The sequence below is a fragment of the Antechinus flavipes genome, chromosome 6, assembly GCF_016432865.1.
Source record: "Antechinus flavipes isolate AdamAnt ecotype Samford, QLD, Australia chromosome 6, AdamAnt_v2, whole genome shotgun sequence".
NCBI classification, from domain to species: Eukaryota; Metazoa; Chordata; class Mammalia; order Dasyuromorphia; family Dasyuridae; genus Antechinus; species Antechinus flavipes.
In genome coordinates, this window is record NC_067403.1 from 51894646 (window position 1) to 51966734 (window position 72089).

A 72089-nucleotide genomic window follows, 5' to 3' on the forward strand; every position below is an offset into this window, starting at 1 on the left:
ATGGTAATATTGTTATAAATGGAAACAATTTTCATGGGCAGTCAAATCCAGACTAAAAAGGCTTAAAATAAATCTTTTAAGAAACCTGAATCAGGTAAGAAATCCCAAGTTCTGCAGCTGAACTAGCAAAGTCATCCAGGTCAAACAATTCTGAGCAGAAATATTTGTTGTTTGTCCTTCATTCTCAGAGACTGTGATAGGTGATGTCATGATTTTGCAAATGAATTGGATTTAAATGAGGCAAGGCAGTGCAAAGCCTCCATCTTCACTCCCTCCACCAGAACCATCTGAAGAGACCCTGGATTTGAACCCCATCCCTGCTAATTAATACAAACCTATGTGATTTTGCAGAAGCCACTTGTCTTGATTTCTAACTCCTCTTCCAGAAAATAAGGGATCAGACTTGATAATATCTAGGATCCTTCCAGCTCCACATCACATACATCATGTACTGCCTTAGATTCAATGTCTGGACTCAGTTCTACCCATGGAGCAAAATCGGCTGAGAGAACAAGAACTATTTTAAAGTATCCTAGATCTGACACCAAAATTCACTCAATGAATTGTAAGGCTGGAAAGGCAGTGGCCATTTAAGCATCCTTACTTTAGAGACCAGAATTCACACCATGCTTCTGGCAGGGTCCTTAAAATAGATGAGATAACCAATGTGAAAAATGCTTTGAAAAATGAGGAACTCTGTGCACATACAACACATTATTATTCCTAAAGTACTTCTCCCCCAGGCTAATCCTGCTTATACAGATATCATAACTGCAAAAATGTAAGCTATCTGTTTCAAAATATAGATCATTCCCTACTAACCTTGATTCTCTCTTTTCTGTGCTTGCACATGATGAGATCTCTGGTTACAACTTATCTGGAAAGCACAAAAACTGTTCACAAATGTTAATCTCATTTGGTTTTGTATTCAAGACTAAAGCCCTTCCTTACCTCCCAAGAAAAGTATTTTAAAATAGATGGGTTTATTTCAATGAAAACTGGGCAGCTGAAGGAAAATTATTCCCTTAAGGAACTAAAAAACCTAATGGTTCCACATTACTAGATGGACTAAAATTTGCACAGATGAAACAGAGGGGATATTACATAGGATTTCATATCCAGTGGGTTTGGGGAGAGAGGGGATGAGCACCAGGGAAATTTGATGACAAAAATTACCATAAACAGCCATATGAATCCTACCTTATGAAAAAAAAATCCTATTAAGATTCTAGAACATAAGACATTACACTGTCTAAATTCTCTTTCCAAGCTGAGTGAATTGCAAACAAAAAAAGAATAAAAGTAAATTTAGATTAAGTAATTCTACAAGTTAAGTAAACAAAATGAATTAAAATTTAAGAAATTGAACTTGCTGTCCTTAGTGTCCTCTTAATGATTTGAGCTGTTACTCATCCAGGTGAACCTTTTTAAATATGTATAATTTTTGTCTCAACAGTATCCCTTTAATTAACTCTCTGGTCTAATGTGATCCAATTGTTTTGCAAATGGTTATTAACTTCTGCTCCATTGCATCTACAGTGACCAAGCTGTGCCTCTCCAGTGGTTGCCATTTCGTACATGAAAAAGCAGAGGAGAATCGGCTGCAAAGGCAATATAAAAATGGAAATGTCCTTGAAATTATTAACTAGCCAATGCTAATAACTTTTGAAAATGCTGCATAGGTGAGTTTCTTTAAAACTAGCAATAAGAAAAGAACAAAGCAGCAGGAACGTTGAAGCAATCACCTACATTGGCTAAAATTAATTATAGAACTATGTTTGGATAACCAAGGTTACTCAAGCAACTGTTATCAACTTATCAGAGGCTTCAATGATAAAAGTCAAATATTTTCCTTTGAAGTACACATGGAATATCTCAAAATGTGTCTATCCCTTTTGTTCAGTGGTAATTATTGTCGGGGTTTTTTTGGTTTGTTTTGTTTTTTACCTAGACCTTGCCTTTTTTGATAATACATGTTTGCTCTTGATTTCATTTATTAAATGCTATGGAAAGTCTTGAGGGCTCAGGTCCTGAGTCCCTTCACTCTTCAGAACCAGAAATATTATTCAACATTACCACCATCATACTAAACTTCACTGTGGACGAAGATAGAAATGAATGCAATCTTGGACTACATTCCCAGAGGCACAACTTCCAGGAATAAGAAGCTGAGAGTTCAACTATATCTAGTCAGGCTACATCTGGAATATTGTTTTCAGTCCTAAACATCACAGTTCAGGTTAAACATTGATAAGTTGTAGAATATTCGGAAGAGTCCATCAGAATGGTAAAGGACCTAGAGTTTTTCGTGAAGATTGGCTGTTTTAGCCTAAGAGTATGATGTTATCCGAGACCACAACTCTTTCTGAGCCAGCTCTTCCTAATAAGTCAGGTATATATACAATTCTGGACAAATTGAACCTAAATGGTAAATACTTAAAGCTACAGAAATGGAAGCTGCCATGAATAAAAGATGCTTTCATTGCCATACACATATAAGGTACCTTGAAAAGCTATCACATCGATTATAAAACCATGAGGATTACATTTAAGCTGGTTCAGTGCCTTACACAAAACTAAAATATTCAAGTGAAAAGGGACTTTAAAAACTTTTCTTCTAGGGGTATATAAAGATAAAGATCTCACTCCAGCACAGAATAGGGATACTCAAGAGGACTCCCAGTGAAGAGGAAGTATTTGCTTGAAACAGAAGATGTCAAGCTCAAAACAGGAAGAAGCGGGTACATTGAGAAAGATGCAAAAATTTAGTGTTCATAAACCCTGAAGCATAGAATACCTAGGGAAGAATTCCCTATTTGACAAGAATTGCTGGGAAAACTGAAAGCTCCCTAATAGGAATTAGGTTTAAGCCACCATTTTATATATTCTACAGTTAACTCAAAATACATACGTGACCTGAATATTATAGGTGATACCATAAAAAACTTGGGAGAGAACCAAATCTAATATATGTCACAACTATGGCTTAGTTATGGCCATCTGTGGCTATAGGGTCAGTCTTCACAATCTGGTGAAGCTCATCACTCCTTCTCAGAATGATGTTTTTAAATGAATACTATCAAATACATAGAATTACAAAAGAAACAAATTATGTTAAAATATTTGTTGAAAATTCACAGATTCCAGATAAATGGCTGACTTCCTAATCAAAGAAGGCAGAAATAGTCTTAAAAAATTGATTACATATGACATAAAATTGAAAAATTTTTGCATAAGCAAAACTAATACACCTAGGATAAAGGAAACAATCAGTCAGGGAAAAGAATAATCCTTATAACAAATAATTCTGATAAAGGTTTGATATATAAGACATATATAGCATTTATAAGACATAGGACTGACAAAAATATATGAGAACAAAAATCATTCACAATAAATATCAAAGGATAAGAATAGTTCTCGTAATAAAGAAATGGAAAAACCATATCCAACATTGCTCTAAATTACTAATGATAAGAGAAATACAAATCAAAAGTCTGAGCTTTAGTTTCATCTAGCAAATTGGCAAAAATAAATAAAAATAGAAATAGCCAATTTGTTGTTGTTCAGTTAAGTCCAAATCTTCTTGGCCCCACTTAGAGCTTTCTTGACAGAGATACTGAAATGGTTTGTCATTTTTTTCTCTCTAACTCATTTTACAGATGAGAAACTGAGCCAAACAAGATTAAATGACTTGCCTATAATCTCATAGCTAAATGTCTGGGGCCAGATTTGAATTCAGGAAGATGAATCCACCATGAATGTCACAGAAACTATCACTGGACTTCGTACATTAGAAGTATCAACCCTCCTTAGCCTCTCCCTCCAATTCCAGGGGAATTGGCTAGTTCCCTCCAGAACCTCCATTTTAAGGAGGATATCCAAACCTGCCAGTCTTCATTCTTCTCCAACCTTAACTTCTACCTCTTTGTCTTTTCTCTGTTATACCTCTCCCTTAAGGTACTTTTATTCTCCCAATTCCTCCCATTCTACTTTTCAACTTCCTTGTATATGTTATCCTCCCCCATTAGAATATAAGTTCCTTGAGGGTAGGGACTCTTTCCTCGTATTTATATTTTTATTCATACTATTTAGCACAATTCCTGACATAGAAAACACTTATTATGATTTGACTTGGTTTTGTTGTGACTATTATATAAACTGTTTGTCTGGTTCTGCTCATTTTGCTCTGCATCAGTTAATAAAAGTACTCCTAATTTTCTTGAAATCTACCCTGTTAATCATTTTTTATATCACACTAGTATTTTATTAAATTAAAGCACTTTATTGATCTATTTTCACAATTAATGGTTACTCACTTTGTTTCTACTTCTTTGTTACCAAAAAAAAAATGTTGCTATAAATATTTTCACATATATGAACTTTTCCTCTGTTTTCGATCTTTTGGGGTAATATGCTTAACAGTGGTATTGCTTTATCAAAGGGCTTGTATGTTTAAGGACTCTTGGTATACATTTCCAAATTGCTTCCCAGAATGGTTGAACTGATTTTTAGGTCATACTTTACTGGGTCTGTCAGCACATCTCTTTCAACAATTGTTATTTCTTTCCATTGACATCCTAGCAATCTGACAGATATAGGAATGAAAATTAGAGCTATTTTAATATCATCATTAATTATTCTTCAGTTACTAACAAAATCTATCTGGAAGAGATAGAAAAAGAAATTCTATTCAAAATAACTACAAAACATATGAAATAGCTGGGATTCATTTACCAAGACATACTGAGGACTAATATAGTATTTGGTACTAGCATTTGAACTCATATGTTGACAATCCTGTGTTTTTTCCACTAATTACAGAAAATGCTAAGAAAAGAATTAGAAAACTGCATAAACTGAGCAGTAGTATTGGATACTAGTATTTGGCCGAAAGCCACTGACAATTAGGAGACAAGGCCCTTGGGAATGAACAGCAAAGGGGAGAGAGAAAAAAAAGAGAGATTGTCCTAGATCTGATATATAAAAGTATCCATATTTTATGTATTGAGATCAAAGCAAAGAGCTCACAAGGTTAAACAAGTATGAGAAGTCTCAAAAAGAAAACCATAAAAATGGTAGAAAACCAAAAAAAAAAGTAGAAGATCGATCACCACAAAATAGACAACTCTATGAAAAGAGCTACCCGAGGAATAAACAAGAGATAACTGTCTCATGTGAAATTGCTTAAAAGACAAAAAGAGAAGCTATCTACATAAGGAAAAAGAAAAGAATCAAAGAATGGATAAGAGAACTACCCAGAGTAGATGAAATGATGATATAATAAGAGAGGAAGTAAATCTATAAAAACACTTCCTTCTCATAGATCTTCACAAAAATACTGATTTTTTTCCTTTACTCTAGAAAGAACAATGCAAGGAGGAAAGTGTTCAATTAAAAAATCAATACTCATGATAAGTAAGGACATAGGAATTGTGTATCCTTGCTGTTCTTGATGAGTTCAAGTAACCAATTTCAAAAATATTCCTGAGTGCTCAAAGAATTAGTAGATGGGATTATTGAGCCATTGTCAGCAATCTTTGAAATGTCATGATCAGTGAGATAGTACAAACCTAGAGAAGAAAAGTTAAATGTTGTCTGATTTTGGAGGGGGAGGGGAGGAAGAAAAGAGCATAAAAACTATAGGCCAGGGATCAAAATCCTAGAATATATCAAAATATCAATTAGTGAATATCTAGAAAAGAAACTAATGACTAAAAGTCAGCATGCCTTTATCAAATAATATCAAATAAAAGTAAAAAAATATTCAGTTTAGTTTCCTTTTTAACAGGGTTATTCTCCTGAAAGAATTGAGGAATGCTGAAGATATAGTGCATTTAGTTTTGGAGGAGACTTTTCCTAGACTTCTGGAAAGGGTGAGAAAGTGTCAAGTAGGTATTTGAGCAAAGAGCTGTACTCAGAGTCAATTGAATGGCCAAACCCAAAGAAAAATCATTGATGGCTTTTTCAAGCAGGTTCCAATTGTTTACAAATAAGGAATTCAAGAGAAGTTATAAAACATTGTCCTAAGAAAATATCTGATCAAAAGAGATGATATGGTGAATATGATGAAATCAAATGATTCCCAATAGCAAACTCATATTCTGCTTGTATTACTGTGATGCTGAGAAAATCTTTTTTAACTTTTAAAAAAGTTTTTAGCATTTACTTTTATAATAATTTGATTTCTTTTTTCTTTCTCCCTCCCTTTCTCTCCTCCCCCTCTTAAGATGGCAAGTGATCTAATATAGATTACACATGTACAATTATATTAAACATATTTTTACATTAATCATGCTGTGAAAGAAGAATCAGAACAAAAGGGCAAAACCATGAGAAAGGGGGAAAAAAGTGAAAATATTGTACTTCAATCTGCATTCAGACTCCATAGGTCTTTCACTGGATATGGATAGTATTTTCCAACATGAGTCTTTTGGAATTATCTTAGATCATTGTATTGAAGAGAAGAGCTAAGTTTATCAAAGTTGATTATCACACAATGTTGCTCTTATTAGGTACCATGTTCTCCTAATTCTGCTCATTTCACTCAATGCTAAGAAAACTTAAGGAAGGCCCTAAGCACATTGAATGGTCATCCTTTGGTGAACTCAGGAGTAGACATAAAGAGCTGCATAGAGTGAATAAGCATATGAACTAAAACCAATTGAAATAAATTCATTAATATGGTTAATTGAAATAAATAACCACAATAAAGAATCAAAGATTCATGTGTCCGTATACTGGACATAACTAGAAAAGAAGTCTCTAATGAAGTATTCTATGGATGTAGGCTTTGGTATTCCCCTATTTGCCCTTTTTTTCCCAGTGACTGATAAAGACAGAAATAAAAGCCAATCTAAACACAATCTGAATTGGAGGGATATACTGTCTAGGACAAAGGAGGTGATCACTTCACTATCCTCTACTGTAATCAGACTACATCTGAAGAAATATGTTCAATTCATACTTCATTGGGAAAAAAACATATAACTGAAGTTTCCAAAGGAGATTTTTTTTCACATGAAGAGTAGTAGAAGTAAGAAAGGAAGTTTTGTCTGAAGAAGAAATGACTGAAGGAGGACGTGGTAATTATCTTTAGGTCCCTAAAGTCTAACATATGGAAGAGAGATTAGACTTGGTCTGCTTGGCCCCAGAGAGCAGAACCAGTAGCAATCAGTAGGAGTTTCAGAAAAACTAGATATAAAAAAAGATTACTAATGATTAGAGTAATTAGGAAGTCAGTTAACGTATACATATTAAGTATATATTATATGCCAGTCACTGAGCTAAATTCTGGGAAACAGAACATGGCAAAAATTATCTGTTATCAAGGTATTCTAATAGGCAAAACAAAATGTGTGTGTGTGTGTGTGTGTGTGTGTGTATACTTATCTTTTTATATTTTATATAGAGAGAATTTATATATATTCTATGTGTAGACTATATACATACGTGTGTATATATATATATATATATATCATAATTGAAAAGTAATCTGAAGGGAAAAAAAAAAACAGCATCTGCTGCTCAGCCTGTTTTAGCTCCAAGGAAAAAAGATGCCCCTAACAGATGAAGTTCATCACCTCTTCTTTATCACCATACCTCAAACCTTGAACGATTCTAATTCCCTCAGCCTCCTCTCCCTTCTGAGTGGAGGACCAGAGGGTACCAAACTTCTCCCAATGTCTTTCTTCCCGGAGGCCAAACTTTTGGCTTTCAGGCTCCCTTCACCTCTGTATCTACTGTTCTACCGGATTGCAACTGCACAGAACAGCAGTGGGAACAAGAGCCCTCCACACCAGTACTCCCTGTAGATTCCTGCCTCCCAACACACCGTGCCTTTTGGGTGTTGTCTTCCCCCATTAGACCTTAATCTCCTTGAGGGCAGGAACTATCTTTCTTTTTATTAATATGTGCTTAACACAGAATCTGGCCCATAGTAGGCACTTAATAAATGTTTACCAGTTTGGATTGGATTGGATTAGGTTAGATTGCCCTAGGAGATAATTAACAGGGATTGGACAAGAAGAACTTTGAATTCACTTTTGATTCTGAAAGTTTGTGATTCTGTACTTTGTGAGAATAGCTTTATCCCTAGTCTTCTTCATTTCACTGTATTTATACTGCTATAGATCCAGAAGGTAGGATAAGTTAGAGTGCTAGGACTGAAGTCAGGGAGTCTCATCTTCCGGAGGTCAAATCTGGCCTCAGATACTTGTTAGCCGTGTCAGCCTGGGCAAGCCACTTAGTTTGCCTCAGTTTCTTCATCTGTAAAATGAACTGGAAAAGAAAATGGCTAACTCCAATATCTTTGTCAAGTAAACTCCAGATGGGGAACCAGACATAACTATAAACAACATTGAACCAGAAAGATAATTATAGAAATGAATTTTCTACAAAGATACTTTTCTGAAAAATTAAGATTGATTTATGGAAATCACAATTACTATGTTCCAATCCCCCCCCCAAAAAAAACCCCAACCTTCAAATATTTACATACAATAGGAACAGCAGATTTCTACACTTAATATACACAAACAGAATTCTGCAATAAATTTGGATCACTCCTCCCTCCTTTATGATTTTTATGCATATTGTACCATATATCCAGGGTGAATCCTTGTGCTCAGACAGAGGAAGAAATTGACAGCTCGTAGAATTGTCAATCATCATTGCTCTGTCTCTAGCAGTAGGCCCTGTCCTAGAACAGCAAAGGAAAGAGTTCCTATTATGTTACTTTTTTTCCCAAAATATATTCTTCTGTACAATACACCAACTGAGCTTCCTCAAATATACTATTCCTGGATCACTGAAGGTCTTGTTTATCTGACTAATAATGAGGGGGAGAACATTTCCCCAACTCTGTCTCTCTGAAGCCACAGGCAGCCTCATCAGAAGCCAGCAGGAAGCAGAGAGACAGGTTGGCCCAGGTGCAGCTCTTGCCTCACTTTCTGTCAACTCAGAAAGAGAACGTTCATCTCCAATGATCTGTTGGGAAACTGAAATAATACCAGCCTATACTTAAGGAGTACTTTCTGGTTGCCTCTCTTACTCATTTACATCTATTATACTGTCTGATACTCCATGATATAAAGAAAATAAATATGATTATCCCAATCTTAAAATTGAGAAACTGAGGTTAAGTAATGTTCAGCGTTATATACAAAGATAATGCAAGGTATGGCTCAGGAGAGTGTGATTAGGTATTGGGGCTGGGAGCCTTAAGGTAGGGGATATTGAATGGCTATCCCCATGGAGAATATGGACATGCTCAGTGAAAAGGTTCAAGTCATCTCCTGAGCCAGGGTTCACACATAATTCATTGAAGATGGCTGATTGAGTCTCCGTGTCAATAATGGTTTCTTGGTTCAGGTCTATCAGAGAGAGCCCTTTCACTTGGACTTTTAGAGGGAACAGAGTTTTGGATAACTAGAAAAGGAAGAACCACAGTAGAATGAAGAGTAGACCTAGGTCCAAGAAAAACCCTTCATTCTGTATAGACATGTTACCTCCCCAGCAATACAGCTCTGGGAGCCACTAATGGCAACTTGGAGGAGCGAGGACAGAAGTATGGCATTGTTACTTGCATTTTCCCTCAGCCATTTGGCCCAAGAGATAGCAGCTAGTCACTGAATTATTGTTCTCATCATTTAGGGGAAGAATTCAGATGGGATATTAAGAAGGAAGAGTAGTGATTTGTGTCGGTGAATTATTGTTGCCTTTGGGTACACTGCTTGTTTGTCAAAAGGATCAGGTCCAATTAAATCTCTGCGGTTTACAAAAAGCAAGGCTCTCCCAAGTAGTGTTCCTTTGTTTTTCTTTCCCTGCATCACTAAGCCATGAGGAGATAGCAAGGTAAACTGGTAATATAATGTATCCTTCCTCAGGTGTCTTAAGTGCTTTACTTGTTACATTGTCCTGTAGTACTGAGGAGTGGTCTGGGAAGGGAGAATCTGATAAAGCAATAAAGGCACTGTCCAAGTACTTCAGCTTATTCTGAGACTCCAGCCCCAGGACTTAACTAACCCAGTCTCCCTCCCACCCCTATAATATTGTCACTTTTATGCTCTTCTTCCAAAAAACCCAACTAACTCACAAAGTAAAACCAGATAGGTTATGTGTGTATATGTGTGTGATTTTCTGCTTAGAATTATAACAGTGGGGGCAGGTAGGTGGTACAGTGGATTGAACACCAGCCCTGAAGTCAGGAGGACCTGAGTTCAAATCTGACCTCAGTCACTTAATACTGCCTGGCTGTGTGATCATGGGCAAGTCACTTAACCCCAATTGCCTCACAAAAAAAAAAAAAAAAAAATTATAACAGTGATTCTCAAAGTTTGGTCTGGGCATATCCCTATGAGGGCATTTGAGTCCCATTCAGAAAGTTCACAAGAGTGAAATTATTTTCATAATAGAACTAAGATGTTTTAATTTCTAATATGATAAATATAATGCACAAAAAAAAGTCTTTTGGAGGGTACTTGATCATTATTAAGAGTGCAAAGGGATCCTGAGATCAAAAAAAGTTTGATGCTGGTTTAGAATTTAAGTTCTTAGAGAACAAAGGATTTGATGTTTTATATAATGCCTAAGAAATTAAGGACTTTTTAAAAATAATGAGCGCAAGGTCAAAGGACACAGGAGACATATCCTTTGAAAAGTCAAATAAGGAAATTTGCTTTGCTTACAAGCAAAAAATTGTTACAAGAGTTTTCTTTTTCAATGGTGAATGAGAGAAAGTAGGAGGGAAGGAAAATGTTTTTTTTCATTGAAAAATTAATTTTGGAGGGCAGCTAGATGGGTCAACAGATAGAGCATCAGTCCTAGATTTAGAAGGAGAGGATCTGAGTTCAAACTCATTCTCAGACACTTAATACTTCCTAGCTGTGTGATCCTTGGCAAGTCACTTAACCCCAATTCCCTGTCAAAAACAAACAAAATAATAAAAAAAAAGTATTAAAAAAACACCTTGCATATTTGGAAGAGGAGATAGTATATCCACACCTGTAATTTTATCAGCATGATACAGATGAGTAAATCATCTAAAAATCTAATTCAATCTAACTAAAACTAATGATAATCTTAGAGAGTAGAGGGCATAGAATGTGGGGAAACTGAAGATTTATATGACCTTCCCAAGATCACCACAACAAGCAGGTGTTAGAGTTAGAACTTGAATCCAGGTCTTCATGTCTCCAAAGTCAACTCTCCATCCATCATTCCCCCCGCTGCTGTCTCTACTTTGTATACAACAGCCACTTAATAAGCATGTATTGGATTGAACTGATTGTGCAAAGGAAAGGAAAATACAAGTATTAGAACTGACCATATTTTGTCTTTCTTTTCAGATGGATGCAACTGCTTTCCCCCATGAATGATCCTTTTTCTTTTTCTATGCGAAAGAACTATTGCTAACCCACCGAGTCTCTGCATTAGCCTTGCTTTCTCTCTTTTTGTCACAGCTGGAATTGAAACAGATGGAGTTATTGAATGTGGAAAGGGAGATAAAATTAACACAGGTAATGAGCAGTAGTTTTACTGATGAAGGAGGAATTTTAGACCATTTGGAAAAAGTCCAGAACCTTAAGACATGAAATAAGATTAATCAAAACCTAGTTTGGAAGCAAGGGGGAGATATTACAATTATTTAACATTTACTAAGCACCAGCAGCATATGAGACAGCACAGGGCAAGAAGGAAGCTTGGTCATTGACCTCTGGAACTCCATTATGTAGTACAAGAAAAAGGCTACTATGAATGATGAACTAGAGCATATTTTAAATAGTATGTGCTGACATTTCACAAAAGACCCTCAGTTAAAAGGAACTCACTGACAACCTAGAGACTCTGTTTATCCTCTTGTAAAGTACTAAGGGCTCTTGACCCTGGTACCACATCCAAAATCAGCAAGGAGTTAGTTTTCATGATCTATTCCATCCTTGACAGTTCATTCAAGTCAGAGAGAGGAAATCAATTCAGCCAGCATTTATTAATTGCTTACGACATGAAGAGCACCATCCTAGCCACTGAGGGAAATTCAAAATTTAGATGAGGCAAGATTCCTGACCTCATAGAGCTTTCTAGTCTTGGAGTGTATATCCACAAAGATCTACTGGGGACTGCAATTCTGTTTTTCTCCACGACAATGATAATGTAAGGGAAATTCGTTCTTGGTTATCCCTTGGATGTTCGGGGAACAGTGCCAGATAAGTTGAATAATCCTGGGACAACTGGGAGGAAACTGGGATCTTTTATTAAACATTTAAGTTCCTGGGAAGCTTTGACGTGAACAGGAAGCTAAGGAAAACAGGATGGGAAACTTTCATTGACAGAAATGAGTTTAGAGTTAAAAGGGGAGAGACATGTTCCTGACTCATGCATGAAATTTTGTGTGAAGCCAGAATTTGGCAGGAATAGCATTATAAGGGAAGGTGTCAGAGTGTAGACATATGAGAACTGCAAAGAACTAGTGGAAAAGCAACAAAAGGGACAGATGACAATTATCTACTGAGTACTATCCATAATATATTTATAATACAACTACCTAAAACCTTATAGTAAGTGATCTGTACTGAGGAATTCTAATATAAGAAGCAACACCTCTGAGAAGTATATGATTTATTATAAATCACTGAATCTATACAGTTCACTGGAAATGGATTTCTCTTGAAACACGTCAATAATTTTCATTAACTCTGATATGAATTCTATGTCATAGGGTCATAATATCAAAACTTTATAGTTGGAAGGAACCTTAAAAAACATGTAGTCCAACTTCCTCCTTTTATAGATCAGGAAACCAATATTTGAGTGATTAATCAGGTCACTCAGGATCACCCAGTGTTGGGGACAGACTAGATCCAAACACAAGTCCATGAACTCCAAATCTAGACAATTTTTCTACTACACTTATATATGGACTTCTTCTTCCTGGAGCTCTGTGAATTATGTTGTTATAATAAATGATGGCAACAAGATGTTGGCTGATGTCATAAAATGAAGCTCACAGATCTGGGGAGTAAACACTAAGTTAGAAAGAAGAGAAATCTCCCAAAAGTGTTCCAGATATCTCATGTCATTGAAGAGTCTGACACAAGGAATTTTGGGGGATTTAACTGATGCTGTGATTTCATAGATGAAGGATTTCATACATGAGGAAATTTTCTAAAATATATGTAAACACACATACATATACAATATTGTATAGCATATAACTAATATGTTTATAGATGTATACAAAATATATATACGTCTATAGCTATAGATAAAGACCACACAGTTTATATTCTTAGAATTATTATGATTTCCTCTCTTCCTTATTTCCTTATTTCTTTCCTTCCTTTCCTCCTTCTTTCTTTGTGGCATTCCAGGTTCCAGCCAAAATGGCCTATTTGCTATTCGAGACTCAGTATTTGAACTTTTGCTTTTATTCAAAGGCTCTATGCCCTATGCTCAAAATGAACTCCCTCATTGCTTTACCCAACAGTTTGTTTTTCATCACTGCTTAATAACTGATAAATATAATGTGGTTTTTTCTTCAGTTTTTTTTACATTCAGATTATCTTTTCAAGAAACTCTGAATCTTGCCAACATTCTACCTAAAATCTAATGACCAGCACTAAATAAAATATTTTAATTGTGGTATATCCAAAACAATCTTTCAAAAATCACCCTCACCTTCTTACTCCTTTAAACTCTTGATTCTCTGAATAGCAACAAGTATTTTTTTTACTCCACACTAAGGAGTTTGCAATATATTGATACCTCCAGGATTTTTTTTTTCAAATGAGTTCAGGTCCAGCCATGCTCATTCATCCTATACTTGTGTAGTCAATTAATTGAACCCAAAACATGGAACTTTACATTAATCTCTATTAAGTTTCATGTTATCAAATTCAATCTATCCTTTAGTTTATTGACATCTCTTTGGATCATGGCCAAAGTGTTATGTTGAATATAATATGTAATGGGATATATTTAATATGTGTGTAAATAGATAGGCAGATACATAGATAGATAGCCTTGTAAAATTAATGAATTTGCCTTCTCTGCTTCATTAAAATTATCGATTAAAAAATTTTGATTAAGACAGAGTCATGGATAAATCCTTAGAGAAATCGACTAAAAAAATGACACTAGGCCATTACTGATTCTCCTATCTCTGCAACTGACTCTCCAGACATTTGTTTCTACCCCAGCTGGCTGTCATAGCCTAGAGATGTCTGCAGTTCCCCTTCTCAGATTGGTTAGTTCCTACCCAGAATTTCCATTGGAAGCCATGCTTGGGACAACAATATTCACATCTCTTCAATCTCTACCTTGGGACTCTCCAGATTTTCAACCCTCCTTCCCCTTACCCTACTTTTTGGCTCCTTTTTATATGTTGTATTCCCCCTTTAGAAAGAAAGATCAGAGAGTATAGACTATATTTCTTTTTGCTCATGTTTTGTAGTCCCAGTGCTCAGATGATATAGTAAGCATTTTAATAAATTATTTATCTATTAATAATTCAATTGATTCCAAATCTATCCAAATTTAATATCACTTGTCTCACACCTTTTCACCTAATCTGCAGGAGCAGTATGCTTTGCTGAAATCTCAGTATAACCATGGAGAGTATGTCAGCCTCAAAGGGTTGCTTTGACAATCAAATGAAATGGATCATACAAGTCTTTTAAAAAGTTAAAAGTGTCATAGTAACATCAGCTATTATAGTTATTAAGATAGCATTCTCCAATGTAGCAGTTTGTAAACACAGTCAAAGTTGAAAATAAGATTAGCTTTGCCTAATCAATTCTTGATGGAGCTATGAAGGAACTTAGTGATTATTGCTTCCTTTTCTAAATGTTCACACACCAATGCTTTCATTCTTTTTCTAGATTATGTCAGGACTATTAGTCAAGTTCACTAACCTACTTAAAAGTCAAATTCTCTTTCCTTTTTCAAAACAGCATTGCCTTTCTACCTCTCTCATTTTCTGAGATTTTTCCAAATCAGCCATCACATCATCCAATAGTTTCTGCAGTCTGATGTATAATTATTCCAGATGTGGCTACTTGAACTCATCAAAACTAGGCACTCTCTTGCTATTTCCTAATTTATGTACCTTTTTAATTTCTTATTAGTTATTTTTGTTCTCTTTCTCAGTCCAAAGATCATTCTCCTTGGAAAAGAAAATGGAACCAAAATAAGAGTTGAGTAGCTCAGTTTTCTATCCTTCTGAATTCTGCATCTCTTCTTCCACATTAAACAATGGTCCCATCCTTTCTTTGATGCTCTTTTTTCTCCAAATGGGGCTTTAAAAGCCCCTTTTTAAAAATTCTCTTTACCTTCCATCATCAGCTTCAGGACACTGGGTATTGATACTACTGACACTCTTTTGCAACACAAGGCTGCTCTGTGGATCAGCAAGCATTTATCTGTTGCTTCCTATGTGCCAAAGACTGTACTAACCACTGGGGATATAAAGAAAAGCATTCTAATTCTACTCCAAAAATTTATCCTTAATTACCTACCTTTCATTTTATTTCTTTTTAAAATACAAATTGGTGGAGGAATACTTCTTAGATCCATATTGTTCTATTTAGATAGCTCTTCTTTTTCTTTCTCTTTAGTACTGTTTCTATTTTTATCTTCCCAGTTTAATTTTTAAAGAATTTCTCATCTTTATTTCCTCCACGGAATTTTTTACCATGGGACCATAATCTTTCTCTATATATTACTGTATTTTTTGTGGCTTCATTAAGAAAGAAATAAAAATTTAGCTGTCCTTCAAAAATGGAGCAAAGCAATGATAGGCCTAGACAGTTTCTTTGTTCAGGTTCCATTTTTGAAGCATGTGTATAATTTAAAACTCAGTACCATTGGTTTTACTTTTTCATATTAAGTGTATCCCCACTGAGACCAAGATGCAGGTACTAAAAATAATATCTGCATGGAAGGAAATATCTTCTCAAAAAGCAACTTCTTAAGATTAGCTAAATTAGATCAGAATTGAGCTGAATTAAAGTCTTTTTAGACTATTATTATATATTATCTAACATACATGAGAAAATTATAACAAATTTAAAACATACATATCATCAGCTTGCAAAATACAAAGGCATTATACTATTTTATATTATAGAATATATGTGCATATATGTTTTAGAGATACTACAGAGGAAAAATCATTAAATAATCATTAGTCTTATCTCATTTGTTGTGCATCCAAGTAGAAAGAATACATTATGTCCATCAATCTATACTCTAAATCTAAGAGGATCACCTACCCCTAGCTGGTTCCCTACAAATATCTTTTATGACATATGCTGCTCCAAATGTCCACACTTAGCATTTGCCACAGTAACAATTGAAGTAAAGATGGTAAAAACTCTTTTCTTATATTTTTAAATGACTCAGATGTAATTCATTTAGAGGTTTGGAAAGTTAAGAAGGAAAATAAATGTGATTCCACACCACATCATGAGCAACAGATCTATTGTAACTGCTGAGAGCTATTTGTAAACAGTGGGAGAACATCAGAAAATTTAATCTAGTCTTAATTGGTTCAGTATTCTCGATGCCAGACTGAATCCCAGTGAGAAACAGATAGAAATATAGAATTGGATTAAATATAGCCAATGTCCCCGTAAGGAATCTTTTCAACAAAGTATTTACCATCTTAGTTGATGTAATGGACAGAATGCTGGGCCTGGAGTGATAAAGACTTGAATTCAAATCCAGTGTTAGATTATGGGAATATGGGCAATTCGTGTAATTTTTGTCTACCTCAGTTTCATCAATTATGAAATGGGAATAATAATAACACTTATCCCCCACAGCTGTTTCAAAAATCAAATGAGATAATATTTGTAAACTGCTTAGCATAGTAACTGGAACATAGTAGAAGCTTATTATTTCTTCCTTCTATCCCACATATATTTTAAAAATCATACATTATCCCTTGAAATTTGTAACAACAATGTTATTCTAAGACTTTATTCTAAAACCTTCATTACTATCAAACAAGGCATAAAACATGGAAACCTCAAAAGTGTTTGCCGTTGTCATGGAGGATGTCCAGTAGACAGCACAAATTACATAATATACAAAGTACATTAAGAATGAGATATTTTTGGATGACATTACACTAATTATTATCAAGACCCAGAGCATTCCAGAGACTTCTAAATAAGATTTGTAAACAGTCAAAAGGGTTCAACCTCACCATCCACAAAGGAAAAGCTATCTGAGTAAAGAATGCCTTTGGTGGTATAAAAGAGAGAGGAAATGCCTTTAGAGGATGACGTAGTTCTTTTAATGATTTCAAGATGCTCCCTGAAATCAAATAATCAACTGGCAAACACGTATTAAGCAGCTACTATGTGCTAGGCAATATACACACACACAATTGCAATCCCTGCTCTCAAGAAGTTTATATTCTATCAAAGCACTAGGTAGAACATCAGGTGTGAAATCAGGATGATTTGTGTTCAACTCCAATCTCAAACACTTACTCGCTGTATGACCCTCGTCAAGTAACTTAATCTGTATTTCAGTTTCCTCAAGTGCAAAATGGGGATGATAACAGCATTTAACTCCCAAGAAAATTATGGGGATCAAATGAGATTACATTTGTGAAGTGCTTAGCACAGTAACTGACACAGAGTAGGTGCTAATGTTGAAGGAGGTGCAGAATACAATATAAATTATATTACAATTATATAAAATGTAAAAGTAAATGCAAAGTAATTTTTCTGGGGAGACACTAACAATTCAAGGCATCTGGAAAGGCTTTACCTCGGAAGCCTATGAAATCACAGTTTATCTTTCTAATATAAATAGTCTTATGAATTCTGAATTTTGAAGACCTGAAGGTGAGAATCCTCCAGAAAGACAATAGATAGATGGATTCTTAGTAAGTGTGAGCAACCATCAACACACAAAGAAGAAACAATATGAAGTACACCAGCAAAGAAATGGAAAAAGAAAATGGCTGTTGATATTGTTCTCAAGAATAAGTGTGTGTGTGTGTGTCAAAAGTATATAAATAAGTTTGTACATATGAACAAAATAAGTTCACAATGATTCAATGAACCTGCAATCTCAAGTACTGGGTATTTCCTCCAATAATACCATTCATCTTAAGTCATCTTGAACAGTTCATGTCATGTTCATTACTCTTTAAAGTATCTAGCACAGAGTCTTGGATATTAGAGGTCCTCCTTGATTATTGAATTATTTAACTCAATTTTGGTGACTTCTTTCCTAATATACTTGGGAACAGACCCACAGAGGTGCCTCTTGCCAGCTACCTAGGAGCTTTTCCCAAAAGACTCAACCAAGGAACACCACACTTGACAACTAAAAAATGTCAAATTCTATTTTTTTTATCTTAAAACAGCAGATTTTTAAAAATAAATCATGAATCCTGATTCTGACTTGATTTTATCCCCTTCTCTTCAGATAGAGATAACACTCATATTTTTATCTCAGGGAGTTGTCATGAACAAAAGTTTTAACTATTTAACAAGTTTCTAGAAATAAATCCTTTCCCCAATCTTAAACCCATTTCCAATTCATGTACTTTCTCTCCTCCTCCATCCCCAGTCTACTGACCAGTTTTAATCTTGACCTGTACTTTCTTTTTTACCTTCTCTTCCTTCCAATTTCCCCTTCCAACTAGACCCTTTTCCCATGAAATTTCACTGGTAGGAAACAAATTCTGGGCTATGAAGTATACTTCATCCATCACTCTCTGTGACAACCAAATGATTTGCCCCATCCCACTGATACAACTTCAGCAGCTGCGAAGCTTGCACCTGAGTTATATAATTTCATGAGAAAGGAAAAAAAATCATACCAGGCATTCTTAATCTGGGGTCTGTGAATTTTTTTCTAAAATATTTTATAGCTATATTTCAGTATATTGAAAGTATATTTCAGTTTCTAAAATATTTTATAACTATATTTCAGTATATTGAAAGTACATTTCAGTTTATTATTATAACTATATTTCAGTTTTACATATTTAAAATATTATTTTGAGAAAGGATCCATAGATTTTACTCAACTGTTAAAGAGACTCTAAGTGGTGCAGAATAGAAAAGATGTGAGATATTGAACCAGGAAGACCTGAATTCAAATCTCAGATATTTACCCTATAACGTGGGCAAATCACATAACTTCTGTCTGCCTCAGATTACTCAAATGTAAAATGGGTATAATAATAGCCCTGTTCCTCTGGGTTGTTATGAGGAATATAAGGTGATATTTGGAAAGCACTTTGCAAACTTTAAAGTAAACTATAAATGCCAGCTATTATTGTTACTATTATTATTATTATAGTCCATGAAAAAAAGTTAAGAATCATTGAGTTGAGTGTTTGATTTGGGCCTTAAATCTGTTCTAGCAATTACCACAAGTATATATTTCTTTTCCTGGGGAATGTGGTCCCTCGCTGGTACCCAGCATGACAAGCTTTCTCACTGCTGGATTTTTTTTTTTACTCTTTTGTAATTTTTGCGTATAACAGGACTCCTATCTTTTGTCATTGTGTATGAATTACAGCTTAGTGATTGCTTGTTCAGAAGATGGAATGAGGATTTTTTAAGACAGATGTGAGCTATTCTTTTTTTTCTTACTCGAAATGAAGAATTATTGTTCTGTTAATCTTTCACGACTAAATCTGAATATTTATTAAAACAGCGCCCATGAAGGTCAAGCCAATGTCAGTGTTTGTTGCCTCTACTCCTTGATCAACATGTCCTCCACTTGTGGCTGCTGCAAGCTGCCTGCCCTCGCTGCCTGTCATCCTGATATTCTGTCAGCTAGCTGTCAGTGACTGCACTTGTCCAGGTGTCCTGGTGGAGAATTATATTGTTTCAAGCTGGTTTGCAGTGTGCCCTTGCCGGGATTTCTCCTCATCTCTCTGGGAGCTACTACTCTCTTTGGGCTCATCATTCAGATGCTCAGCACTACCCAAGCAAGCCATTTAATTAGAGGCACTTGGCTAGACCTAGGCAGGAAAATGGGAATGTTCCCAAATGCTGGGAGCTTTGGAAATGTATGACCCTGTTGGAGTTATAGCTCCTGATAAAAAGTCTGACCTCTGCAGCAAGAATCTAAAACTGGCTCTTATCTCAGCAAATTTGTAAAGATAGAAAAGTCTTTTTGAAGAGAAATAAAAATTTAGAGACGAGAGAAAGCATCCAGGCAACTTGATGGTGCAATGGAGAAAACATAGGGTCTATGGTCAGAAAGATCTGAATTCAAATTTGACCTCAGATACTTAACGAGGTAGGTGATTCTGAGTAAATCACTTAACTCTGCCTCAATTTTCTCTTCTGAAAAATGAACTCCAGAAGGAAATGGCAATTCACTCTAATATCTTTGCCAAAAAATCCCAATTGAGGACCCAAAGAGCTGGACCTGATTATAAGTAACAACACAACAAAGAGGTATAAATAGAAAAACCCTATAAATTTAAAATCAACATCCAATTTTTCTGAGTTTCAGGGCACATCTTTCTAGTTTCAAAACATAAGATAGTCTAGATAATTATAAAATTCTAAAAATGGAGAAGCCATCTGGTCCAGCCCATTCCTAGAGAAATAATCCCTTCAACAATCTATCCAAGTGGTCACCCTTCAATACTCCTCAAGTATATCTAGTCATTTGGAGAATTTGTGGCCCTCTAGATGTTGTGAACCTTGGGATTGAGCTAATTCTAGAGCTACTCTGGGCTTACCTGGTAAAGTACTATTCTATCTTCTCTCATTTCCTGATATCATTAGCTCCATGAGTTAAATTCTCATCTCAGGCCATATGAGTCTTAAATGCGTGTGTGTGTGTGTGTGTGTGTGTGTGTGTGTGTGTGTATATGTGTGTATGAGAGAGAGAGACAGAGACAGAGACAAAGAGAGACACAGAGACAGAGACACAGAGACACAGAGAGACAGACAGACAGAGACAGACAGACAGAGACAGAGAGAGAGAAAGAGACAGAGACACAGAGACACAGAGAGACAGAGACAGAGAGACAGACAGAGAGATTATATTCATGCTTATAATCTTCCTTAATCTCTTTTCAGTCCTATAACACCAAAGGCTTTTGGGGCATTCAAAACAGAATTTATCATCTTCTGCTACAGAGTTTTTACCTCCCTTCCTACAATATCAATTCTACTTCTACTTCTTAAGATTTTCCCTATTTTCTTAAGGACATCACCCTACTTCTGGTCATCCAGGTTCATCCTCAATTGAGGTCATCCTCAATACCTTCATCCTTCACATCCAATCAGTTTCTAAATATTAACATTTCTACTTCCACAACATCTTTCACATGTCCACTTATCTCCTTTTGCTGAAGCCATCATCCTAATTCAAGTTCTCACTTCCCTATGCTTAAACTATTGCAAGACATTACTCATTGACCTCCCTTCCTAACATCTTCACTCCAACCCATCATTTACAACAAATCACAGTAAATTTTCTAAAGCCCACAACTGACCATGTCATTCTGTTTAGTGTCTCTCTTTTACCTCCAGGTTTAAATAAAAACTCTCTATAACATGGCTTATCCCATCTTTCCAGAAATTCCATATATTCTATGTTCCAGCCAAACTGGACTTCTTATTCATCACACGTGATATCCCATCTTCCATCCCCATGCCTTTGCATTGCATGTCTCACATGACTGGAAGGGACTCCTTTCTCACCATCACTTCTTGGAATCTCTGGTTTCATTTAAGATTCAATTCAAGCTCTATCTTGGTCAGGATAATTTTTCTGGTCCACTACAAATGCTACTGCTTTCCACTCAGCACCAGTACTCCTCAAGTTACTTTGGAATTGCTTAATATATCTTTGCTTTTATATATCTTCCTTTGTTTTTTTGTTTTTTTGCTTCCATCCCTTTAATTCACCTTTAGCCACAGGAGCTGTATATATGGCATCTTTTTCACAAAAATGTAAGCTCCTTGAGGGCAAGGACTGTTTGACTTTTGTCTTTGTATTCCCAGTATCTCATACTTATCTAATCTTATCTAATCTTAGTATGTACTTAATAAATGGTTGTTCTTGGATGGATTGATGCTTCTTTCCACATATAATTAGTTGGGAGATTATCCGTGTCTGCTTCACACTCTAATATCTAACAAAGTCAGTAAAAGAAGGAATCAAGCCAGTTGTTAGGCTTAATGGGGATCAAACAGAGGTATTGCTGATAGAAGTGCCTAGATGTTTTGGTCTTAATGTACTGATTGTAATGACAAATCATCCTGGATCTTCCATTCAGATGAGTCTAGCATTCAAGTTCTCTGTGGCTTATGAGCTCAGATCTGGATCGCTGACTCAAGTTTGAAGGGATAAATGGTACATTTTTATGTAGCATGTGACAGTTGATGCCATTCTGAGATAGGAAATACAAGAGTTATTCTCCTCTACTTTATAAATAATGCTACTGAGGCACAGACATTAAATGATATATACATAGTCACGCAACAGACTCAGGACCCAAATCCAAGATTTTGTCCTTCCAAGTCAAGCAATCTTTCCACAACAGCACACTGTCTTTGAGGATACAGTAAATTAGAAAATCACTCAAAAGTGGTCCAGCAATCCTATACACAAATAAGAAGAAGCCTACTAAAATAATAGAAATCTAATGAATTTTCAAAACAAGGTAAAGAATTATAAGATTTCAAACTAGAAGGTATATTACTGATCAACTAGACTAATCTCAATTGAAAGATAAAAAAATTGAAATACGGTAACATAAAGTGACTTGCCTAAAGTTACCCAAATGCTAAATTGCAGAAGTAGAATTAAAACCCAAATCTTCTAAGTAGATAATAACATTTTATATTAATTAATTAACAACATTAATAGCTAATACTTATATAGCACCTACTATGTGGCAGGCACTGTGCTAATCACTTAACAATTATTATCTCATTTAATTCTCCAATAACCTTAGGAAGTGGGTGCTATTATTATCCCCATTTTCTGGATAGGGACACTGAAACAGAGTGGCTTGCCTAGGGTCACATAGTTACTGCAAGTGTCTGAGACCAAATTTGAACTTAAATCTTCATGCAGGCTTTAGTTGCCTATGGCTAAATATGGCCTATTTATCCTAAGTTCTTTGCAAACTGGTTTAATAGAATTGTGCCCTCAATGCACTGAGAACTTTGTCTTTGCAAACTGATATGGTCCAGTAGGGAGAGCAGAACAGCATGGCCACTGGCTCTCAGGCCATCTCTATTTTGGTCTTGAATAAGCCCAGAAACTTAGTACCAAATGTCTGGTCTGCTTTCAGTCTTTTAAATTGTTTTACTTTTATTAACTTTTCACCTGAATAAAACCATGAGAAATTACAGCAAATTTAATAACATGAACATTAAAAAAATATATCATAATATTAGTAGAATGTATCTCTTCCTAATTAGTCATTTCTTTTTTATTAAATTAATTTAATATAAATTAATATAAGTTTTTCATTTCTCAATAGTTACATATAGAAAAGTCTAAAAGGCATTATGTAGCGCCCTATATTTATATATAACTAAACCCTTTTGGACTCTAAACTCCTTGAATGAAATGTAATTCAAAATGCTTAATACATGTTTATATTATGGATCTTCACAGCACTCCTATCAGAAGAATAGTACGTCAGTTTAAAAATGGGAGAGGAGGGATTAAGACACAGAGAGAAAGTGACTTTTGTCCAAGGACAAAAGGAAGTGATACTGAAACAAAAATGGAACAAGGAGCTTCTCTCTTAGACCTGGTTTTCTCCAAGAATAAATATTTCCCATTTCCATATTCTTTCCATGGTTTCATGCTCATTATTATATTTTATACACCCTTGAGGGTTGGTTTCCTTCAATGGCACATCACCATTTTGATTTGGGAACAACAACTTACATGTTTTTTTGTGCCTCAAAAAGAGTAGGAAAACATTTTAAGTCACTCCACAGAGGTATCTATTAGACAATGCTTTTCTTCCCTTCACTTCTTATGTTTGAAACTCTTGATGGATGAGTTACACAACCCTAAATAGCATAGCTAACATCCATTATGAGCGGTGCTCACTGGGAGCTCCTATAGAATACAATTCATTACAATCATACATCCATCTATTAATATTTAAGCTCAGAATATGAGAACTGGAAGAGAGCTCATGAAGGATAGCTGGTACAAAATCTTATGGATAAGGAAACAGACTTAGAGAAAATCCATGGATCCAAACCTTTTTAGTAGCGAGGACAGAATTCAAATCTAGACCAATGGCTTTTCCATAACACCCAGTGCTTATGCATGGAAAAACTCCATGCTAGACATTGGGAGAGGTACAAAGATTAAAATGAATTACATATTGTTAGGGCTGTACCTAAGAGACTGTTCATCATAGCCCTGGTTTCCAATTAAATCAAGTAAAAGAGATATCTCACACACACAGTACAAAGTAGAACCTGACAAGCACAAACAAGAGGAGCAGCAAAATAATCAGAAAACCTAGGCTCTAGTCCTGCTTCTGTTAAAGTTTTGTGACCCTGGGCAAGCCATTATATGTGTTCTACACAATTTTCTGACTATAGTAAGCTACTATGGTGATAGGGAAGATCAAAAAACCAACTCAGACAATGCAAGAGAGAGTCAACAGGTTGGAAAAGGAAGGCAATTCTTAAAAAACACAATTGACCAAGTGCAAAAAAAAAAAAAAATCCACTGTAGAAAACAGCACCTTCAAAAGTAAAATTAATAAAATAAAAAAAAAAGAGAGAGATACAAAAGCTAACTGAAGAAAAGGATACATTAAAAACTAGAATAGGACTCATGATATAACATGCTATCTTCTCCAGATAGAGAATTGATGGACTTGTAGTTCAGAATGAAGCATATTTTCTTTGCCTTTTTTTTTTCTTTATGCTTTTCTGTTTGCTTGTTTTTCTTACCTTCTCAATGGCTGAGGGGAAGAAAAAGAAAATCCAGAACTGAAAATTAAAATGAATTTTAAAATTTTATAATAAGCTACTATGGACAGATTGGTGACAGTGTATATTAGCTGGGAGTTCAGGTTGTTTTTGTCAATCACTTATACCTCAGAGATAGCATAGAAAGGTTAATATATTCAATTAAAGTGACATTTTACAGGTTTTCAGTTCAATAATTTTTAAGTTAATATACTGATTAGATCAGGGATTTGTTCATTATTTGATAAGTGATGGAAAGTCACCAAAAAAATTTTTTTAAATAGTAGTATGTGAATAAGTAATATTACATAGGAAACAAACTATAAAGTATTATAGTTATCTAGGCAAGAAAACATAAGAAACTAAAAAATTTATGGCAATGGGCAATTTAACGAGGAGGTGAAGAGAATAGATATGGGAGATATTGTCAAAGTTTAGACAAATGTATTTGCCATTTATTGACTGATTGGATAAGGGGAAAGGGAGTAATAAAGTAAAAGGAGACATCCAAAAGAAATTTTAAGATTTTGAAGCGACACATCTAAGAAAGTAGTAGTCCCATCAACAGAAAGAAAGAAATTTCAATTCTGTTTATGTTGCCCCAAGAATCTGAACAGAATAAAATGATAAAGGAGAATTTGATGATTCTTTATCAAAACTCAAGAGAAGTATTATATCTGATTGAATATTCTGGGGTTCCCTTCCTATTTTTCAGAGACATATGTATTTGGTCCAAAGAATATGAAATAATTTTCCACAGTGGTCTAGGACTGGTCTAGATTAATTATAAAAGGGGGTTCTCCTTTTGCTTTGCTAATTCTGATCTTTAGATCAGATTCTACTCCATCTGAGTCAGCATTACAAATAATTTCGAGCCAAAATTCCCTGAGACACTCTGTTCCTTGTACCCCTTCTTTCTCCCAATCTGGCTGGAATCCTTCACTTTGCTTGATCATCTTGTCTCTGTGATCCATTGCTGCCTTCTCATCTGATGCTTTGTGCCCCAGCCTTTTTTCCGGCATTGACGGTAATTTTTCAGACAAGGTTTATCTCCTCCCCCATCCCCAAGAGATCCACAACCCTAGATATAAATGTACATTGAAGAAGTGACTTCATTGAATGTGTTCCATTGCTTTCTTCACAGATAGTGCTTGAAAAATTGTTCTCAGTTCTTGACAAGAGAACTACGCCTACACAACGTGTTAAATGTTTAAACATTCTGGTACATGCTTCTCCTCTCAAATGAAGACTGTTTTGTGTTTAAGGAGTGGTTAGTAGCTCAAATACAGAGCTTCTGAAAGCATACTGAAAAATGACATAGTTCATAGGTCTATGAAACAACAGGTCTCAGAGCTTCAGTTGTCTAACATGACAATTCATGGGTGATACCCAAAATCACTTTGAAGGGCTGTTGGCAGTTTTATTTTCAGTGCTATTCTGAATTGGACAAGGGAATTCAGACTGTGAAATCTGCATAATTTTTACAGACATGGGTATTTTGTCCCAGTTTTTGCTTGAGATACAATCGTGTTTATCTATTGTTCCAGTGGATCTATCATTCCTATTGGATCATAGAATTTGAAGGAAATAAAGTTCATCTGGTTCAATTCTTTCATTTAAGGAAATGATGGGGAAACTGAGTTTCAGAGAAGTTAAATGACTGCCCATAAGGCCATATAGGTTGTAGGCAAAACCAAGAATCAACCCAAATTTCATGATTCTAAAATATAGTTTTCTAAGTTTCAGTGTACTTTCCACTGTATTGAATAATTTGATCAGAGGTGTGACTCTTTTGTAATTCCTTTCTGGAAATATGTTTGCACACATGCCCCCTCCCTCCCCAAAAAGAAAAAAGAAGTCTATTCCTGATCCAATTTGATCCACAAATTTAATCCACAAATTATTCAGCCATTCTCCAATTGATGGGCATAATTACATTTTTGAAGTACTTTACTGTGGGATAGCAGTTCCATTTAATTATCATATTTGATGTCCATAGCTACACTGTGAGTTACCTGACATATTGCTAACCTTATTTTTCAAGTGATGAACCTACAATGTAAAATTAACTGAGTTGCCCAAGGTCATGTAGTTAGTGAGTGATTAAGCCAGGACTCAAAAACCTAGGTCTTCTTATTCCAAATAAATGACTATTTCTATTTTCCCATGATTCTTCTGTGGTATTATTTGTCATTTCGTTGAAAGTTTGATGGACATGAAGTTCTCTCTAACATTTGTCCCTTGAATTTGCAAGCAAGGTTTGGGTTTTTTTTTTTTTTTTTTGAGAGTTCAAATGGAGAATAATACATGGCAAAGAAGAGTTTAAATTACATTTTGAATATTCAGCCTTATGAATAATGGAGGTCAGTCTGGGAAAAGATTGGGTCTATTTCATTTGGTTCATTTCTCTGGGTCTCAATTTTTTTCTCTCTAAAGTAAAGGTCATTGTCCCTTCATCCCGTCATGCCTAAATAACCACAATAATTTCTGATCTGGTCTTTCTGACTTCAGGCCCATCCTGCTCCAATATATGCTGCACAGGGCAAACCAGTTCTCATTAGCTTCAAGGAACTTCAGTTCAGTTCAAATCCATATTCCCTATAATCTAGCTAAGAGTTCTTAACCTCAGGATCACGAATTTGGTGAGTGTTCTAATACTTTGGTAAGCAAATTTCAATAAAATTAGTTTCTTTTGATATCTCTGAATTTTGTTTTATACATTTAAAAACTTTATTGTGAGAAGGGATCTCTAGGCCTTACCAGTCTGCCAACAGAGTCTATGAGCCAAAAAATGCTTTAAGAATTCTTGAATTCTAGATGTGTTTTGCCCATCTAACCAATTTTGTATTCAAAAAAGGAAATTTGGAGTCTGCCAACATAAGAGAATTTCCTAAAAATGTATACCCTCTCTTGCCACCAATATCCTCACTTGATTCTTCCATTAAAGAAGATGTCATATCATATTTTAACACTAACCATAAAGTTGTGAGTGGATAAAGCCAAGTTGCTTCTCAAAATGTGGAAAGACTAATTTTCTAGTGTTTTTTTTAGAGTTGCCAAGTTAATTTCTTCTTTTCTCATTGTCCAAATATATCCAGCTGCAATTACCTTGAAGTTGTTTTAAAGACAATTTAAATAAGGTAAAAACCTGACAAAATTTCTAATCCTCACCATTTAAAGATGAAAAAAGGAAGAATGTCTGGAAATTTATGGGTTTTGCTGAACAGTGAAAAGAAGGGATGATCTTTTCAGCTTAAAATCTATGTTATAACCCCCTAAAGTTTTCAAGGTGAGTAGTCCAGTTTAAAAAAAAAAGTCAGTTCCACTAAAAAGACAGTATATTAAATAGATATGCTTTAAATACCACAATTATTCCTTACTTTTAATTTGATCATGACAAATTTTTTCTCTACTGATTTCAAGGTGTTAGTTAGCATCTGATTTAGATCATAGTAAATTTAGATCATTGACATCAGATATTACAGGATTATTTGTATTCACAGTGAAGTTGCAAAATTCCAGAAAGGGAAGAAAGTAAACATGGTGAATGCTTCCAAAGTTTGCAATGCAAATCAAATACAGCACTGCACATGAGCAATTAAAAAAAAAAAATTCCTGGCATTTTAAAGTATATTCAAAATGGCAAGAGTCATCAATCCACACCGAGAACACGAGCAAAATTATTTTTAAATACCCAACACATTTTTTTTGCAAGAATAGCTTAAATTTGAAAATAGCAAGCCTGAGGTAAGAGAGAAATGTGGCACTATCACAGATGCCCTATGCCACTGCATGGTGAAGGAGGACAGGAAGTTATGGCTCATTATTCAAAGCATTGAATTTTCTGCCTTCATCATTGTTTATTTTTATTTTAATCAAGTGTTATTCCTCACAGCCTTACTAAGCTTATTTTTATGGTCATGGAAACAGGGAAACCAAAAAAACATTGGTTCTGCACTGAATATCAAAGTAGACCTCCAGTTTCCTATTGACTCTGGGATAAAAATTTTTGTCAACATCTTTTGCCTTCAAAGTCCTTCAAGAACACTTTATAACTCCTTGTTTGTGTATTATTGATGAGTGCAGGGCAGGGTTGTGTTTGTGTTTGTGTTTGTTTTTTGGTGTGGATTGAACTAAATAGACTTTGAAGTATTTCCTACTTTGAGATTCAGTGGTCTAACATCTTAGCTTATTTAAAATAACTCCAGAGATGGGACATATGCATTTTCCCCAAATAAATTATTTTATGGTCTGGTCTGATCTTGCAGTAGTGAAATTATAATTATTAAAGTTCCAATCAAGACTATTCTACACATCCCTAGGAACAGCTGGGTTTCACATCATAGTTGAGATGCTTCAGCATTCTTGAGTTCTGGAAGAGCCAAAGCAGTCAATTAATTACAACTTGTGGTTATCCACCCATCTTTGATCTCATCACCTTTTCTTTCTTTTTGTTTTTTATCATTTTATTTTTTTTTAAATAATAGCTTTTTATTTTCAAAATATATGCAAAGATAATTTTCAACATTTATCCTTGCAAAAACCTGTGTTCCTAATTTTTTCTCTCTCCCTCCCTCTATGGTCTCGCATAGATAAGCAAATAATCCAACATATGTTAAATAGGTATAATTCTTCTATACAAATTTTCACGTGAGAAAAATCAGATTAGGGGGTAGCTAGGTGACACAGTGGATAGAGCACCAGCTCTGAAACAGGAGGACTTGAGTTCAAATCTGGTCTCAGACACGACATTTCCTACTCAGGGGGAAAAAAATCAGATTAAAAAGTGGGGGGAAATGAGAAAGAAAAGAAGAAATAAGCAAACAACAAAAAAAGATGAAAATGCTATGTTGTAATCCACACTCAGTCCCCACAGTTCTCTCTCAGTGTGCAAGTGGTTCTCTCCATCACAAGGCCACTGGAACTGACTTGAATCACCTGGCTGTTGAAAAGACCACATTCATCACAGTTGATTATTGCATAATTTTCTTGTTGCCTTGTATAATGTCCTTTTTGGTTCTGCTCATTTCACTTAGCTTCAGTTCATGTGAGTCTTTCCAGGTTTTTCTGAAATCATCCTGCTGATCTATTCTCATAGAACAATATTATTCCATAATATTAATATACCACAAATTATTCAGTTATTCTTCAATTGATGGGCATAATTCCTGGCACATGGTACCATTTAATAAATGTTTATTTTTATGCTTATTGCTATTGTTGTAATCTTACCACCAAGGCAGCCAGATATTGTTTGTGTGCTCTACTCTTTCAACTAAGCAAAACATCAACCAAAAAAATTTAAAATATACTAAGATTTTTTTCTCCCTGAAATCCCATGATCAACACAAAACATTTGTCAACTTTGATACAGGAGAAGGAAGAGGCTCACTCATGTTTATCTACTTCTTAAAATATTTACCACCTGAATCTAGGATACTGAAGCCAAATACCCTACCTACTACCCTGGTTTGTTTTGCTACACTGTCATAAGTAATGTTCTCAGATTCTTTAACCATTAATTTAGTGACAGAATTTGGAGCTGAAAGAGACACTAGAGCTCATCAAAAGTCCATCTCCCAGACACACATTTTACAAGTGTGGCAATTAAGGCCCAAGATCATGGAAATATTCAGTAGGAGAATGAGATTCAAATGCCAAATGGAAAATGGAAATATTTGTTGTATTCGAAATATTCATTGTATTCAAAGCATTACAGTACAAAAAAAAAGTATTTTCCTTTATTGAGCACTGATCTTTTTCCCCTATATCCCTCCAATTCAAAATTCAGTGCTGTTTCCCCTACAATACACTGCCTCATTAACCCTTGTCCATTTACCTTAATTTGCTTAGATTTGGCCCTTTTCTTGTTTTATGTATTACCATCCTTCTTTTGAAAAGTTGATGAGATCAAAGATGGGTACATACCCACAAGTTGTAACTAATTGACTGCTTTGGCTCTTCCAGAACTCAAGAATGCTGACATCTTAACTATGATAGGAAGCCCAGCTGTTCCTAGGGATGCATAGAATAGTCTCAAAAGTAGTGTGATTGGAACTTTTAATCATTATAATTTCACTACTGCAAGGCCAGACCAGACCATAAAATAATTTATTTGGGGAAATTGCATAAGTCCCAACTCTAAGATTGTTTCAAATAAGCTAAGATACTTGACCACTGTATCTCAGAGTAGAAAATACTTCAAATGCTATTTAGTTCAAACCACACCAAAACCAACACACACACACACACACACACACACACACACTCATCAATAATACACAAGACAAGGAGTTATAAAATGTGCTTAAAGAATCGTCTCCCTTCTCATGAGGAGGGAACTTAATACCTCCCAAAGTAACCCATTCCCCTTTCAGAGAGTTCTCTGAGTCCCAGAGTCTTTCATAAAATGAAAAAATTGGAACTAATTGAATTAGAGATTGCTTCTCATTCTAAAATTCTATGATTTAATGTTTCAAAGTCCAGACATATCTGAGCAAGGTAAGGCTAAACAAAATTCTCAGAAACATTAACAGAATTTGACTTGCAAATCTACCAGATTTTCATTTTCAACATGGACCAATCCAAATGTCACCATAGGGTCACTTCTTAACAATTGGTAAGTGAGATCCTAGAAAGAAGTTTGCCAAAATATTGTTTCAGTTGAACCTTCTGGTGTATTAATTTTGAAAATGTTTTCAGTGGAGAACAAGTGGGAGAGCACAAGGTGGTCTGTGCATCTGCAATTTGCAAACGTTTTATGGTGGGATGGTTACAGGAGGTGGAGGTGTGTTGTGCTACATGTCCTACATAAACATTTTTAGAAATATTTATCAGATAATGTGACTCCCACTAGGACAATGAAAACAAAAGCACCATGTTGAACCACCCACCAGGAGAAATTTTTCAGGCAAAAGAAGTTTCTGATTTTCAATAAGGGGCAAAGGAGAAATGTGCTTGCCACCTCCATAGGATTTCTAAAAATGTAAAATGGTGAGAGCAGAATCCTATATGCAGTAACTGGGGAAAAATGCCAGAGGAACTTCACTCACAGAACTCTGCTTTGTGCTGGCTAGAAGAAAATTTTTAAATGGTCAGTGTTTAAATAATATACAATATCCTTCACTCACCCAACATCACCGTGAAATAGTCTGACAGACTGAGAATTAAAACCAGAATCCACTGCTTGCCAGACTAATGCCCATCAATTTGTAATGCTCTGGAGTCCTTCACTGTAAGGCAGGAAAACAGACTGACCATGGTTAAAGTGACAGCATCCTTTGTCTACTAGCTCTTTGCCTTTAAAGTGGACAGTGCCACAGAGGACAAAGAACACTACTTTTGGAATTAGAGAATCTGGATTCAAAATTTTGTCTCTGACAGTATGCCTCTGACAATGCTACTTATCTTTCCTTAAGAAAGTCATTTAAGCTGCCTGGGTCATAGTTTCTATCTTTATCAAATAAGGAAATGGATTTAATGGCTCTTGATCCACTGTTTTATATATATATATATATGATCATATTTTCTTTCCCTATTAGAAAGGAAGCTTTGGGAGGGCAGGAACTCTCTTATTGTAGCCTTAGTACTTAGTCCAATACACTTAAGAGTTACTTAATAAATGTGCATTGATTGCTTGATTGATAAACAATTACCAATATGTATTATTTTTGTGTGATCCCATAATATTTAATGAAAAATTAACAATGATAACAGTTATATAGCAAAAGTTCTTATAAGTAGCACAAATATAATTATGTTTATTTTACAAACAAAAAGCGGATGCTTAGCAAAGTGAAGTGACTTGTTTCTGGTCACAAAGTCAGTAAGCATGAGAACTGTCACTGAACTCTAAGCCCCTTAACTCTAAAATAGTGTGCTCTTTTCATTATTTAACAGACATATTATAAGAACTGACGTTTATGTAAGTCTTCTAAAATTTGCAAAGCATCTACCTTTTGTCATTTAAGTTCCACAACAACCCCATAAAATATAATTCAGGAATTATTTTCATTTTACATATGAGGGTATGCTGGAGCTGGTTATTAAATTTTCAGTATAAGAATTTACATCTTGGAAATCAGCAAACTCCATAAATCAGAGTTTGATTTATTGTTCTGTTAATTATCTTGACTGAAGAAAATGATGGAAAAATGCTAATGATGCAGATTACACTTAAAATTATGTTAAGATTTCTTTTTTTTAGAGTTACTTGTTAAACATTTACTAGTACATCCTCCCAAAAAAGGCTCAGAGAGTTGTTTTGTTTTGTTTTGTTTTGTTTTTAAGTAGTAAGCACTATGTAAAATGCCGAGGTTACAGAAAGAAAAGTCAGTCAGTCTCTGGTCTCAGGGAATTCATATTCCGATGGGAGAAACAACACATAGAGAAAGTTTCAGCTGCAAATCAGGCAAAAAGATCCCACAGTCCTTAGGGGCAACAGCAACATCCTTTTTAATGTTGTTTGAATGACTTAGTTGTTCAGTAGCATAACTAGTAATGTTGGAGGTAGGATTTGAATTCAAGTCATGCATATAGCTATCATTCTTTGCTATTTCCTATATCATAGAGGTTACAGAAAACAGTCATCCTACCCTCCCCCAAAAAAAGACCCACGATGATAAATAATAATGGGCTTATCTCTTCATTTTCTTCCACTATCAAATAAGTAAAGAAAGGTAATCTATGGCTCAGTTTTTTTCCCAGAAAAAGAGGGAAGAAAGATTTAACCATTAAACTCTTTTAAGATTTTTTTTTACATGTTTATATTATGAAGGTAAGATTCTTTATTTTACTCCCACTCCCTCAGAAAACTCTGAATGAGAAATTCAGGTAAGAAATGCCAGTTTAGTGGTAATTTCCCCAAAGGCAATCTCTCTGAAAAGAGAAGAGCCCATTTTCAACAAGTTTGCTTAAAAGGCAACCACTTTCACATTGACTGACTCCTTCACATTCCCTTACCTTTCACTGACCTCTAGTGTCCCTTTGTGGCTATGACAGGGAAATCTAAATCCATTCCCCTGTAAAATAGCCAAGTTTCTTTCATAGGGATATTTGCACACATCTGTACACACGGTTTTCATCATCTACACAGTCAACACTTAACAAATCCACAATTCTGTTTAACTAATATATGTCTGGCTCCCTAGGATTTATGATTTGTGTCTATCTTCATTGCTCCTTCTAGTTATTAAGTGACCTCCTCATCCTTTGCATCTCAACTCAAGTTTACCACAAAATTGCTTTTTAAATCAAACTCACAATGGCTTTTGCATGGTATTCAATTCCTTCTACTCATATGGAAATCGTCTTAGTGCCAAGAAGAGATCTTAGATTAAAAAGAGCAGGGCTGGCGTCAAATATCTGATTTCAGGACCCTCTGAAAGGCAACCAAGAATTCAGTGATTATGGGTAAACACAGTACCTTATTAGATCAGGGCAAATTGAACTGTACTAAGAATCGCCCATTTCCCCCACCCCACTCCTGCATATTTGCTTTCCTTGTGCTTCTTTCCTTCCCTTTCCCCCAGCTTCCCTCCCTGTCCTTAACCTTCTCAAAATTAAATTGTGTTCAACCAAAGTTTCAGGTCATGAGTTTATTGCTGAACAAAAATTGTTGTAGGTGATTAAAGAAGCAGTTTGGGAGTGGGGGTGGGAGGATGTACCTTCTGTATCCAATAAGCATGTACCCCATCCTTTGTTCCTGCGTGCAATTTTTCCTGAACTGGCTTCCATGAAGAAGAAATAAACTTGATCTATAAAGGAGTTAATAGGTTTGATTACATTTGTATTGCAAACTGCAGAGCTACTGTGTCAGGGAGGGTGTTCTAAATGTTAATGGGCCGGCTGCTGGCTGCTCAACAGCTTGGATGCTAAGACAATGGCTCAGTCTAGACTTCAGTGCTTCAACTTAGTACCCAACGCTTGGTATATGAAAGCAGATGGCATTCTTAATAGAATGGTAATTAATTCAATAATTAAAATGAACTGAAGGAGAACATCATTTGCACAAACGTAAGGTAGTTTGACCAAAAGATTGAGGAAATTACAGGAGGGGGACAAGATCGACAATGTCTTCTTAGAACCCAAAGGGGCTCATTCTTCAAGCTGCAAGGCCATGTTTGCTGGAAAAAATTTGTAGAAAGAAAGTTTTATTGCCAAAGACTGGACCCAATCTAACTCAATAGGCTTTTGACATATAAAGAAGAGAGAGGCTATGAACACAGTAGAAAATGTAGAGGCTAACTTCAATAAAGTCTTGAGTTTAACATACTAGTGTATATTTTTAAATGCCATGCTTTTGATATGTAGGCATTCTAAAGTAAGAGTTAGAAATAAATTCTCATCACCTACCTCAAATTCATACATAAATGAATAATGTGTAACACACACAAATACATTTATTAAATACATAGACCATCATTAAAATCCTCCTGGAATAACCTATCATAAGTGAGAGTAAGCCTGGGTTCTCATATGATATGCCAAAAAAGCACAATTACTACCAGGTCTTGCCAAGCTAAAAAGGCTTCAATTACAGATGCAGGAATTAACTCTATATCTGTTGCCTGAGAAGTGACCCAGCTGAATCCAATAAGGACCCATTTCAGAAAATTGGTATTTAATTTATCCAATCTGGTAATTTCTAAAGGTTGTCCATCCTAGTCCTAACACTAACCCTTCTGGGATCAAAGTGGAATAAATCTCATATTTCTTTAATATGATAGTTTTCTCCCATTAAGAGAGCTTGTCCTCTCCTAGCCTTCCTGTCTGCAACACAAAAATCCCTTATTCCTTGAATGTCTTGTCACGAAATGATCTTCAGTCCCATCACCATCCTATTTATTGTTCTATGGACCAAAAGATGGAGGAAATTAGAGGAGGGGGATAAGATCAACAATGTCTTCTTAGAACCCAAAGGGGCTCGTTCTTCAGGCTTCTAGGCCTGTTTGCTGGAAAATTTTTGTAGAATGAAAGGGTTTCATTGCCAATCTAACTCAATAAGCCTTTGACATATAAGGAAGAGAGAGGTTTTGAACACAGTAGAAAATGCAAAGGCTAACACCAATAAAGTCTTGAGAGAGTTTAACTTTTATTAAGCACTATTCTAGATCTTAGAGATAAAAAGATAAAAACTAAACAATTTCTTCTCTCAAGAAGCTTATATTCTATTTGGAGGTAGAGAAGTGTAGGATTAATCTAGGTCCTAAATTCACATTTCAGCAGACAAAATCTTAAAGAAAGCAGGTACAAGTTTTTTACTGCTCAGAACCTTGATTTAATAAGATATAAGAGAAGAGGAAACTCACAGCACAAAAGTAATGCACAATTAACAAATACAGTCGCTACTATAACAAACATACAACATCATCACTACTCCGAGGAAGCACCAACATCTGAATTCCTTGGCTGGGAGAACTTGTGATCACAACTATTCAGAATCTTGAGTGGGAGCCATTGCTAAGCAAGTTTGTATGAGACTTCCTACCTCAAATACTCCAAGTCCCTTTCTACTAAGGCAGTTTTATAGGCTGAGAACAAAGAAGACTATGCTAAACATTCTCATTTGATACTTGACTCTTAAGACATAGCAGCCTCCCAGGTTCAGGATGCTCCATCACTAGAGGCCCACCAAGGAGAATATTTATTCATTCCTTTAGGAGGACTTTGTCTACTCAAGGAATTGGCCAGGTTTTCAGGATAAACACAGGCCTGCAATAAAGGATCCTCATTAATTAATTAATCAGCAAGAAAAATGGCCTTTTAACTTTTTTGTGCTTTCCTGGTATTCCATCAGATAAGAGCAAGAACATTCTCATGTTCTCAGTAAAAAGTTACACAAAAGATATGGCTGAGACTTGCTTAATATTCCTTATTCACTAGGATTCCTTAGAGAAGGGTCTACAAAATGTACACAGATAAGGAAGTACAAAATCACAAAGTAATTCCAAGAGGAGAACAATGGGGATCAGGAAATGTGTCTCCTAGAAAGGTACACTATGCATAGTGATTCTTAACCTGGAGTCTATGAACTATCTTTCTATCTATTTATCTATTTACAAACGTATACATATACAAATGCATATGTGGATATGTTTAGATGTGTATGTATGTATATACTTATGAATGTATCAATAGTTGTGTTTCAATATCATTGGTTTTCTTCATAATCTTATTTTATTTTATCCATTTAAAAATATTATTCTGAGAAGTCTATAGGCTTCCCCAAATTATCAACAGATTCTATGACACAGAAAAATAGATTAAGAAACCTTGCTTTAAAGCAAGCTATAAGACAGATTGAGGAGAAAGTGAATTCTAGATGTGGGTTACCACCTGTAGGAAAGCATAGGGTGGGAGATGGAATATCCTTCATGAGAGGACCACCCGGCCAATTTGACTAAAATAGTGCCTGAAAGAGAATAATTTTAAATAAGACTGGGAGGTTGTGTGGGAACCATATTATAAAGGCTTTTAAATGTCAGGCTGAGGATGTCATTCTTTATGTTAGATAATGCCAGTGTCTTTGCCAGAACATCCTCCCCTACCCCCATACTAAGTGCAATACCCCACATGTGGACTAGAGCAGAACCCAGAAGGATGGTAATACCCTTATTCCATATACTCTGCCACTTTGAATATAATCTAAGACCATAAAGCTTTTTGGCTGCCTTATCACATTGATGACTCATGCTGAGTTTGTCATCTCAGAACTTTGTCAGATGAGCTGCTGTCTATTCACACCTTTACTTTCTTGCATTTGTGAAAGTCAAGTTTTTTAATTGGTGTAAAACTCTACATTTATCCCTATTAAAATTCTTTTCATACAAATCAGTCCAATATTCTCTCATTAGGATTTTTCTGGTTGCTACCTTTGTGATGAGCTAGGTGACTAAGTGGATAGAACTCTGCATTAAAGGCAGGAAAAATCAAGTTCAAAGGCAGTCTCAGATACTTACTGTGTGACCCCATGTAAGTCATGTAACTTACTCTGACTTCCTTAGTTTCTTCATCTGTAAAAATGGTTGCCAATAAAGTAACTACCTCCCAAGGCTACTGTGATATATGATAATATGATAATATTTATAAAGCATTTTGAAACCTTTAAGTGCTATGTGTATGAATAATAATTGTTATCATCAGTTTGAAAGCTACATCTTCCAGAATTGAATCATCTGCAAATCTGATCACTAAAGTCATCCTTTCTCTCATTCAAATTTTAAAATGTTCTTTTTCTTTTTCTCTATCATTGCTGTCCAACACTCTGATGAGAAAATAATTTCTTTTATCTCTTTGTCCTGAGGCCAGAAAAAAAGAAAAAACAACCCAACAACAAAGTTCTTCTTTTACTGTACTTTAAAGTGATCACTTGCCTTGGCTTATTCTGAACTTTAGCATTTCTGACATACATATGAGACTATGCCCCTCTTATTTTAACCTTCTGCTGCCTATCCTTGCTCTTATCTTCTATATGTGTGTTCATATTTCTAAATACTATGTTTAGAAAATCTTCCTGCATTAATCATTTTTCTATTCTTAACTCAGTAAAGATCAAGCTTCCAAGGAACCAGAAACATTAAGCCCTCCAGAGAGGAACATTACAATAACAGTGAGAGAAAGTAGAGATAAGCTAGGTACCAAAACCAAAAAAAAAAAAAAAAAGAAGAAGAAGAAGCAGCAGCAAAAAAAGAAATCTGACAAGAGTAAGTGCCTGATATTCAAGGGCTTTGTGGGAACAAGGACATAATTCATGGCCTTACTGCCAGATTGACCTTACCCATTTCTTAGAGTAGAGCATGGCCAAAGTCATATCTATTCATTCCATACCTGCTCATGAAAATCCTCCACAAACATCCAGATGATAAGGTGTCTGCTTCTGTCAGCTTTCAGTCAAACCTACATTTTTTCAGGTTTTCAGAATTGGAGGGGAACCTTTTATGCTGTATGCTCCAGTCTCATTATTTTTCTATTCTAGAGAGGGATTGTGATTTGCTCAAAATCACATATATCAGGTCTCTCATGTCTTAGTCCAGTGTCTTTTTCCACTACACAGAGACAAACAACTCCAAAATCAGATGGGTTGACTTTCCTCAAATTGGAGCCCAATAGAGAGCTAATTATGAAAGACCAGGATCTAAAATGTTTAAAAATCTTAGCAGACATACTAAAACTAGATCTATCTTAGGACTTACCAGAGAGCTATGCCCAACATCCAGACCCAAAGAATTAAAATTAGACTAATTCTGAAGAGACCTAAATAAAGATGTCATTAAAAAGAAGAGGAGCTAGAGAAGTTGAAAATCTGAATTCATGTAGACTTCTCTGAAAGACCAGACCTAGCTGATCTTAAAAGCGTGTAAGATTTTTGTTTTTTAGTAACTTAATACTTGATTGTTCTTATATTTAGTAGCAATAATGAAAAAGAAAAGAAAGAAAAACTAAGGGATGTGTATGTATTTCTAGGACAGCAGAGTAGAAAAAAGTTGGAAATCTCCATTTCCTTTTATAGGAAATGGTGAAGAGAATCTAATAAGAATAATAAGACCATAGATGATTGAAAACTGAAATGGACTGAAGAGGCCATTCTACTCTGCATCTGCTACTCTGGTTGAACAAGATGCCCTCCCAGATTTTCTAATCTTATCACCATGGGGCTAACTCAAGCCTTGACACTTCCCTGAGTCACCTCTCCCCTCTGATTTGAAGGCTGGAAAGTGGAGTACTAAATTCTTCTCAATGTCTTCCTTAAAGAGAGCATGGAATTCCTGGTTTCTTCCCCACTTTCTGCCTTCTTTTTCATCAATCTCACCTCTACCCTCACTTTAGATTGATGGTGACAGCTAGGTGACATAGTAGATATACTATTAACTCTAGAGGAAAGGAGAAGGAAGAGAAAGGGAAGAAAAGAGGGGAGGAGAGGGGAGGATTGAAGGGAATACACACCTACACATATAAACACAATCTTTTAGAACCTAAAGTATTTCCAATTTAAAAGTGTCTTCTACTTTTTGAAAATGGCTATGTTAATTTTAAGAAAGTCTAGAGCTTTAGATTCTGTTGTCCCTTTTCTTTCTGATTTACTTTTATCATCTTAGACAAAGTGCATATTCTTTATTTGTTTCTCTTATAAAGAATTAATTGTATTAATTTATTTTGTGAATTGTAGATTTACTCAATGCAATCACACATCACTAGAACCTCAATCTATGTATTAAATTTCATTGAAATCTGTTTTGAAAATTATAGGAGCCATATCTCAGAAAAGTTTTATCAACTGTCAGTTTTTGTCAAATTGCTGGAATGATCTACAAATCAGACTTTAAGTATATCTTGAAGTCATTTCGCATATAATAAATTTGGTTAAAAATCAATCAAGACTTTCAAAAGTTATTGAAGAAAAAAGTCAAATGCAAAAACTAGAGTTGGAGGGAAGAAAAAAAGCTAGAGATTAAAATGTTTTCACTTTGCTTAATCAACTTTACTTGGATTTAGACTGTCCTCTGAAAAGAGATTAGGAATTGTTTTGTGCCTCAGAAGTAGAATATTAAAAATAGGATAATTTTTGTTGTTATTGTTTTTTCCTTTTAATTTGGACCATTTTCCACATTAAAAAAAAAAAAAAGCAAAACTGGGAATGGAAAATTAGCTAACAACACTTAAAGACTGATAAGTCTATGACTTTTCTATGGCATTTTTGTTGTTCAACCATTTCAGTCATGTCTGACTGTTTGTTACCCCATTTGGGATTTTCGTGGCAAAGATACTGGAGTAATAGGCCTTTTCATTCTCCAATTCATTTTGTAGATGAGGAAACTGAGGCAAAGAGGGCTAAGTGACTTGCCCAGGGTCACATAGTGTAATGTCAGAGAAACTGAAGCAGGATAGAGATTAGAGGATGATTTAATAATTTACTTAAAAGGGAGAGATTTACTGGGACCAAATGGATCCATGGTTTGGTGCCAGGGCTGAATGAGACTATCGTATAGAGTAACAAGAACAATGGCATAATGGGGGAGGTATTTGGATGGGGATGACCTAATGGGGGGAAGCACTTAGAATGATGCTTCCTAGCATGGGAAGTAATGGAGAGGCTCCTGATATTCTAATGATGTCTAAAATGGATAAAAATCTTTATCCCATCAAACATTAAGAGGGAATGATTATAGCCTACGGTCTAAGATTTAAGACCTTTATCTCATCAAACATTAAGAGGGAATGGTTATAACCTGAGGCAGAGGAACTGAATAGGACAATTAGGGAAACCGAGTCAGGACTTTAAAAGAGAACCATGGCACAACAATAGCAAGTAAATTTCTGAGATCAGATTTGAACTTAGGTTTTTCAGAATCTAAACCCAGTCATCTACATACACTATACCACTTACTTGATCTCTCAAGTTCCTTCTAGAACTTCAGCTCTATTTAGGACAAATAGATTATTTGATTATCATCTTGGCAAACATAAGCATCTTGAAGAACCTATGAAGTTTAGTTGTTAACCACATAAAATATGATATTTGATGGTTCTAAGAAGAAAGAATTAAAAACTGTTAAAGGACCTAAAGGAACTTTCACCATTTTTCTGAGTAGTTTTGGAATGAACCAATGAGAGTAGAGAGGAATTTCCCAGGGATGTGTGTTTTACTTTTTATCATTTAATATGTTTATCAATGGATAAAAGCTTGGATAGGGTGACTCAAATCTAGGATAGACACTTTCATGTCAGGCAAAAAGATCAATTTTGACAAGCTAGAATGCTATGTCAAATGGAATAAGACAAAATTTTATGGGGATAAATCTATAAAGCCTCACACTTGGGTTAAAACTGTCTTTTACGTTCTCTTCTTAAAGTAAAAGAGACAATGGCTTTTCAGAGAATGGTGTCAGACTCAACTAGAAACTGCTGCAGTCAACATATTGACTTAGAAAGCCACAAATGAGCATTATTTATGCTGTATCATACTTTTTTGGTGTTGTAAAACATTTTCCAATTATATTTTAATCTATATCTTTTTTTTGGCCAGAATTTGAAAACTCTGCTTTAGGACATCACAGAAACTCCTGAAAGGTTTCTTCTCTCCCCGTCTATGAATGACATTCAAGGGCAATAAACCAAGTGAATTCTTCAAATGGCAGAAGATTATGTTTTCTTTATTCATATTCTAACAGTTTATGGGTGTATCTGGCTTCAGGTAGCTCAACTGTCTCAGTGTGGCAAATTAGTCAGCTCTCCAGAAAGTACTGCCTATTCCAGTCAATACAACTCCCTGAAAAACAACTACAGAGACTTCTAAAATCAGTAGCTCTCAACTTCACTTCTCTGTAACCTTATATCTTCTGTCCCTGACTCCTCTTGTGTTCTGCTTTCTTCCCTGCTTCTATCTTCATCTAGTTGTCTCTTCTTCTCTTGGTTTCTTTTGTTTCAGACCATTGTCTCTTCATAAGTAATGATCCATCTCTAACATTGATATTCAACTCAAAAAAATCCAGATATTGCCCATATATCTGTGTGTATGCCCTTGCATAATCATTCTGTATTTTCAAAAAATTGTTTGATTTATTGTTTGTTTACTAAATCCCTTAAAACTCTGAAAACAAACAGTTACATGAATATAAACTGTTGAGCTGTGACATACAACAATCATTTTTACCTTAAATGGTGCTCTGTCTTCAAATAGTTCCTCACAATACATCAATCTAAGGTCCTCAGAAGAGTCTGTTTATCTGTTAAGGCCCTTTTTTTCTGAAGTACTGTGTTTTTCCTCAAGCTGATCTTGTCACTGTTCCTTCTACAAATGTCATTTAGTGTCCTTTTCAGTAACCAAATTGTCCGTGTAACAAAAGTCAGTACCTCACACACTCATGGAAATATAGAGGACATATATACAAGCGATAAATTTTACAAAACAATTTCAGTGAGAATGAGGATGGGGCACTAGCATCTAAATGATTGGGAAAGGCTTCAGGTAAAAGAGAGCAACAGAAGTTAAGCTTTGAAGGAATCTAAGAAGCACAAGTGAAGAGGAAATATATTCCAGGCATAGAGAATGGCTTATATAAGATATAGAGATAGGAAGTGGAATATTGTATGTGAGAAACAGTATGAAAATCAATTTATGGGGATCACAGAGTATATGAATGAAAGTATTATATGATAAACCTAGAAAACTGGTTAGGGAGCAGGTTGTGAATGGCTTTAAATACCAATCAGAATAAACTTGCATATGATTTGAGAGGTAAAAGGGAGCCACTAGAATTTATTGAGTAAGGGAATAGCATAATCTAGTTTATTCTTCAGGAACATGATTTTGGCAGCCTTGTGAATGGAGAAGGGAGAGATTAGAGACTATCTTCTAGTACTTTAGGAGAAGTCATCAATCACAGAACATCTATTAATTGTGTAAATTGTCCTAGTGTTCAGGATCAAAAAGAAAAAAATAAAATAAAATGAAACAATCCCTGCTTTTGAGGAACTTAGATTCTATCAAGAGAAATAATATGTATATGTGTAGAATTCATTGTTGTTGTTTGTCTTTCATTCTCAAAAAGGATCAATGACATCAGGAAGGTGATATCTTGATTTGTGAATGAATTGGATTTTGGTGAGATAGGACTGTGCAAAGTCCTCAGCTTCAGTCAGCTCAGGATGACTGAAGGTGACCCCAGATGCAGTGGAAGATCTTGGCCTTTTATAAGCTAAGTTTTTCCCAGGTCTCGGTTTGTCTGAGGCAACACTTATTCAGTGATTTAAGGTTGGGTTAGAAATAAGGCAAAAAATGGCCTAAATTTGCCTACTCAACATAAAAAAGAAAGAAAGAAAAGAAAAGAAATCAAACTGGGAAGGGAAAATCCTCAGGGTTTCTATATTTATAAAAAGAATAAATACAAAGAAGTTCAAGGTAGTTAAGGAGGTAGAACATTTGCAGTTGGAAGAATAAGGAAAGGATCATGTAGAAGGTGGGACCAAAGCAGAAGTGAGAATTAAGTGCATTCCAGCTATGAAAAAGGGATTAAACTTGGGTCCAAGCAACCTAGGATCAATGGTTGATATAAGAAAATGCTTCCTAACCCTTAAAATAGAGCTGTCCAAAATAAAACTGACCACACAGGGAGGTCTTCAAAAGACTGAATAATCACAGGCTTGGTATCTGAAAGGACTTTTATCCAGTACATGCTGGGGCTAAATGATTTATTAGTTTTTACCCAGTTCCAAGATCTGTGATTCTACAAGTCTGTGTTTGATTTTTGCTAATTTTCTTTGTCTTTGGTTATTTTCAGTCTTGTCCTACTTACTAGAGTGCTTTACCATTTCCTTCTCCAGATTATTTTACAGATAAGGTAACTGAGGCAAAAAGTATTAAGTGATTTGTCCGGAATCACACAAATAGTAAGTGTCTGAGGCCATATTTGGACTTCCCAGGATTCTATCCATTGAACCACTTAGCTGCCCTGAATTTTCTTTATTCAGGCCAAGGGAAGAGTTCTCAAACATGTGTGTTTTTTTCCATATGATTGCACCTCAAGAAATTGTCATCATAATATGATGCTTCTCTTCAAATTAAGTAAGATCCTAGATTTGGGACTGGAAAAAACCTTAAACATCTTCAAATCCAACCCCTGCATTTTACAGATGAGGAAACTCTGATGAAGAATGTTTGAGTGACTTTTTCAGGATCACATCACTAAGTGTCAGAGACAGGACTTGAATTCACTTCTTTATTCCCAGGCTAGTTCTCTATCTATCACATTATTTCCCCAAATATTGGATAACTCCATCTTAAAGGAAATTTAAGAAATCATGTTTCAATAAAGTCAGACATATGTTCCTTCTTTTAACCTTATAAGAAGAAATTTCTTTTACTCACTTCTGAACTTAATTCCTTTCAGTAGTAGTAAGTAGACACAACTCAGTAGTCAATTTGAATTAAGTGATATGATAACAACTGTTACACATGTGAAGTTTGGTAAGTTCTGCAACTTTCTCAGTATTTCACAATTAGCACTTCAAGATTCTATGATCTTATAGATGTGGGAACTCCTCCAGATATATATGTATATATTTTTACTTCCTCTACGCCTTAGTGGGTGATCTTGGGTTGCAGTAACTACAAAAAGTCCTCCCTAGAAGCGAGCCATTGAATAAAAAAAAACTTGCTGAATTTTTCTAGGTTTTCCTTGGACAACTGATGTGAATTTTATCTAGGAGTTCAGACTTCATTCCTTTGCACCTTAATCAGACTGGTTTGCACTTATGCACTGACCCAATCATGTCTGAGAACTCAGGATCCCCTCCACACTATCATGACACATACCTATAAGACTTAGACAAACACTAAACTATTACAAATAAAAATATATATATTTTTATCATCCCTTGGTTTTTGATATAATTTAAAATAAAGATTTTTCAAAACTACCTGATGACATTTCTCCCTTTTTCTGGCATTAGAATACAGCATGAAATATGGTATATGGTACATGGTACATAAAGGAATATTGACTCTAGAGCTAGAAGACTTGACTACAAATCACATTTGACATTTAGTATATATGTGACTCTGGGGAAGTCCCAACCTCTCTATATCTAAGTTTTCTCATCTGTAAAATCAAGGAGTTGGACTATGTGGTTTCTGATGTCCCTCAAATCCTCAAAACCACCTCCAAACAAGAAATAACCAAGAAAAGAGGGAGAGGAGGGAAACAGAGAATAAACAGAAGAAGGAAGAAAAACAGAGAAGAAAGAGAGGGAGGGGAGAAGTAAGTTTCAAAGATATTTTTAGAATATTATCATTGTATAAATTATTCTGGTTCTGCTAATTTCATTCTGCATCGGGTTATTGAAGTCCTCAAAATTGTTCATTTGTAAAATGTCGATTTTATGGATGTCTCCAAAGATGAGTAGCCACTAAATATGCTAATATTCATGATTTGCTGCTTGTTCCTGTGATTTTCCTCCTCCCTCTTGTTCACTAATCAAAATCCATCAGCTTATTATCATCACAGAATCATGGATTTATCATTCAAAGGGACCTCAGAGGTCATTTAATCAAACCCCTGACTTTGCAGATGAGGAAACTGAGACCCAGAGAAATGAAATGACTGGTCCCAAATCACAGAGGTGATAGAAAATGACAGAAGTGAGATTTGAGCCCATCTTTCACTCCAGACCTCATCAAAGCTAACTTAGAATTCTCCTCCAAAAGTATAAAATACTTAATTATTAATTAATATAAATTAATTAAAATACTTAAATCTTGCTGATATGTGGCATTCTATTCTCAAGCCATGTCTTATGTGTCTTTATAGTTCATAGTCTGTTTCCTTTATACCTTCTCTCACCCCAACATCCACAAAAGGCTGAGTATATAGTAGCCTTTTAACTGTTTACTTTCAGTGATTCCACACATACACATCTTCAGAAAGGACATATTCCCACCAAGAGGCAGTGTTTCTATACCTATAACAAGAAACACAGTCCTTACTTGTCTGCCTCATGCTTCCAATATTCTACTATGGGAACTGCAATCATCAAACATGGAGAAAAAGTAGGAGCAAATAGGGTGTGAAAATCAGAACTATTCTTTCCTCCAAGTTCTGTATGTCCCAGATTTCATCCAGTCTCAGGCGAAGTAACATGTCCTTTTTCTGAGGGTTTCCCTCTTCTGAAGAAAACATAAGGATCTCAAAAGAATCTTCATTGCAGTCATTATCTCTTACTCTTCTTCCTCCTGCTGCTGCTGTCCAGATCCTGCTGTTACTTTTATTACAGCAGAGCAAGATTGTTAAAATATTCTCATAAATCCTAAACCTATCTTCAGTCTGTTGTCTTCTGCCCCTCTGCATATGACACAGGGCTAGACTCTCTCTACCGCTTATCACTGGTTAATTTCCTTTTTATCAAGAAGAAAGAAATCCTTAATTACCTCCCGCAATACAACTGGCATAATCCTGACACTATCCCATCACAATGAACAGGAGGCCCATTAATAAACATGTAGTGCTGTGAGAAATTTCACTGATCCCTCTCCAGGTCATTAAATCTATACATGTTTGATGGACAATAAAAGGAAATATGTAATGATAAAGGCAGCTGAAGGAGGCTGCTGCTCTGTGGGTCTGGTTTAGCCAGAAAACAAAAAAACAAAAGGAGATTCATTTTTTAATATATAGATACATATAGAGAGAATACCTTTATATATACTATTAATTAATAATAATGAATAAGTATATTTCTGTAATTCGTTATTACTGATTCCCAATGTTGATGCATATTTCACATGCAACTCCTTCATAAATAAAATGAAGGTTGAGATTCCAACATGAAATCTTGTCTGCCATAAGCAGAGATGTTATGTCGTCTGATTAAATGTGGACTAATTCCATCTTCTAACTCGAAGGGTTTCTGGGGATGGGTGACAGAGAGGGCAGGTGCTAATCAAAACACATTTCCATTTTGTCATCTTTCATGATAAATAGAAGGACTACTGACATATGCTGATAGAATTAAAAACATGGATGTTAAAGTAAAATTATTTTATGGAAGCAAATTTTCAAGCCTATGAAAGCTAATTTATCATGATTTATAACTATGGAAATGAGAACAGTCTTATAATACATTTATCCTTTGATGCCTTTGTCCAGATCACTGATTTTAAAAAGTATTGAATAGCACATGATCAAGAATAAGCAAGAGCTTGGCTTTGATGCCTTTGAACAAAAGATCTGTGTTCAATTCTTACCTCTTTTGTTTATTGTCTGTGTGATATCTTGGGTTGTTACTTCCTCTCTTTAGTTTTCTCAAATTACAAAGTGAAGAGTTTGAATTAAATTACCTTTCTAGGATTAAATCTATATTACTATATATTTATGTAAATATAGAGATAGAGATAGAGATAGAGATATGCTATCTTTATACCAGAGGCCAAAGAGGTCTTCAATGATTAACAGAGGAATTGATAAAAATTAATCCCTTTGACACGCAGGAAGAAGGCTCTGATAATGGAGATCAGTTGAATTAGAAATTCCAAGTTTTGTCAACATTTTCTCTATAAAACAACTAATGGCCCATGGCTTTGCTGCTACTTTCCTTTGGGTCAGTCTTCCATGACCCTCTGTCTTATAGTATCTTTCTCCTTACCCCTTTAATCCCCCCACTCTTACCCCCTGCACCATCCACTTCCCTACCCCCCCCCAGTCTCCACCCTCCACCTGGTATCCCCCCTAACTCTACTATGCTTCTCAACCCCACTTCTCCTCCTTTCAGCTAACTCTTTTAGGGTACTAAATTCCTTTCAGGATTTAGCCTGCCAGCTAAGAGCATTCCCCAACTTTATGGGATATTCTCTTTCCACTAGGCAATTGTGAGTTTCACTGAAGAACTTGTCTTTCATATGCTTTCTCACTCTATTTCATGTTTATCATGATGTCTATCCCTTCATTTTGTCTGTAACCTCTTCCTCTAAATAAGTCTACCTTTTGCCAAAGAGAATGGCCATTGTGAATTCTTCACATGACCAAACTCCAACTTTTGGTACCAAACTCCAAATCATAGATCTCATCACAAGAGATCAGATCAAAATCATTCTTTTAGACTTATTATTTCAATTCACTTTCCTGCCATAAGTTCACATCATATATATAGTTACATATATCCATGAGTCTTTGGTTCCCAAAAAAATAATCTGCAAAAATTGATTTTTCCCCATTTTATTTGAACATATATTTAAGAAAACTTTATTTTGCTCCAGCAATATCTGTATTCCCAAATGATTGGAACCAGATCTATACCCAGCAATAATTACAATACATTTCAATAAGAAAAAGGGGGAGACATTATAGCCATTGAAATTGTTATTACTGTTGTTGCTGTTCTTTGTCCTTCATTTTCAAAAAGGACAAAAGGTATCATAGTATAATATATGAGGAAGAATGCCAGGCTTGTCATTAGGAATATTTGAGTTTGCATCCAGCCTTTGATACCTACTAACTTTATGACCAGAGGCAAATCAATTAATCTCCTAAGACCTCTTTCCTTATCTGGAAAATAGAGATAATGATACCTGGTGTAACTACTTCACAGAATTGTTTTCAGTCTCAAAAGAAATAATGTATATAAAATGATTTTGCAAACCCCAAAGCCCTACCTTAATGGGGACTTTTATTTGTCTGTTGTTAATATTGTTTATTGACCATAAAAGCCATGGATTGTTTCAGAATTATCAAGCTACAATTAGGATCCTCTACTATAATGGAATCTTAATTGAAGAAAACAAAACATCCAAGTAATTGTCTAAACACAAATACCCTGACACATTTTACTGTATTCCAATGGCTTCTTGATCTTACTATAAAATCATCAATGTGAATTTTCACAGCGGTTATCCTCCCAAAGGAGCTCCAAGCACTTTTAAAGTCATTACTAAAGGTAAGGATGAATAGCAAATTGATACCTCAGTTCTCTCATCGATTTAATTCAACTTCTCGCCTAAATTGTGAAAACCTTTGTCATAGTTCAACCCTCACCTTCTACCTTTTTTCCTATAATATACTCTATGATTAAGAGTAAAACTTTCACGGTCTTAAAGCTGTAACATCTAAGCTAATTCTCATTTTACAGACAAAGAAAATAAGATTTAGTGTAGGAACAACTTCATAAGCTCATACATGTACTAATACTCATCAGACCAACATTCTCCATAATGGCTGAGGGAGATGAGGGAAGAATATAAATTTTTCTCAAAGGTTGCAATCTTCATAATGCAAATGGAGTTCCGGAATTAAATCACTGTAATCTCTCACTGATTTAAAAGTTCCCACCAACAATGCAGTTTTTAACCCATCCATGTTTACCCAAATCTTGACCATGACCTCCCACAAGTCTGCCTCTCATGGGATCCACTCATCTAGAGGCCTTCTTCTCTTGTGATATTGCAAGTTTACCAGCTGAGTATTCTGATTGTCTAATCATCATCCTTAGCTCTTACCTCATAATCATCCCATCTTCTTTATCATATATTTTCTGACAGGATCTTTTATTTTTGTTCTTTTTCAAAGTTTTTCATTACTTATATGCAGTAACTTATTTGTGCTCTCTATGTGACATTTTGTTGCTGTGTGAGTGGATTTTCAAAAATTCTGTAGAGATAGTTATAGCACTAGTCTTGTTGTGCCAAAGTTCCCTTTTAATGTCGTGATCCAGTTTCTCCAATTGTCCTATTTAGTTACTCTGCCTCAGGTTATAACCTTTCCCTCTTAATGTTTGATGAGATAAAGGTCTACCTCAGTTGCCCAAAACCCCAGGCTATAATCATTCCCTCTTAAATGGTTGATCAGATAAAGGTTTTATATCTTTAGGTTATAGACATTCCTTCTTAATGGTTGACAGGATAAAGGTTTATCCATTTTAGATGTCATTAGAATATCAGTAACCTCCCTCCATTGTGTCATCCTAGGGGCCTCCCTAACATTAGGTTATCCCCACTTAGGTACTTCCCCATTATGTCATTGTTCTTGTTATCCTATAAAAGAGTCTTGCTGTCTAATGCTCAAGGCTGGACTCTTTGAGATGATAGTCTCATCCAGCCCTGGGACCAAGATCCATTTGGTCCCAGTATCTCTCTCCATTTAATAAACTATTGAATTGGTCTCTAATCTCTGTCTTACAATGATAAATACCAATAGAATGTTTGTATTAAGAAAATGAATCTTTGTTTTCATTGGAAGCTTGGTGTATTAACGAGCTAGTAATATCTACATATTAAATCTATTGTTTGCCAAGTTAATCAGTCAGAAAGAAGCTTCATGTCTTGGGGTCTGTGAATATGGTTTTTTTAAAATAATTTTTGATAACTATTTCAATATAATTGACTTCCTCTCTAATACTATGTATTTTATTCATTTAAAGACTATTTAGAAAAAGGATCCATGGACTTCACTAGGCTGGCAAAGGGGCCCACAGTGGCAACAAAAACAGCAGGCAAACAAACAAAAAAGAAAAAAGGGTTTAAGAGCTCTTAAATAAGAACATAAGAATTTGGAGAAAAGAAAGAAGATCAAAAGGATATTTATATTACTCCCAGAGTTTTGCCTCTCTGGGAAAACCAGAAAGGAATACTTTAAGTAAAAGTTTAAGATGCTTAAAGATAATGCTTTAAGAGATGTTTCAGACTTAATCCAGCAGGGGGAGGGGGAGAGAAATTATATATATATATATATATATATATATATATATATATATATATATATATTTTATATATATATATATTTATCAATTAAAATAATTCTTTACTGGTCAGCCAGTTAGTCAAATAATTTTATTAATGGCCTAACACATGCTGCATACTGTGCTAAGCACTAAGAATACATAGGAACATCAGATATAGTCCCTACTCTCAAGGAGATGATAATCTATGGGGGGAGTTCATATATAACTAACTCCATACAAACAGGCTACATACAAGATAAATTGGGAGAAATCAACAGGATACAATTTTTAGCATAATCATTATTTTGGTTCTGACTAATGATTTCAGTGGTATGGGAACCTCCCAAGATAGAAATGTCCTCCACAGGTGGTCTTTAGCAGCTCATCTATGATTTCACTAGGGCTCACCAACATATCACAGAAAGGGGCATGAGAGGCTGTGATCCCAGCCTCCTCATGTTGCATGTGAGAAAACTATTAAGTTTAGGATTAAACCCTAGGCCTCTGATTCCAAATCCAGCACTGGTTCCACAATATTGGACTTAGAGATTTGGTTGTTGTCACTGAATGATAGAGCAACATTTCCCTAGTCATCCAGTTGGTAATGATGAGGTTTTGAATGGTGTTTTGGACTAATAGAATAATGAATAGAATTTCTATTATCTACTATAATTTCTACTAATTTCTAATATCCGCTGAATTTCAATAGAAACTGAAGAATTGATCCCTGAGGATTCTAACAGGTCCTAAACAGAAGAAACAGAAGGTTTAGCTCCATGATCCCACCCTCTGGGGAGGTCATCCAGTCTGAAATCCACATTTTTGCCAAAATCCTGAGACCCATCTTCTGTAGGGGTCCCCAGCAATCTCACTTGCCATGTCCTGTCAGAAATCCTAGTCATGTCCCTGAATTAAATTTTCCCTTTGAAATCTATTTATGAGCCATCTCATGACTGCCACTTTCCTTTGAGTCAGCCTGCCATAGCACTCTGCCTCCTGCTATCTTTCCCCTTCCCCTTCCCTTTCTCTCATGCCATATGATATCTCCCCTAACCCCTTATGTTCCCCAACCCCACTTTTCCTCCTTACAGATAACCCTTTCAGAATTTAGCCTGCCAGTTTAGAACATGCCCCAATTCGTGGGGTGTTCCCTTTCTATTGGGCAATTGTGAGTTCCACTGAGGAACTTGTCTTTCATATGCTCTCCCACTCTATTTCATATTTATCATTTCCAGTGCCTATGTATTCTTTCATTTTATCTGTCACCCATTCCCCTAGATAAATCTGCTTTTTTGCCAGAAAGAATGACCACTGTGAATTCTTTACATGACCAAACTCCAACTTTTGGTGCCAAATTCCATAGATCACATGAGTATGTATCCGAGGCAGAACTGAAAGTCAAGGGGCTTTATGATCTTCAAGGCTCATTCTTGATGCATTGTACCATTTTGACTTTGATCAAGCACTAAATTCATTTTAGGATTTAGAGCTACAAGAGCCCTTAGAGATGAAGACCCAAACCTTCCCTCTGCTTATGGAGAGGCTGAGGTACAGAGAGTATAAATTATTTGCCCAGTGTCACACAGACAGCAAGAGCAGAGCTGGGATCCCAACTCAGATAGTCTGACTCCAAATACAAGATCTTTCCATTTTTACCCCACTGGGAAGTAAGGAGAGAGCTCAGCTTGGAACTACAGAAATCCCTGAAATTTGAAGTGCATATAGAACATTTACAAGCAGCAGTTAAAAAAATTCTGAGCATCTAAGCGTGCTGCTGAGGAATTAAAAATAAATCTCTGCAGATTTATATCCTCCAAGGATAAAAAGAAAGAGAAAATATTAAAAAACCAATGCTTCTGGCAATGAAAAACTAATGGAGCACATTTTTCTCAGGGGAAGGAGGGACTCAACACTGATTTTCCTGTTTGATCATCAGGACTTGCCAAGCTTGGTGATGTGGAGAGGTACTTGTCTCTGGTCATGTCATACTATAAAACCAAGAGGGAAATATACTCAATATACTCTGTCACATTTTAGAATTACTTCTAATAGCCCATGACTTGACACACCCTCTTCCCTTCCTCCTGTCCAGTCTATATACATCATCTCTCCTTTGAAATACAGTTTGAGAATATCTTTCTCAGAATACTTTTTGTGTTAAAATTTTAAAATAAACAAACAGTACACATAAAAACTACTCGCTGACTTTTTTTTCACCTTTCCTGCCTCTTACCATCAGGTTCTTCCAGAATCTCAGTGATTTATAAACAAGCTCCTGGCTCTGTAGATGGAGGGATGCCCACAGAATGAGGAGGTGGCTTGCCAAAAGGCCCTAGATGTATTTCACACAGATAATCAAGCCTGTCATCCCTGCTCCCAGTCAGACAGAAGCTGGTAAGTATCTTCAGTTCCAGAGTTCTCAGCTGCAGTAGGCTAAGCCAATTGAGTGTCTGCACTAAATCCAGTACCAAAATAGTAAGTCCCTGGGAGTGAAGGTCAGGTAAGAAAAAGTATACCAAGCCAGGTGAGAAGGGAAGCAGATCAAAACTCCCATACAGATCAGGACTGGGATCAGACCTATGAGTGGTCCTGCACTTCTAGCCTGGGGGAATTAGATTTAGTTTTAAAAAATAAAAGAGCCATTGGATATCAGAGCAAAGCATAAGAGCCAAGGGCCTAGATATGTGTCTATATGCTCAATCATGTGAGCATCTTTACTCCATGCACTACTAACCTACCTGTGCAAAGACTCCATGGAATTGTCCTTTATGGGCCATTGGCAGGACTAGTCTCTCATCTCCCTTTCAGGTTTCTCCTTCCTTCAGCACTTTTTCCCCCTACTAGGCATTGTAATTAATCCTTCTTCATGAGCTTAATTGTAAATTTGTTTTGATTAATTAGCCTCAGAGCTGACTTGGCAGTTATTGAGACATTGGAAAGGATTCTGGGTTGATTCAGAGTACTGGTTCTTATATCCTCTGGGAGTCTTCTCCCTGTCAGCAGGAAAAATTCAAGTGCAAAATCATTTATGTTTGAAAAATTCTTTGACATAATTACTGACAGGTCTAACTAAGTAGAAATAAGCAGACCATTCTCATAGGTGATAGATAATATGGCCATGTTACACTGTAAGGTATTAGGGAAGTCAAGAATCTACTTGTAAACACCTAAAACTTCACAAGTATTGGCCTTGGAAATAGTTTTAACAAAACATCAAATTATCAAATGTTTCCATAGTCTTATATCCACAATCACTGAAGTGAATCCTTCTGACTCCAGTAACATTTATTTCAGACCTATACACATAAAAGGGTACAGAGAAGTCATTGCATAAATAGTGAAAATAGCATCGTATTTGCCAACAAAAGATCAGGCTCTAGCCCTCATCTTAAAATTAGTTAGCTACGTGACTTTGGATGATCTTAGCCTCCTTGGACATGTTTCCCATCTCTAATAAGAGCATAATAATATTCCATCTACAGGATCATGCTCCCAGCAGTGTGGATACGCCCTCTCTTATCACAACCTGTCCATGTGTTCTAATACAATATGTTTCTTATCCATATAATTCCATTAATATTCCCTGAAGAGTCTATATAAGCCACTGAAGACCATTCTCTAATTCTTTATCTTCAAGGTACCATTAAAGGCATTGGGATAGCCATCTCTCAGAGGATGTCACTCACTTTTCTAGTCATTTGGAGGTTTGACAATGTTTAATATGCTTTGCCTATAGTTGCCATCTACTCATATCCATTAGGCATCTTTCTATGATTCACAGTGATAGAGCATCATCAAATGAATATCAGTGTCACAAAAAATGGGCTTTTATCGCACTAAGCAGTTTGATATCATTAAAAATGATGCACGTTTTTCCAAATAAAATATCTTTCTCCTAAGTAATTCTGGGTCCAATTAGTTCATTAATTATCTGCAAATTTTTTTTTCTAAAATCAGTGAATTCATAAACTAACTAGATAAGTTTTCTATCTAGCTTCATATCATAGAGTATTCTTCACCATCTTTGTTTTTCCATTATGGATGGTTAGGTCAATCTCATTCATATTGCTATGAATTTCATTGAGAAGGCTTTGTAATACTCTGGGATTTGATGCCATTCATAGAGTGCCATCTGTGAAAAGAAGCATTTGAGAGAAGTTCAACATTGATTAAGAATACCTCTTTTGTCTGACCTTTGCATAGCATAACTTCCATAAATTCATGATTACTTAGGTGAGCATTTGTCTTCCTGTTTAACAGTTTGTTTGATGTTAATACTCAGTTCTGCAGGCATGTGTTATAAGAACTAAGGCTTTAAACTTTCCAGGAAGTAAAAGAAGTAACCCTACTAGGTTTTGTTCCATCTTTAGGAAAGTAGAGCCTCATTATTCTTCACAATCATTTTTATTTCAAGGAATATAGGAGAATACAGCAGAGCACTTTAAAGAGATGGCACAGGAACATTTAAAAGACACAAATAGGAAAGGAATAACCCAATTCCAAAAGAAAGACTAAGTCAAGGGTTCATAACCTTTTTGGGGTCATAGATTCCCTTTGGCAGTCTGATAAAGTCTATGGGCTCCTTTTAAAAGATGTTTTAAATGGCTAGAATAAATGTATAGGATTCCAAAGGAAACCAATGATATTAAAATAGTTTTTAAAAAATTTTAACAGCTTCCTAAAATCCAGGTTGAGAATCCTGAATTAGTTCACAATAATTATCAGAAAAATGAATCACCAGTGTGCAATGACAATAGAATTAGTAATAATTCATATAACTAGTCTTCAGTTTTCTAGAGCTTGGACAAGGAATATGTATAACCATGTCAATATATTGCCAATGTTATTATTTTTCTTTTTTCCTTTTAATCAAATTTATTGGTACTATTTTCTTCTCTCTTTTATAATAGCTTTTTATTTTTCCAAATACATGCAAAGATAGTTGTCAATATTTACCCTTGCAAAACCTTGTGTTCCAAATTTTTCTCCCTTCCTCCCCTCCATATCCCTTGGAGAGTCTATGTAACACACTGAAGCAATCCAATATAGGTTAAACCTATGCAAAATTTTCATGTTCGTCATGCTGCATAAGAAAAATTAGATCAAATAGAGAAAAAACAGGCAAATAAACAACAACAACAAAAGGTGAGAATATTATGTATTGATCTCTATTCAGTCTCCATAGTTCTCTGGAGAGAACTTTCCATCACAAGTCCATTGGAATTGCCTTGAATCTACCCATTGTTGAAAAGATCTAAGGCCATCAAATTGATTATCACATAATCTTCTTGTTGCTGTGTACAGTGTTCTTTTGGTTCTACTAACTTCACTCAGCATCAATTCTTGTAAGTCTTTTCAGGTTTCTCAGAAATCATCCTGCTCATCATTTCTTATAGAACAATAATATTCCATTACATTCATATACCATAACTTATTCAGCCCTTCCCCAATCTATGGGCAGCCATTCATTTTTTAGTTCCTTGCCAATGTTATTATGATAAGGGTAAACAGTAAAGAGTCAGTAAAGTAACTGTTAACAATAAAGTAAATATCACAGTTGCTTGACACATAGTAAGTGTATAATAAATGTTATTGATTGATTGATGTTTTGAGTAGGATAAGGGAAGAGAAACATTTGCAAGCTTCATGGGGTAGAGAGGAAAGAAGTATGTGTCTTACTGAACATGAAGTCCTATATTTCTAGTGAAAATTGGAATTCAAGCTATTTTCACACAACAAACATTTCATATAGCTACTATGTGGAGCTATTCTACTAAGGCTTCAATACTACTAAGACTATAGTGGAGAGTTGGAAAGCAATAGTATCTATCATAGGAGATGATACTTAGTTATATGCATAGAAGACCTCTTGGCTGAAGAGAACCTTCAAGGCTGTTCAAATGAATCAATTTATTTGTTTGTTTTTAAATAAACACAGATCTTATACTTTCTACGCATCTGTCAGCTGTGTGATTGGGAAGAAGTGGTCTGCTGCAGAAAATCATCTGCAAAAGCCTGTTAGTTCCTTCTTCATGTTTTCATGGAGGATTAAAAAGGATAAAATACCTAGAATATCCCCTTAAAAACTAGTTTCAAAATTGTTGGGAGGTCTCCTGAATTCCATCTATACTTGGTAATGTTGTAGGTATAAGCTGACACCTGGAGACTATTCAAGTGGGGGTGGAAGTATGGGGGAGTCTTCCTGAATCCTGATACTGAATCACTTAACAGGATTAAGAGTAAGGTTTTCTATCATGGATATAAGGCAGGAATTCCTTGGTACAGGGATGTGGTGAATTCCCTACAATGTCACAGTTTGCCCCCTTCCTACCCCACCCCCAATCCTTCCATTCCTAGCACATTTTTGTACATAATGAGGATAATTAACACTTATTAGTTTGAATTTAGTTTTATTAATTAAGTCCATGTTCACACTTGTTTTATCGCAGCAGTATCAAGCATAGCTAAAAAGGGGGAGGAGAGGGGTACATGATTTAACTAGCCTAGAACCAAGACATTTCTCTGCCAGGTCAAAAATCTTAGGTGCCAAAGAACATGGATAACTACTTGTTTAGAAGAATAAGGTAATCAAATAATAGCAAGATATTTCCCTCCCCTGATTTCAGTTATCATTTGAAATGTGTGAATTTGGTGTATATGATTGTATATTGTCTTATAGTCATCTCTTTAGTGTTAGAAAGCTAATGTCACATCTGCTTGTGGCACCTGTAAATCCACCCAGTAGATAATAATCACCAAAGCCAATACATGAATAATTAATTTGAAAGAATAACCTAGACTGCAGTGACTTCTTTTTACTAATCACTACTGGACAACTGCTCTACATTAAGTACCATAGTGCCATAAAATGAATACTGTATCCATGGCAATCCAGCAGTTAAACTCCAATAATGTTTTCTCTTATAATTTATATATATATTTATCATGGTTGATAATTCCTTCCAGATCTGGCATTTCCTGATAATGCCTCGAGCTTATTTAACAGTTTTCATCCAAAGGCCTTTAAGAGTCCCATAAAAAAGCATGTATTATCCCTATTTGATAGACAAGGAAACACCAACAGATTCGGTGACTTGTCCAAAATTACATTGAATCAGTTGGTAAGGTAAATCTAAAACTTGAAGTGTCCAGTGCCCAGTCTATTCTAAGTATTTTAAAAATTCCTTCAATCTCTCTAGGTTTTACCTTACGGCTTCAAACTCTCTCAAGAACAAAGATCTAGAAAAAAAGCTCAGAATCATATAATTTCTGAGTTGAAAGAGATCTCAGAGACCATCCTAGTCTGACTCACATCTAGGTAAGAATCCCTTCGACTAGATACCTAACAAATGGTCATCGAGTCTTTTTTTTTTCTAGACTTCTAGTGAAGGAGAATATACAATTCCTACAGGAATCCATTCTACTTTAGGAAAACCTTCACCAGGAAGTTTTTGTTTTATTACAAAGCTTATATTTGCCCATCTGCTACTTTCAGCCATTGTTCTTATACTACCTTGTACAGCTAAGTAGTATAGTTCTCCCATATGACAACTCTTCAAATATTTGAAGACCAGCGTTATGCCTTGTCTCCAAGCCAATTCTTTTTATCTTCAGTCTAAACATCTCTTGTCCTTCACATAGCATTGATTCGTCCTGATAAAACTTTTCTGGTTTATCAATTTCTTCCAAAATAGTACTGAATACTCTACTTACTTGTCCCAAGACTATCACTTCTTATTTTGTACACTGTATCTCTCGATGTAATCTAAACTCATATTTTTCTTTTTGGTTCCCATAATCCCATTATTGATTCATGGAGTTCAGGTGAATAACACCTCTAGTTATTTTTTTTAGATAATCTGCTTTCTAATAATGTCTCTTTCATTTTACACTTGTAATTTTAATTTTTAAAGCCAATTGTAACTTTATATGTATTCCTGTTGAACTTCACTATTTTTAGATTTATCACTAATTCCAATCTTTTGTACACTGAGATCTTTTTATATCTTAACTCTCATTCAATATGTTACCTCTTCTAAGCTTTGTATCATCCATTACTCTACTAAATGTGTGTTCATTCTATTCCTTCATTCAGCTCATTGGTAAAAATAAATGAAAATAAACAGCTGAGAACTAATTCCTGGGACACTCAGAGAACTACTTTCACATTAAACTTTGCTCCTGATCATTTATGTTAAAATTAAATCAACGTAGTTACATTATCATTTAGACCAGTGATCCCACAAGTGAGAGAAGGGGATCTAGAGAGGCCTTACATGAAGACCTCAATGAGGGACAATATTGTTCTGCATTCACATATTTCTTCTTGTATGTGAATATTTTCCTCCCAGTACTGCTGGAATCAATGTTCTTGTTCCTTGCTGAGTCCAGTCTACAGATGACACAGCTCACAGTTCAAACTTCCATCCACAGTCTTTATTAGAAGCATTGCTTACTTCAATAGATTGTCTCCTTCTATATCTCTCATTTATACAAATTAGATGGAATTGAATGATATCTTTCTGCAAGCCTCAATATTTAGCTCCAGGTCTAAGGAAATGACCCTAAGACTGAAGATCAAAATGAAAGCCTATTAGAGCTTCCAAGAGAAATAGGTACCTTGCCCCAATCCTTAAAAAGTGGTCTCAGGTCACACAGAGAGATAGAAACCCCCCCCCCGATTACTAGACAAAAGGTCTATCATAACTACAGGTATATTTCTTATATTCATAGAAAGGAAATATAGGTGTATGTTATAAATATGTTCTTCCTATTAACTTTCAATTTAATTAAGGTTTTACATCCTTTTCTACATCAATAACCATAGTCCCCACTAGAAACATATGCAAACCAATGAGGAAACAATCACTCTACAGTGTGAGTAGGATACAGAATTTCTGCCACCAAATTGCAGCAGCTGGTCTAGTCAGAGGACACTCCATATAGAATTTATAACATTGAGATTGAAGAATTAAATCATGAGTTTCTATGCAGGTAAACTTCTTTGAGAGCATGGATCCCTCAACAACTGACTTGACATACCTGGAGCTGCAAACTCTCAGGTAATTGCTGGCATGCTCAGTAGAGCTAATGGATCTTCCCAGTCCTAAATGGGGGTCCCTGTTTTGCTGTCATAACACATCCATCAACCTCCATTTCCCTAAGAATTACAATACTGTCTTCAGCACTGAGGAAATTGTCCAGGTCAGCACCATGGCCAGTGGTCTGTTCCAAAGCTTAACTGCCCATACCTAGTTAGAAGTGGAAAAATCTTGTACAGCAAATATAAAGTAGGCTACAAATTGTATGTCTTCAGCTCTGGAGTCCTGCTTTAGCTAGACGTTTTAGAAGGAAAGGGAAAACTATTGCTCCTCATTAGGAATATTACAAATATAATTAAAAAAAAAAAAAAAAAAACAAGTTTTCCTCCATCAAGCATAGAGACTTCCTTAGCAGTTGCTACATTACAGTGAGCCCTTTCTGAGATGTTGGCTTGGAAGCCCAGAATTTTACACTTCAGTCACTGATAGTAATCTCATTTGTAGTTTCCAGAAAGACTGAGAAGCTCTTTTTTTGTCTTGCATTCCTGCAAACCTTGTTTTGACCAAAAAGAAAAATGTATCCAACCATAAACATGCATAAATACACATCAACATCTATATATACCTTCTATGCATTTCCCTCAAGTTCACTCAAATAAGAGTGACATCCCTTCCTTCTAAACCTGATCAACTTGACCTCTAATTTATTCATAGGACTCCAGGAATTAGACTGAGTTAAAAATTAAATGCTAAAACAAGGGGCAATACACTTAGGAACCAAAGCTATAGACACAAATGTAATATTGCTTCAGGACACATGATTTCCATATATTGTTTGAACGGGTTAAGTCTCATTATTTTGGTGGTGTTGATAGTTTGGATTTTTTTTTCCTTCCCCAGAGGCAACAAGAGTTCAGATCAGCAGAACACTAATCTCCTATTATAGGAGGCCCTTCTGTTATAGTGTCATTATCTGTAGGGGACTCTGTAAGAGAAATTGTATCTTCTTTCTTGTGTTAAAGTGCTTGCTTCTTGACTCAGTTATTAAAATGAGGGAGCAAATAGCTCCTTGTTCTAATTTCCCTTATCAGCCTCCACCGGGCCCATTTCAGGCTGCTGGTGGAGTGTTAGAATGCAATTGTATGCTTGAATAAAAAGGAGAAACTGAATTAGAGCCTCTTAAGCCCATTATATTGTCCTCTTTAGTGACACCGCTTGCCTCACCATTGAGGGAGTATTGAGCTAAGTGTTCTTCCTGCACAAAAGTGGAGCACTGATACTCTCCCACTTCTGAAAAGGCGCAAATCTTTTCTCTAAGACCCTTTTTTGTGTATTGAACTCCTTTGTGAAGGTCTCAAACTTCTAAGGTAAGAGAATGTTCACAAAGAATGGGAAGGCTTTCAACTTGCAATAGTTTTACATGGATAATATTAGCACTTATCAAACTGAAGTGTTGATAAAATAGAGTTTTTAAAAAGATTCCTCCTCCCCTCCCCATAAAAAAAAGAACTTCTGTTTTGTACATATCTGTTTGATTTGGGTTTATCTTTTTAGTTGGTTTACTTACATAGAACTATCAGTATGACCTTTGCAAACAAAAGATTATACTTTGGATGAGTCCATGTATGTTTTTACTAAGAAATAGTTTTTGTTTTGCTTGGTCCCAGAGGACAAAGCTATGGATAATTGGTAGAAACTGCAAAGAGGCAAATTCTAGTTTAAAGTAAGGAAACACCTCCTACTAATTAGAATTATCTGAAGGTTAGAAAGAGCTGCGTTTTTGAAGCTGGGCTTCCTCTTTACTGGCAGCCTCCAAGAAAATAACTTGACAGGCATGTTGTAGCAGGGATTCTTTGTCATATCTCAGTTGGACTGAGTGGCCTCTGGGGTCTCTTGCAACTTAAGCTCTGTGAAATAACTATATTCCTTAAAAGTCACTTGGAAATCCAATTCCTTTCCAATTGGATTGTAAATGTATAGTATGGGGAAGGAGGGGAATGTCATTATATAAAAGACCCCTGGAGACAGTTATTTTCTAAAAGAAAAGTCCTCCTGCAATATAAGTAATCACTTCTTAATTATTCTCTCAGTTCAGATTTAACAATCAGATTTTCTCCAAAAAAAAAAAGTCCTCTATATATAAAAATGACTTCTTTGACTTTGTATCCCAATTACCTAGCAAAATAAATGTGTTTTCAATTTGATTCAATTCAACAAACATTTATTGAGCACCTGCTAAGTTTCAAGTGATATGGTAGGTGTTAAGAGAAATGAAGATTAAAAAAAGAAACATTTCTTCTATTCACTGAAAAAATAGGAGAGAAAAGGGGAGGAAGCTGTGCACACAAATAAGTCAATACACATTGTATACAGAATCAGTGCAAGAGCATTTGAGCAGAGATATAAAGCAAGTGAGGGAGAACACTAACCATTGGTATAACCAGAAAAGACTTCCTGTAGAAGATAGTACCTAAACTAAGGATTCTACTGAATGAGAGATGGGGAGCATTCCAGGCAAGATGGATAAGCTTTGAAAAAGGCATACAGATTATCCTATGTGGGGAACAAAACATACAAGGGGAAGGATACGACATCAGTCTGAAAAAAATAGTTTGGAACCAGATAATGAATGGCTTTAAATATTGGATAGATGAATGAATGTTTTTTCCCTAAAGGAAATAAGGAGCCACCGAATGTTCTTGAAGTTTCATATTCAGCCAAAGAACTTATTATTAGGAACATAAATTTTGCATCCATTTGTAGGATGAATTGGAAATGAGAAAGATTTAAGACAACAATTAGAAAATTACTGTGGGTAGAGGGCTGAATTTGAAGTCATAAAGACATAAGTTCAAATTTGACATTGACTTACAGTGTGACTGAACCATGGCAAGTCACTCAACCTGTTTGCTTCTGTTTCCTCAATTGTAAAATTGGAATAATAGCAGCATCTACCTTGAAGGACTGATTGAGGATCAAATTGTAATGCCAGAGAAACTGAGGCAAGACAGAGGTTGGTTTTCAATCTTTTAATTTAAAGCATTTAATAAGCTAGTTGACTATGGGACTACCATCCAAATCATTCGGTCTAGAGTGGCTGAGGAACAGCGTTTATATAGGAATATAACGAGCAAAGCAAGCAGGTGATACAGAAACAAAAAAATTGCAGTCAGGTCATCAGGCAGCTTTATACAAGAAAAAGATGTTTCTCATAGCCAAAAGTAATAACAATGATGGGAATAGGCTTGGGATGTATACAATGGTGGGAATAAAAGCAATAACAGGATGCATACATCATGGAAATGGGCTTGGGGGACCTTCCAGGGTTAGTATTTTCTGAGAACAATAACTGATGTTATTTATAGAAGCACCTCACAGGTGTGATGCCCAAGTAAGCAGAAGAACAGAAATAGGCAGGGTCACTCAATGGTCATTTTTGTCACTTTGATCTGGTGTATGAGGCCAAGTTCAGGTTCTCATGAAAAATTTACAGGATCCTTTCTGGTTTAGCAAAATAAGATAATATATGTAAAAAATACTTTTAATATGCCCTACATATATATATATATATGAGGTAAAAATGAAGATGCAAAGCATGAGATTTGAGGAAGTAGAATTGAGAGATGGGCATATTTCTTAGGAAATAGCAATATGTATATTTTAAGTCTCTAACTGTAAAAACAGGGATTGAGCAGGAGAAATAATCTATGAGCCAAAGACTTGAACTCTTGAGAAAGAAAGAATGGCTAATTTGGAACTATACCCAAAGGTCTATCAACTGTGCATACCCTTTCATCCAGCTGTGTTTCTACTGGACCTCTATCCCAAAGAAATCATAAAGAAGGGAAAAGGACCCCCCTATGCAAAAATATTTGTAGCAGTGAGAAACTGGAAATGGAGGGGATGTCCATCAGCTGGAGAATGGCTGAGTAAGTCATGGGATGTGAATGTCATAGAATATTATTGTTCTGTAAGAAATGATTCCAGAAAGATCTGGACTTACATGAATGATGCTAAATGAAATGAGTAGAACCAGGAGAACATTGTACATAGCAACAGCAAGATTATATAATGATCAATTCTAATGGACATAGCTCTTTTCAACAGAGAGGTGATTCAGGCCAGTTCCAATAATCTTGTGATGGAGAGAGTCATCTGTACCCAGAGAGGGGACTGAGTCTAGATCACAACAAAGTATCTTCACTTTTATTTGTTGTTGTTTGCTTGCATTTTGTTTCCTTTCTCATTTTTTTTTCCTTTCTGTTCTGATTTTTCTTGTGCAGCATAATTGTGGAGATATATAGAGAAGAATTGCACATGTTTAATTACTTATTGTCTAGGGAAGGAGGTAGGGAGAAGGAGGGGGGAAAATTTGGAAAACAAGATTTTGAAAGAATGAATGTTGAAAATTATTTATGCATATTTTTTTGGAAATAAAAAGCTTTAATTAAAAAAAGAGAAAAAAGAATGGCTAGAGCCAATAGATAACTGCTACAGTTAACACTAAAACCTAAACCTAGAAAGAGTGAACTTCCAAAGAGAAGAGATTGCTGTCCAGGTAGTTGATGGGTGAGAATCTAGAAGGAGCAGAAAAAAGGAATTTAGTAGATCTCCTAACTCAGAGAGCACCAAATTTTAAAAAGCCAGTATTGGAAAGGATAGCCTCTCAGAAGTCTGGTTCTTCTGGGGAAATCCAATTTTCCATGATAGCAAGAAAGAATTGAAGTCAGAGAAGTGTAATGTGAACAGAAGTTTGTTAATGATAGAACTGGGTTCCAGGGAATAGAATGAATTGGGAGAGAAAGTGAGAGGGAAAGGATCAAGATAAATAGAATAAGGAAGTAGGCAAAGGGAATTTTTTAGGTAGTGTTTTACTCAAAATCACAGGTCATCAGAGAGGAAAGAATTTGTTAGCCATAGGGCATTATATAGTTATATCCTAGTAAGCTGCTCAGCTTTTTTAGAACATAAAGAATGGAAGCTCATCCCAAAAAACTATGTCACCTAAATATCAATCAGCCAATCAATAGCATATTCTTGAGTCCTATCAGGAAGGAACCAATGGACACGCCGAAATATGGGGCAGTGACTCTCAGATGCTTTCAAACAAAGGTGCACAATCCTTAATATTATCAATTTGACTGAAGAACTGATTGAAATAATTATGATTTCCCTAAACAGCTCTTACAAATATTATCTAAATGTAAATTGTTGGGCAGAAATGAACCAACTGATATATTTCAGCCAATTTTATAATAGTTTATTATTTTTATTTTTCAAGTAACAACTTTTTAAAATTTGTCCTATCCTCCATCCTCTGTGTGTGTGTGTGTGTGTGTGTGTGTGTGTGTGTGTAAGTAAAACCTGAAAAGCAAATCCTTCACATGTTTGAAAATGAATGTTTCTGATGTTGTACCACAGTTCTCCTTTATTGTCCTGACTCAGTTTCCCTAATTGTCCTGTCTCGGTTTTCCGGAGTTGTTCTGCCTCAGTTCCTAATTGTTCTGCTCAATCCTGCCACACCTCCCCTCCCTCCTAATCACATGATCCAAATAAGGAGAACTTCTATTTTAGACATCATCAGAATATCCAGGTGCCTCTCCCCATTCTGTAATCCCATTTTATCATAATGTCCAGTGCCTCCCTCCCACCCTGTCAGAACCAGATTGATAGTCCCATTCCCTGCTCTCAGGGCTCTGACTCCACCCCTGCCTTGGTCTATCCCTGTAGCTGAGCCCTATGTAGATATATGTCATTGAGAACTTGCATTGGTAGCTGGATTCTTGGAGACAATAGTCTCATTCAGCCCTGGGACCAAACCATGGATCCATTTGGTTCCAATAAATCTCTCCCTTTCAAGTAAAATATTAAAAATTCTCTAATCTCCATCTTGCCTCAGTTTCTCTGGCATTACTTTTATGGTACTTTTTCTGCATTTTAAATTTATCACCTTTCTGTCAAGAATTCACATGGTTCATCCTCATGATTTGAGGCTTATACTTTGGCATTGCATTATCAGAGTTCTAAAGTCTTTCAAAGTTGTTTTTCTCTATAATGTTATCATTGAAGAAACTGCTCTAATTCTCACTTCACTCTGCATTACTTCATGAGAATTCCCACAATTTCCTCTGAAACCTACAAGTTCATCTTTCTTATGATAAAATAATATCCCATTATAACCATATTGATGAGATCTTGGTGTTTTGAACCAAGAGAAACTAAAGAATTGAACCCTGAGGGAAGCAGGCAGAAGGCTCTGATAGAGAGCAATTTAGCTCCATAGTCCATCCTTTGGGGAAGTGCTCCAGTCTGAAATCCAAGTTATGTCAAACTCCTGAGACCCACCCTCTATAGAGGTCTTCCATCAGTCTCACTTTGCCATGTCTTGTCAGAAATCCCAATCATGTCCCTGAGGTTAAATTTTCTCTATAAAATCTACTTGTGGGCCATCCCAAGGCTGCTACCTTCCTTTGGGTCAGCCCAGCCTGACACTGCCTAATGGCCATCATTTGGTGACAAACCCCACATCATAGATCACATCATATGCCATAATTTGTTTAGCTATTTCCCAGTAGAAGGATAACCCTTAATTTCCATTTCTGGTACTACAAAAGGTTACAATAAATACTTTGGATGGATGGATAGATAGACAGACAGACAGATCTTTTTCCTCTTTCTTTGATTTCTTTGTGATAAAGCCCAGTAGAAGAATAGCTAGGTCAAAGAATAGGCACAATTTAATAATATCCTGGAAATAGTCAGACCAATTTACAGTTTCACCAACAGCAAATCATTAACATTTGGCTTTTGTCATCTTTGCCAGCCTGATAGATGGAAGATAGAACCTCAGGGTTGCTTTAATTTTAATTTAACTTAATCTAATTAATTGTGATTTAGAGATTTTTTTATATGATTTTAATAGCTTGTATTTCTTCCCTTGAAAGCAGCCTGTTCATATACCTTGAGCATTTATCTACAGGGGAATGGCCTTTAGTCTTATAAATTTGAATCACTGCCTTATGGGTCTTGGGAAGACCAAGTCACATAGGTTATATTTTGGATGTATTCCAATCCTTGCTTTTGGGTGATATGCCCTATCAATTATACAGATCACTAAAATATGAGAGGAACTGGAAAAGTGAAAGTTTTTTCAAAATTCTCACAAATTATCTTGGTCCCTGAGGACAACAATAATAAAAATCAAATCAACCAGATCACATCCTCATTAGAACCAAATGAATACAAAATAGAATCGTAGAATAAAGATAATATTAGTATCCTGTTGCAATGCTCTACCAAATTGTTGTTACTATTATTAGAGAGGAGGAACATGAAGGAAGTAGATTAAGAGACAGAAGACAGGTTTCAAATGCAGCTTTACCTACAAGACCGCAAACCAGCCAATTTACCCCTTCAGTTTGCTCATCTGTAAAATCAAGATAAAATCCCTAGTCAGTGTGCTTCACAGATTTTGAAAATAAAATAAAATAATGTGCCGCCAGTTGCACCTCAAAGTTTTATGCAAGGTTAAGATTATAATTCTTTTGAAGTTAAAAAATATATTTATCGTTTCTGGTTCTTGAGATTAGGTGTATAGGATGAGAAGATAGATAAGATATTAAGAGACAGGGGCAAGATCTTACACATTTATACTGAATAGACCCAAAGAAATGACTTTTGGGCCTGGCTAGGGACCTGTAAAAGTCTATATTGAGACTAGAAAAGGTAATTAGTATCTAGCAACACAAGGCCCTGGGAGAGACAGGTGGCCAAAACTCCAGGATTGATCTTGTAATAGAAATTACAGTTGTAGAATGTGAGAGCTGAAAGAGACTTCACTCATAAAGTCAACTTCCTCGAATATTAATCTGTTTCTGTGCTGTTATATGTGTGTGTGTGTGTAAAATCATAATATATATGTACATTTATATTATGGCGTATACGAAGAAAGTGAAACATTTTCTTTGTTTCTCCATTACTCCCATCAATTCCTGCTCTCTTTTCTTTTGAAATCTCTCCTGCTGAACACATCTTACTCTTTGCTTCCTCACTCAAGTGAGTCTACCTTACTTAACAGAATATAAGCTTCCTTGACCCCACTCCTCACTGAAATGTATCTGCTTTTATTTCCTCTCACCCCCTTCCCCAGCTACCCGAGATAAATGAATTCTCAATGAAGTGTTAATGGGTAGCTTAATGTGCCAGCCCTCCCAGATAATTTATTTGCATATTACTAGGTATATGCCTTAACCCAAAGGCAGATGCCTTTGCTATTTATTTGCATTTTAATGGGTATATGCCTTAACTCACAGGCTGGAAAGTTGAAAGCATTCTAACCTGGGAGTCAGGAGATTTAGGGTTCCAGTTAATCCTGTCACTAACACAAATCACAAATCTCGAAGTATCATTTTCTTCAACTACAAAAGAAGGGATTTGGATTCACTAATCCCTAAAGCTGTTCCCATCCCTTAAAATCTATGAATTTTAGGCAACACAGTGGGCCTGTAAAGAACATATGTTTTGTTAGCACAGGCCTTTCAGAGTCTGGGATCATACTGTGCCATGGATGTTCACTCCAATACAGAAAACTAACCTCTGCTGCCTCATTTTGCTCCTCTTAAATTAAAGACTTTAGATTTTCAATGCTTCAGAAAATACCAAGATTTAATTTAAAGTGAATTAGAACCAATTTTGCGTTGAAAATTCATCTCCCTTGAAATCACTGAAAACACCATGAGATGTCCCCAAACCAGGGACTAACAGTCAATAGTTTTCTTTTCATTCCTGTTAGAAGAAAGTTTCAAAATGAGGAAAATCCCAAATCTTCTCTCCCAAGGTCATTTCTAATGATCAAATCACTCAGTTTCTCTTGCATCTGTTCCACTCATGACAACTGAGTTTTAATTCCTAAGTGAACGATAAGCTTGATGTAGTTTTGTGTCTTTATCTGTAAAAAGTTATTTCAATTTATTTTTCTGTTTAAATAGATTGAAGGACTCAGAGCTCCACCTACTGGTTGAAGTATATGAGTGTTCAACAGATTCTTAGAAAACCCTTCTCAAGTCTCCAAAATCGAAATAAGACAGGCCCTACAGGGCAGCAACTCTGTAAAATAACAAATAAAATGGTTTGTGCTTTTTCCTAGGTAAAATGCCTAAATGATACTCTAAGCCTTTCTTTGCTTAAAGGTGACGAGAACTAAGAAAGAAATCAGAACAGAAACAGGAATATTGTAAGGGAATAATTACTTACTTTTCTAATGTGACTTTAAGGTTTCCAAAATAATTTCCTTCTAACATTCCTGTGAGGTAGGTAATGATAATGCAGCTGCTTCCATTTTACAGATTAAAAAAGAGTTTCAGAGAAGCTGAGTGACCTGTGCAACAAAAGTACATGGGTTTTCTTCTTAAAATAAACGTAGTGCTCTTCAGGCTATGGGCTGTACCCATACTGCTCATTATGAATAAGATAAAAGCAAACACCCTTGAAGGGAAACTAAGAAACTTGCGTTTGACTCCTGCCTCACTCACTATTATTGTGGTACTTTTGAATATTTCTAGACACTTCTAGACTTTAGTTTCCCAATTTATAAAATAAGAGGGTTGGTCTTGATGCTTTTTATGACACCTTCCAGTTGTCAATCAATGATCCTATGACTTCAGTGTCAGGGCTATCTACAATCGTACAAGAGTTAAACAACATGGCAAGTGTCTTCACCACTCTGAACTTTGATTTTCCCATCACTAGCTTTTCTGCCTGCCTTCCATGGTTAGTTAAAAAATAGAAAGAAAGGAAAAAAGGAAGGGAAGAAGGAAAGAAGGGAATGGAAGGAAAGGAGAGAGGAAAAGAAGGGAGGGAGGGAAAGGAAGGAAGGAAAAGAAAGAGGAAAAGAAGGAAGGAGGGAAAAGAGAGAGGGAAAGACGGGAAGGAGGAAAGAAGAAAAGACAATATGTATCTTTGATAATATTTAAAGTTTTTTAAATAAAATGTTACACTTTTCATAATAGGGAAAAGTTTTTAAGATAAGCACCTAGAGAGAAATTCAGCTTTTTTTTTTTAAACTAAAAGTTATCCCAACTAGCCATAGGAAAATGCCCTATTCCCTCTGTAATAAGATCTCTCTTCCATTTTTCTCCCCTGAAATCACAAAACTCTATCATAATTTGATTTTTTTTCAATATCCCTTTTTCGCACTAAAGGTGCAACACAGCATTTTTCTATATTAGACTGCGATTTCATCAGTGTGGGACCTCCAAGTAAAAATGACATATATTTCTATTATTTGTGCTTTTTGAAAAGTAATTTTGTTAAGAGTGAAACAAGATGGTAGAATAAATGGTAAAATAAACTCACCTGAGTTCTCCCCTAAAACCTCAAATACCTTTCAATAATGACTCTAAACAAATTCTAGAACAGCAGAACTCACAAAAAGATGGAGTGAAACAATTTTCCAGGCCAGGACCACTTAGGAGCTCAGCAGAAAAGGTCTGTTGCATCAGGTCAAAAAAGGAGCACAGTCCAGCACAAGCCACCCCAGCAAACCAGAAGCAAGCCCTTGGAGCCATTGAATAGCACTGGTAAAAGCTACTTCTGGAGTTCTCACTCCACAAATGATAAAGGGGTTGAACAACTAGTCAGAAGAAGTTTACATGGGTCTCTTTGCTAGCACTGAAACAAGTCTCTGTTGCTTTACTCACATACAGGATTCTGGTCCCAGGCCTGGCTAGCAGTCCCAGGGCAAAAAGAAGCCCTGACATTAAGGAGTTTGTGGCCACAGTGGATAGGGACCTTCCTCACAATTCCAGAGGAAAAAAGAGTGCTCGTGGACACTCACAGACCAGAATATAGGTCAGGAGAGTAGTAAACATGTCTCTTTAGATCATACCACCTTGAAAGAATTGAAAACTTATAAGTCCCTAGAAGAATCTCTGAAAACAGCTACACAAAACCCTGAACCTTAGAAATGGAGCCTTATTTTAACAAAGAGTTAAAAGCTGAGTAATAGGCTAGGAGAATGAATAGAAAACCAAAAAAAAAAAAAAAAACCAAAAAAAAAAAAAAACCCAATCTGACTATTGAAAGTTATTATGGTGACAAAAAGGATCAAAACACACACTCAGAAGAAGAAAATAAAATCAAAACTCCCAAGAAATGAATTTGTCTCAGACCATGAAGAACTCAAAAAGGATTCTGAAAAGTAAGAGAGGTAAAAGAAAAATTGGGAAGAAAAATAAGAGTGATGCAAGAAAATCATGGAAAAACATCAACAGATTAGTAAAGGAGATAGACACATACCTCACAATTATTGAAGAAAAGAATTTTTAAAAACAAATTAGATCAAATGGTAAAGGAGATACAAAAAGCCAATGAAGAGAAGAATGCCTTACAAAGCAAAATTTGCCAAATAGAAAAAGAGGTATACAAGTTCACTGCAGGAAAAAAAATTTAAGTAGAATTGGTCAAATGGAAAGAGATGGTCAAAAGTTCACTAATGAAAAAAATTCCTTAAAAATTACAACTGAGGAAATAGAAGTTAAAGACTTTATGAGAAATCAAAAAGCAACAAAATCAAAAGAATGAAAAAATAGAAGACAATGTGAAATATTTCATTGGAAAAACAACTGAGCTAGAGAATATATGCAGCAGAGATAAATTTACAAATTCTGGACAACTTGAAAGCCATAACCAGAAGAGTTTAGCCATCATCTTTCAACAAATTATCAAGAAAAACTGCCCTGCAAGGACCCACACTTAACACCACATACCAAGATAAGATCAAAATGGGTCCATGACCTAGGCATAAAGAACGAGATTATAAATAAATTAGAGGAACATAGGATAGTTTATCTCTCAGACTTGTGGAGGAGAAAGAAATTTGTGACCAAAG